Consider the following 72,089-nt stretch of genomic DNA (forward strand, 5'->3'; position numbering starts at 1 on the left):
TATATGCTAGTCGTTCCCGACTCTAGGGGGTGGTGCTCATCTGTTTCAAAACCGAAGAGCCAGCGCTGTCCAAAGACGTCTCTGTGGTCATGTGGCCAGCACAACTAAATGCTGAAGGCACACAGAATGCTGTTACCTTCCCACCAAAGATGGTCCCTATTTTTCTACTTGTATTTTTTATGTGTTTTCGAACTGCTAGGTTGGCAGAAACTGGAAAAAGTAATGGGAGCTCACTCCGTTACGCAGCGCTAGAGATTCGAACCACCAACCGCCAACCTTTCTGATCGACAAGCTCAGCGTCTTAGCTACTGAGCTTAGCCACTGCATCCCTATTGTATATATTACATCGTATTAAAGCACTAAAGAACTAAGAATTGTTAGAATGAAGTGATTATGTCAATGACAGTCAGTGACAGCTTATAGCAACCATATAGACAAGAGTTTTTCCAAAATGGTCTTCCTTTCAGTCATACGTTCTTTCCAACAGTGCACCCACAACATTTGAGTCCATCTATCTTGTTGCTCTTCTTTCTTTCTAGCTTTCCCAAAATTAGTGCTTTCTTCAAACAACTAGATCTTCATATAATGTCTCCTAAGTATAATAAATTGACCCTGGGCACTTGTTCCTCCAATGAGAATTCTTAAGTTGATTGTTTGATATGCGAGGCCAAAAATGGGCATGTAGTTACTTCTAAGCAGTTACCTTTATTATCTGATCTTTGGAGTTATGTACATCATGTTGTAGGTATTGTGGCCTCTGAATATCTCATGTTTTCATGGCTACTCTAGTAAATGGTAGTCTGCAGAATTATTTCTTAACTCTTGATTTCTTTGTTATAGATGTCTGTTATCTACTACTTCAAAATTCTTATTTTTTTAAAATGTTTATTTATTTTATCCAATAGTATTTAAAAGGGAAGGAACAGTTGCTGAATTATTGAATACAGAGGGTGAACTTAAATCTATACAAGAATTGAAACAAGAAGGTATTGAACTCAATTGGTATACATATGTGCAAATACATTCTAGATACAATGAAGATCGAAAAAATGAGGGCTTTTATGACAAACTGACCGAATTAGATAAAATCTTAACAGGTAATGATGAAAAATTAATTTAAAAATTTTATGATTATTTATTAGAGGTGAAATTATATGAAGAACAAGTGAAAGGAACTATGCTAGCTTGGGGAAAAAACTTTGGACATGGGATTGACCTAGAAAAATGGCAAAAATTGTGGACTCAAAATTATAAAATGACAATGTCAACTGCATATAAAGAAAATTTGTATAAGATGTTTTATAGGTGGCACTTATCCCCATCGAGAATAGCAAGAATGTCGAAGAATAAGTCTGAAAAATGCTGGAAATGTCAACATACGCCGGGCACATTTTACCACATGTGGTGGACCTGTCCTGAAGCTAAAAGATACTGGACTAAAATACACATGTGGTTGGAGAAAATGATACATAAACATATAGACTTGAAACCAGAACTTTTTTTATTGGGAATAATACCAGAAATATACAATAAAGACTTGAAATATTTGATCATAAATGTGTTAACAGCTGCTAGAATTGTATTTGCTAAAAACTGGAAAAATGAGAAATTACCAACAGGGGAAGAAATTGTTCGGAAAATAATGGACTGTGCTGAAATGAGTAAACTTACATTTGAAATTAGAGAACTAGAGGATGAGCAATTTTATAAAGTATGGGACTTGTTTTATCAATGGCTGGATAAAAAAATCTGGAAATGAATCCTTTTTTCCCCTTTACCCTATCTTATATGTAATAATAATAGAAAGTTATACTTAATGTTTTGAAAAAATCTCTTTTTTTTCTTCTCTTTCTATACATATTAAGCTTTCACTATGAAACAGACTATTTACTTATACGAGATAAGAATAATAATGTATTTAATGTATAAGAGTGAGATGATTTAAATTGTTAGGTATGATTGTGGCTGGTGACTATCTTATAATATAAAATGGAATAATGATGATGTAATGAACAATGGATATAAATATAGATTGAAATATTTAATGACTACATGGATTGACAAATAATAATGGAAAATTAAATCTGGAGTTGCGGATGATTGGAAACTCTAAGGTTAATGGAAAGTAGAAATGTCTTATATGAAGTAATGAGTTTCTTTTTTTCTTTGACTTAATCTTTATTTTTATCTTTGAGAGAATGGTGATATAATTTTATAAAGACTTATTGTTACCTAGTATATAATTATAGAGGTAAAGAAACAAGGGTTGTCACAAAAGAAAGAATACTAATGGTAACTTGAACATGCAATGCTCAATGAAATATCTAACTATATTTAATGGATAATTAGTGACCGTATCCTTAATTGTAAAAACCACCGCACAAAAACTTGTAACCAAACGACATGCTTGATGAAAATGTGTGTTTTTCTTTTTTTACTTCCCTGCTCTTGTGTTGTATGTGTTGTTTTGTCTTTTTTAAAGAAAAATAAATAAAAATTTTAAAAAAATTCCTATTTTTAATTGGTTATACGTGTTATTAGTTTGGTCTGCTTTAAATTTAGTCTCATTTTTTTTACTGTGCTCCTTGACTTTTATTGCTAAATCTTGCAGGAATTTTGCATTTTCAGCTATGAGTAGATCAATCAGCATAGTTATTTGTTTCTTCTTCTAAATTTAAAACCATCTTAATCTTTTCTCAATTCCTTTAATATATTTCAGCATATACTGTAGGTTGAATAAATAAGGGGAGAACATATTTATCACACTCCATTGATATCTTGGAGCCAGACTATTTCATCACGTTCTATCCAAACTGTAGTTTCCTGACCTGTAATGTATACTGTAGGTTTTGCATGAGAATGAGATACTCTGGAATTACCATTTGTATAAGGATGTTTCATAGCCTGGCATGATTGAAACAATCAAAGGCACTTTTTATAATGAATGAATACTGACTTTGGGGGGTTCTTTACCTTTCTTAATTATCCTGAAATGGAATTTGCTGAAGAAAGGAGGACAAGACCAAGGAGAAATTGCCACTTCTTTGTATAGTGATTATTGATCTTTAATGGCCTGCTATTAACAAAAAAGAAGGGCCATGAACAATAGAAAGGCAGAGATTCTTACACATTTTGGAGTTGAGAATTAGGGAATCTGAATAATCTGATTCATGAACAAGTATTAGGATGCAAGATAGAGGTTAAACAAAAGAAAGTCTTTTTGTATTTTAAAATAAAAGCTGTGCCTCTTTAATAGACAATGGTGCAGAGGATTCCATTGTTAAAGAGCGTGGGCCATTGAGATAACCAGGGGCGGCATTTGATAATAGAATGCTTGGTATCATCATATTAACAGAAATTCCTTGTTAAGGCTGCCCCTTAGATGACTAGCTCCACAGGTGAGTCCTTTCCCATTGTTTTAGCTATGATGGGATTAAGAGGGATTTCCTGACAGTTGGCAAAGAATTGTTCTGGAGTTGGAAAGGAATCAAGCAGATGATTTGGGCTAATCCTATTTTTAATTACATACGCCTCTGGCAAAGTAAAAGTAGCAGGCAGAAATGGAAGATGGTTTCAGCTTTATTTTATTATTTTTTCCCATCCCAATCCAATGTGGACAACTTCTGGAGGCAAGCTATTCCTCTGCTGAATTATTTTCACTGACAGATTTCTCCTTAATTCTAGATTGAATCTCTCCTTTATCAACTATAATTTTGTAGCCACTTTCATTTGCCTAACTAGTCTCTGCTTCAAGTAATTTATGATTTAATGTGCTGTTTGGAAGACCCAGTTTCTTTTGAATCAAAGTATTCTAACAATGTCTTACAGATTTAAAGTCTCTTTTTTGGCATTGGAATGTAGATTGATCTCTTCCTATTTGTTTGTCAATGAAGGTAGTCCTCAAATTGCAGTTCATTTAGTGACCGTTCAAAGTTACAACACTGAAAAAAGTGACTTATGACTGTTTTTTACACTTATGACCATTACAGCGTCCATACTCATCTGATCAAAGTTTGTACACTTGACAACTGATTCATATTTAAGATGGTTGCAATGTCCCAGGGTCACCTTTTATGACCTTCTGACAGTCAATGGGGAAGCTAGATTCACTTAACAATTAAGTTACTAACTTAAGAACTGCAGTGGTTCACTTAACAACTGTGGTAAGAAAGATTGTAAAATGGGGCAAAATTCACTTAACAAATATTTCACTTAGCAACAGAAATTTTGGGTTCAATTGTGGTCCTATGTCGAGGATTACCTGTATACCATTTTCCAGATTTATTATATAGCTTGGTTAGAACCTTTTCAGCTATTGCTTGACTTATTTCTATGGGTATTCTACCCGTTTCTGTAGCCTTATAATTTGAATGAATTTAAGAATGAAAATGTATTTAAATATCTCAATTTTCCATTCTAAAAGTTCTGTTAAGATACCGAAGTATCCTTATGTTACTAATGGTGTGAATATTTTATATCACATTCTTCTAAAGTAGGGCTAGACAACTTTTGTAGCCTGATGGGTGAATTTAAAATGTAGATTTTATGCTTATTTCCTAACTGAAATTGGGTTGGGACCACTGTATTCATAAACTGGATGCCATGTGATGCAGCCAGAGACTAAACAGCATTTCACTGGAAACTAATGAAACTATTCACCAGTCCCTCTTTAAGCCGTAACTTTGCCTTTGAATTATTTCTTCCTTTGCTGTTTTACCTTTGTCACATCCTCTTTAAGCCACAACCACTCTCAACTTACTTTTGTTACATTTAAAGCATACACACACACACACAGAGAGAGAGAGAGAGAGAGAGAGAGAGAGAGAGAGAGAGAGAGAGAGAGAGAGAGAGAGAGAGAGAGAGACCCTTCTTTTAATTTACCTCCCTTTTATTTTTAAAGAACGCATGTTTTGTTTTCCAGCATGGCAGCTTCACATTTAATATATTAATTGTAAGATTTTGAAAGAAAAAAGGCAATGATTCAGGAATTAGCAAGGAAAGCATCTATGTGTATGCATAGTATGTAATCAAATCTTTATCTACATCAATATTTCAAACACTAAAACATATTAACAACTATTTTTTATATTTTTCCAAATAATCCCATCTATTGCAGTATACAACTATAAAGTTAATTTATACTGATCCAAATCAGTAGATTAGAATGTCCTATTTGCTCGGTTTATATCTTCTATGTTGGTTGCAGCAGCTCTTTACAATTTCCAGCGGAGATTTTACTTACCTCTTACAGATAAGAGAATGAAGTAAGGTAATTAAAAAGAGAATGAATAAAATCATGAAAAAAAATGTTTTCCTACTTCGAAACTTAGCTTTCATATAGCAGTTGAAATAATAGTCAGATATTCAAATACACTACAATAGAGTGAAGCTTGCAAACTAAAGATGGGGTGGATGAATCTGTGTATTTCAGCATTTAGTTTTGGATGTCTTCGAGAAGTGTAACCATGTCAATCTATTTTGGGAAGAACAATGACAAGTTGTATAGCTAAGGTTAGACTAAGGATTAGTAATAAAATGGGCTGAGATGAGAGAATAGTTTATGTTACCTTGAACTTATTTGATAAAGCAGAATAGAAATGTATAAAATAAATCAAGATAGAAATCCTCAAATGTTTAGTCCATAGCTAAAGCATCAGATTAGAAACACTATTTATTCTTCATAACTTGAATCACTTTTTGAAGCAACTCAGTTAATAGTCTCAGCACAACAGCATCTTTAGAAAAAAAAATAGAAAAAATTATAAGTTTTGCAGAATGGTTAGAAAGCATAACAAAAGTCCAAGTGAGCTAATCATGGTTAACTGAATCATGGTTTACTGAATTAATTTACTATGCCAGCAACATAAATGAATCATACTGGTTGTCTTTATACAATTCGCAGAACCGGTAACTATGCTCATGTATCATACTACATGACCCAGCCAATATGACAAATAAATGCTGTAGAATTAGAACTGCAATCATACAGACTTTAAAAAATAATTTTTATCAGACCATTGAAGACTGCCATCTACTGAATAATCATCAATGCAATGCAAGATACTGTGCATTAGGATTGTTGATAGGCCTTTGCCAAAATGTCATATCAAGTTTTGAGAAAACATAGCCATAAGATAAAAGGACAATTGCTGAAATCGATTGACACATGTTAAGAAAACAGGAAGTAGGACCATGTTGGAAATTCTCACGCTGCTGAGATGGGGGAGCTTTTTCTATGCTTTGGGACCATACTTTCTAACTTGCATGTAAATGACCTCAAATTAAGACTTAATGTGAGGTAGTTATTGTACATAGCTACATATCAATCAAGCTACTCATTTTTAATATAAGTATTATGCAAAATGTATAAGTTAGAGAAATACAGGTGGGTCTTAATTAGTATGATTAATGAATGCCACAAAATGGTTGCATTATTCCAATTATTCAGTGATATAATGATTTATTCCTGCTTGAGAGAAATGGGTAATAAAAATTTTTAAACATAACTTTTTGGATGTATATTAAATATTACAGTAAAGGATAAAAAGAATATATTTGAAATTTATGTTCACAAAGCCACAAAGTAGTTATAAAGTAAATTAAAAACAAAAATATATATACTATAGATGTTCTACACCTTTTGTTGTTGTTGTTCTAATGTAAAAAGCTTGTTAAACTTCTGCTACTTTCTTCTGATGGAATCTTTTTTCCATTTTGCACTCAGAAAACTTAGCAGCAAGTAAAACCCCTATGGTAACTTCACATGCGCTAAACTTGATTGCCGGCCCACTAAACTCATATTGAAACTGAATTTTGGTTCACTTTAAATACAACCTGCTATCAGTGAAAAATTCACAGTAAACTGAATATTTATTTAAATTCACACTAATCATGACTTATCTATACTAAAGTGAAGAAATTAAAAGCTTGTGATAACACATTAATATATTTCTCATCCTCAATTCTACACATCCATACATTTCATATATTGCCTTTTGTTCTTTAAACCTTTTGTATTTTTTTCAGAATTTCATCAGCCTATGACTTTCTAGGTCTTCCCCTTCTGCTTGATAGTTCATTCTTCCTTCATATATTTACTTTCTGATCTTAATTCATTTTTTCTACATGGCAAAATCTCTTCATGTATTTCTTATATTGATTACTCACTTCTTTATTCAATCAACATCCAAGACATTGTAAATTTCTACTACTATTAATTTCTATTCTTCATTAAATTTTTATTCAATCAGCTATAAAAACAGAAGATCATTTTATGACTCAAGCCCCCTCTTAAAATAATTTTTAATTAAAACTTTCATCACAATGATAAAAGTTGAATGAGAAAGAGTTCAATACCAAGCCATATAGTGCATTAAAAGTAAAAAGCAATACTTTGAATTGCATATATAACAAAATATATATGAATTGAATATAACAAAAAACGAATGTGGCACTTAAGTGGCAGTTGTACTATGTTCTGGTTCTAGTTGTCTACCTATGACCTTAAATCCAGTCCATTAAATCTAGACTTATTGAAGCTCCCTGTGCTCTTCAAAAACATACATATATATGGCATGTTGCCGTATCCTGACCAAATAGTGAACTTTTGCACCTTTGCATTTTAGGTGATTATACTGTACACCGTGCATTAGCTTTAGGAGCTGTCCAGGACCTGTTGCTCAATGGTGTTATAAAAAGATATAATCTTTAGAATGGTGTATATGTCCACATATACCACCATTTCAGAAAGATTATATATACTGTATCCCTTCCTGCAATATCAACATTGAGCAACGTGTGTGTCCATTTCAGATAGTTGTCTAATATCTTCCTAAAAATCTCCAGTGATGGAGCATCCACAACTTCTGAAGTTCCACTGATTGTTTTAAAGGTCAGAAATGTTTTCCATATTTCTAGGTTGGATCTCTCCTTAGTTTCCATTCTTTGCTTCTTGCCCTTCCTTCAGTAGCTTTGGAGAATTGGTTGATCCTATCTTCTTTGTGGCAGCCCCTTAAATATTGGAAGACTATTATGTCATTCCTAGTCGTTCTTTTCATTAGAGCAGCTCATTCATGCAACTGTTGATTTTAGCCACATTCCTAATTTGTTGCTCTTTTCTGTAGTCTTTAATGGTTTTTTTTTGTATCATGGCAACTGGATGAAACTGTGATTTTACCTAAGAATTATGAAGCAATCCTAGCACTTCATGTGTCTTTCTTTAACACAGACTAAGACTGTATTGGCTATTTTGGTGGCTGCAGCACACTGCTGGCTCATATTTAAGTGGTGCTCCACTTAAAGACAAAGATTCTAGATATCCGAGTTACTGTTATTCAGTCGGCTACTATACCTGGGCATTTATTTATTTTTCTGACGTGTAAAACTTTACTTTTCTCACTATGGAATTTTATATTTGGGATAGGACCCAGTGTTCAAGTCTGTCAAGATCTTTTTTGATCTTTAGGCCTATTTTCTAATCTGGTAGCTATTCCTTTATCTTCTGGATTGTTGGCTATTCCAAGTTGGGTGTCATCTACAAATTTGATGAATTTCCCTTCTAACTCATCTAAATTATTTATGATGTTGAATAGTAGGCCTGAGAGAGAACCTAGAGGAACCCCACTGCATACTTCATGTAGATGTAGTTTCATTAAAGACTACATGTTGAGTATGGTTGGCTAGCTAGTATGAATTCATCTGTTGGTGATGCTGTCTAACTCATATTTTTCTATCTTACCAAGTAGTAGGTTGTAGTCTACTTTAACAAATGCTTTACTAAAGTCCAAGTAAATTATGCCCATAGCAGTTTGCTGGTCCACTTATTAAGTCACTTTGTCAAAAACTGTAACAAGATTTGTCTGGCATGATGTTTTTGACAAACCCATGTTGGTTTCTGATTAGAACTTTGCTTGCCTTTAGATGTTCAGATTCATTGCTTAGCTTTTCCAGGATCTTCCCAGGCTTTGATGTCAGGCAGATTGGTCTATATTTTCGATCTTTTTTTTTCTTTTTTGAAGATGGGAACGTCAGCTCTTCTCTCTAGTCCTCTGATATTTCTTGGTGCTCCAGGATCTTTGAAAGATTGTGTTCAGTGGTTCTGAGATCACGTCTGCCAGCTCCTTCAGAACATCAGAACCAAGATGTAATCCATCTAGACCTGTTGATTTTAATTCGTCCAGAGTGGATAAGTATTCTATTACCATTTTTTAAACTATTTTGACTTGTATTTTTAATATGTTTTTACAGTACGGTTTTGATAGTTGAATATGGATATAGGAGAGTTATGGAGGTTACTACATAAATAAATCCTTTAATAAAACTTTTGAAAACATAAGCAGAAACACAAATACTGAACAAAATGGAAGAAATCAGAAAAACACAAAAATATTTGAAGGGAACCTCAACAGGTACCAGGAAATAGGTTTATTGAAAGGCAGTGAACTGATTTTACGTTTAGAGTTCTAGTTTTTTTCAATGTGGCATCATTTATTTTTACAGTAATTCTCAGAAATGAGAGGAATTGTAATTATTATGTTGATTTTGTTAAATAAAAACGTTATGGTGAACTTTAATAATCCATTCTATTAATCCAATATTATGGTACATGGAATCACTGAACTATATTAAAAACCAAATAATCTGACAATTACGTTTTACATGACAAGATTCCTTATTGCTCACCCAAACAGAATATAATCAAAGCCAAATGAATAATGCTAGTTGCATGCACTTGTATTTAAAAATTAATCACACATATAGTAACCGTATTTGGATGATCAAATTGTAATTTAACAATTGACCATGTGATATATATATATATATATATATGCTGTATATTCCAAAGATTTCTCTTTTCTGCAGTTCCATGCCTCAATTTTGCTATCTACATAAATCTATCAGGCAATCAATTAAAATAATTTCATTTGGAAGTATATTGGGATTAAGGATAATAGTTCCTAAAGAAGTCAAGCCTAAAACATCAATAAATTATTAACTTGTAAAGCATCAGATATACAGTTTAAGGGATTAAGTCAGAATCTGATTACTCAACCATATATTCTGAGTACTTATAAATGTGATAACCAAGTCTGCATACTAGTCTTAAAAATTATATAAGGAATTATATAATTATAAGGAAACAGCTTATAAACATCTATGGGAGAAAACTATAAATTTCATTTTAACTACCTAGTTAAAACAGGATTTTTTTTTATTTTTTATTTGCAAAAAAGCAAAACTGCCTCTATCCTTTAGTGGATATTTTCCATACCAAAATAGCTTTCAAAACCTCTTAAGCTTCCTACAATTTGGTAAAGAAAGCACAAGAATATGAAACTATTTTATTGGTAACTGTTCAGTAGTATATACAATAAAATAAAATACAATATGCACTTTCAAATTAAACTGAAATTTTCACTTGGTCCCCTCTGAACCAATTTGCCACAAATACTAAATATAATGGTTTTACAGACTATATGGTGGGAAAAAATGCATGCACATTTGTTGTATAGAGAACTACAAAACACTTGTAAATCTGAATAAGTTGCCATTAAGGATCACTATTAACTACCAAATTTTATAAAACATTTGATTTAATATGCAGAAAGCAGTATCAAATGTTTTCTTGTAATAAACAAAGTGAATAGCACTTTTGCTTTCTTCCTTATGCAAAACATATTACTTTTAAAATAACCAAACTTAGCTCAATAGGAATTATAAGTCTTCCACATGTATTAAGTAAAATATCATACATATAATTAAGAAAAAGGGGGAAGGAAAGGAGAAAATCCAAACAATTATTGTGCTTCATCCTCTGGGCAAGAATGCCAAGTTAATCGTTCTTCATAAAAAGCAATTACAATCTGAGGACATTTCACATTAGCTTCCTTAGCTAATACCAGGTCAGCTTCATCTGAGTCTTTCCTGTTTTAAGAAAGAATGTCCAATTAATATATTAAAAACTATTTCTAATGTCAATTGAAGACATCCTTGACTCACATAACCATGTTTGTGTCCTACTATTAGTCTTTACAATTTATTTATTTAACAAATTTGAAAACTTCCCATCTCACAAAAAGTGACTGGGTGATATACAATAATTCTTCCTTTTTAGCCTTCACATTATTAGCAGCATTTATGACATTAATAATGCGTTGCTATCCCTAAGCTTTGGTGATCTTATTAATACTTCATTTTAACTAAGCATATGTATAAATTACATATATACCATGTATTACAAGTCAGATTGATATTATTTCATTTCTTTAGTTAGAACTCCATCTAATGATGGCTCAATTGCCATGAAATTAAAATCTCCACTTGTTTCTCTGGAGTGCTAATCTTAATCACAACTACTAACATCTTTGAGAGTACTGCACATCGCTTAACCTTGTGCATTTCTATTTCAAATTTCAGGCAAGTAAATTTGAATGTATAAGAGTTTTTATGCTTCAAAAGAGATGCTATGAAATGTACAACAGCTCCTATGAAATATGTCTTTAAATAATTAAAAACAGTTATCTCTTTTTGTATCAATGCTAGGCTAAAAAGGTATTGCTGCCTCAATGATTTCAATTTTTATATATTTCAAAGCATCTCCTCTCCTTTGGAATCTCAGCTCTTATATTATTTAGGTAAGTAAGAGAATTACAAACATTTTAAGAACTCCTACTCTAATCATTCAAAATCCGTTAGTCTCTGATAAGGAGGCTGGTAGCTAACTTTGACTAGATTCTAAATCAATAGGATTGAAATGGTAATTTATGAATAGTTACCAACTGTTAAAGATCTATTGAGAATTAATCACTAGTCAGTGTAATGTGCTCCCAAAATCAAGTAGAAAGAAATTAGGCTATTGTTGTGTTATTTGGGGTTCTTGTGTGCCTTACACAAGAACAAAATAATTTTAATAACTAGGGACAGATATAGTAATATTACAAGTCAGTTTGTTTACCTGTGTTAAAGTTATAAGTAGTTTTCTGATTTCTAAAATAGTATGGTGTGATTTATCAACACTAAAAAAAGAAAAGCCAACCTAACAATATCCCTTAAATGTTATTGCCTATTTGTAGTAACAGAAAAAATATTTCTTAAATTTAACCAAAGCCACATTGTAAACCAAACATTCTAGTCTGCTGCTCACCATTTCATAAGGAACATAAGTTCTCCACTGCTATCTGTGGCTCCAATTATTCGTTCAGGATCAAGACCTCGTGCAAATCCCCTGGGTTTATCAACCTGTTGGAGTAAATATTTAGAGAATTATAAATCCTTCTATTATCTTTTGATTTATGGAAAAAAATCAGCATAAAATCTATCAATGCATTCAGAACAGTATAAAATAGAGCTGGCCTGTGGACCACATACATTTCTCAAAGATGATTTGCAAATCCTGCCCCAAATTTTAAGCATCCTGTTGACCAGCTTTTTCTTATTATCATCTTTCAGAGAACTTCAATATTACCATTCTCCATTCTAGGACTGAGGTATCTTAGCTTCAAATTCTTTCCCAAGAAATTTCTCAGGAATAAAATGACGATAAGTTAATTGTAATAACGTATATTCAGAAACAGGATTGCTGAAGAAGAAACTGGGAGCACACAGAGGGATCCAGCATATGTGTACATAAGAGAGGATTAAATTTGTAAAGTAATGCATTATGCCTGTGACATATGTTAGGAATGACCTTTGAAAATTGAGCCTTTAACAAGGAGGTAAGACATAACTATTCCTGGTGTATATGGTCCTCCCTTGCCTTTTCTCTATTCAGATCTGAATGTCTGTTTAATGTTTTCATTAACTTACAGAATCCCTCTTTTTCTTTGATTTGCTGTCCTCAGATTCACTATCTGAAAGGGATTTTCTTTTGGTACCTTCTGTTTTTTCTTTACCAGCTTTCTGAGAATTCAGAAAAGCTTCTATTAACTCTGGACAATCCAAATTTTCTTCAGGCTCCCATGTGTTATCAGCACTAAAAAACAATTTGGTAAGAACAAAAAGTAAAAATCTGTTATCAGAGCTAAATCTGAAGGTCCACAAGTTATAGTTATACATGAAAATCCAGATTATCTGCTTAATTCCTAGAACAATTCTATTTATTTTCAAAACCCATTTCTATAGATTGGTTCCTAGAGTAGCTAAACCACGTTGAAACTATTCTGGGTAATTATTTCAGTCAAAATGTATTAACTATATCATAGAATGTCACATGCAGTTCCGAGGCAGTGATTTTGCAGTCAACTATTATTGCTAAAACTTGACAATGGCAAACACACATACACCATTTTCTGAAAAAAAAATGTGAATTTTTTTAAACCTAGAAATCCAGGGAAAAAATATATAACATAGTATTTCTTCAATTCATTCAAAAATATAAATTGAGGGCATCTGGTTACCGAAACGTTGTTCTTCTACACACTGAACAATGCAACGTCATGTAATATGACAAGTGGCCTGTAGAATACACTCAAAATAACAATACGAGGGAATTTTAAAAAATTAGTAAGCAGAAAAATGAATTCTAAAGTATTTACCACTTGTTTTCTTTTCCTGAAATGCTACAGTATAATGTAACCCAATATTATAAAGCATTTACAATTAACAGAAGGAAAAAGTTAATCAATTCTCACTGTCAACTTTTAAATACTTTTCTGCTGATTTGAGTAATTTTATGTGCCATAAATGAGCATTATACTTTGATAGCATGAACTTGTTCTCTGCTTTCTTCCCTACAATTGAAGAGTATTCCAGGAAGAAATATTAAAGCTTTAACAGTACACACTAGAGAATAAATCCTTTGAACAAAATGATGCTGATTTCTTAGCAAACATGTTTAGGATTGCATATACACTGAATACTTCCAGCAGACAAATTATTCATAGGCTATACAAATAAAGCACAATCCAGTGGAAAATGCAGCATTTACCACACTCTACTGATATTAAGCAGGGAAGCCAGTTTTACATTAAAATACCCTGCCTATTTTCCATACATTCGTAAGTTCAGAGTAGCGATATATAAACTTGACTTTTCATATACTGGAATTGCTGGTAGCAATATTTTCACACCATCTTTGCAGAATTCTTCAATTTAACACTGATATTGAAAATATTTTAGAAAAAAAGTGTATGAAGTTCCTTACTCAGTAAATCCCTTCCACTTTAAGAAGTACTCCACCTTGCCATTAACTACACGTCGGTCCAGGACTTTTTCCACAACAAATTCTTCAGGTTCTGCTTCTTCAACTTTTTTACCTTTGCCATTCTGTTTCTTTCCCATTTTATGCTATAAAACAAAATCATTTGCACACATACATTTAATACCCATGCTGCACCTTTATTTCAACCGAGCAGAAACTTTCATACTCTTTTCAGCAAGACCTAGATTAATTTTAAACAAGAGCTTTTGAGGTCTGTGCATTTCTTGTCAATTTCTTATTCAAGCATCCTAAATATTTTATTCAGAATTGCTGTTAGATATTCCCTTTTTATCAATTGTTTAAAAAAAATCTTGTAAATAAAAGGCAAACAAAACAAATTAAGGGTAAATACTAGAAAGAGAAGCTACCAAAGTTAGCATCCATAGATTGCAATGTTAATAGCAATCATCAGCCATTAAAAGCAGTTTTGAAGCTTTCAGTTGCTGGGTATGAAACATTTATCTTATATTACATACATGCATCATTTCAACTTTCATTAGACATTGGAGATATACATTCAAGAGTTCTTAACAGAACTTTATTGAAACTTCTTGACTGACATAAGCAACTTTTGTATCAGCAATGTTAGCACTAATGAACTTATTTAATCAAGCTCGATAAGTTTAAAAGGTTGAAAATGGCTTTACATTAAATTCCAGAGAAGCACTTAGCAGCCAATTATTATTAGATAGCAAGTTAATACATCCACATCATCCTCAAAGCATTCCAACTTCAATAAACACAATTCAGCAAGATGTTATTGTCTGCAATTTCTCTATACATTGTCTTAAAATCAGTTTATTATTGTAATGTTAAAAGTAGTTGCAGTTCTATTAGAAACAAATGCAGAGTCTGGTCATAATTTTGGATGCAAGCCATAATGGATAGTTCAAAATAGGTAATACAGTGACAGTAGAGACCTCCCAAATATACTGAGCCTTTTAAATATATGAGAAAAACCAGATTAAGAGAAACAATGCTAAGGTCTCCCAATTTCAAGTTTCATGAATACAGGGCCAAAACTTTTTCTTTAGAACTGTGTTCTTATGACATCTTTTGAAAATGAATATCAAAATGTTTTGAAATCAATATGATAATTTCTTAAGATTCTGAGCAACTTTAATAAAGGGTAATGCTAAATATTCCACTCACCAATGCTAACAAAACTATGTATAAATGAGTGATCAAAATTTCTAAAAACAGTATGAATGAAGAAAGGTGATTATTGCTTTGATGGGATAACAATTTTGAGAAAATTGGAATATATTCTTCATCCACATTACTTAAAATCTTGGGAATATACGACAAAAAAATTTAGAAGGTAAAAACATAGATACACACAAATGGCATTTTACTATATTTTCCCAATCCCTCTATATATACATTCCCACTTCAAAACCAGTGCTTTCCAGTCATATTTTAGAATTCATTTTTATGTATAATGTTATGCTTAATTCTATATTCAATCAAATTTATCAAGTTAAACTAGTATGTCAAACTGACATTCAGTATTTGCATCCTTGGCAACGATTTAGACACATTAGTGGTCTTTTCTGTACTAAGATAAGGCACCAAAAGTAGGAGGCTTTTATTCTTCATACAAAAGTACAATCCTATTTTCACTTAGCTGATGTACTAAAAATATACGGGATTATTAATAAAATTACCCCATTTTCTAAGCTCCATATAAAAATGAGGTGTACATCACAGCATTTGTGGAAAATATTTACTGGAGTCAGAATCAATATATTTTTCTCTAATATAACAGCATTTTTACAGATACAACTAGTTCAAGTGTTTCAAAATTATTAGCCAAAGCACATATCTTTTTAAGAAAATAGACGAAAAGTGCACCTTAAAAAAATAAATTATATTCTATTTCCTTCTTCTACATCTGAAGCAATTTATTTCTACAAATAGCAATATTATACTAAAGACACTAATAAGGATATACTGTATTTTAGTGATATGGATTCTGAAATGATTAGACTTGCTAGTGAAGGAATGACTACAATGGACCTTCCTTCATCTTTTTAGTGCAAGCTCTCCCACCCAATAAACCATACCAATCCATGAAGAATTAAGTTTCATTGTTTTTAATGGGGAGTTGTCCAAGCCAATAGTTGTCCTATTCACATTTTTCTGGAACAAAGCCCTTCAAATCAAGGAATTTCATACTGGAACAGATTCTAAAAAACAACTAATAATTGGATCCTTGCTGCTCTTTGAGCTTGGCTGTTTTCTTGCAGAAGTTTCATTAACCAGACTAGGTAACATCCTCAGTGATAGTAAGGAGTATAGTTTGCTCTCGGACAGTAGGCAGGCTAGGGCAGGCTTCACCAATCTTTCGAACCTCAGGGACCACTAAATTCATAATCTTAAATCCTACAGACCACTAATATTAATTTTTTAAAAAGATAAATAGCATTTAGTGCAATATAAAAAATGTGAATTTTTTTTTCACGGACCACCAGTAGGTGACCGCTGGGCTAGTGGACATAGACAGGCTTGCCTTAGAGGCTCTTTGGTTGGCCTCTTTATTATTGGCTTGTTTGGCAGTTCCTTGATTAGTGTATTTACTTGATTAATCTTGGTAGTTAATCCACGCCCATCTGGGTGCTGATTGCTGGTGGGAAGATGTTTTGGTCTTTTTGTTCTTTTTGGCTTGTTGATTGTCTCTTTTGCATAGTATAGATACTGTTTATGTACTTATTGTCAGAATGCCAGACTTCTAGAAATTCCCTAGTGTTTTTGGACTTGGCTTGGTCTGGAATGGTCATTTTTCCTGTTGAACCTATGGTTAAGTCTGTCCATATATTGTAAAATTAAGGGGTTTTGTCTTCTGAGTGCTGGCTGGTGTTCATGTATGCTAATTTTCTTTCTGTTTGTCCTATGTAGTGGCTGTTGCAGTCACTACACTCTATGTTGTAAGTGACTCTTCTTTTTTCTTCTGAGGCTGCTGGGTCTTTTGGTTTAGTTGGGATGTTTTGAAGGGCTTGAGTGCTATGCTGATTCCATGGAGTTGTAGTAATCTGTGGGTGGTTTCTGAGATATACTTGCTGTATGGCACTGTTACTCCTTATAGGTTTGTGTTCATTGTGCTGTATTGGGTTGAGTGTCATACACTTTTTGATAAAGGTAGGTCATCAAACCCACAATTTTAACTTTGACCATCCTAAATCAAGCCAAGTTCAAAAATGCTAGGAAATTACTATGAAAACGAGACACGTTAACAAGTCAAAAGGGGAACAAATGAAAATACCTCCCCACTACTAATCAGTTAATCAGGAACATTAATTAACTACAAGATTAACAGTCAAATAAACAATACCCCAACCAAGGAACTGCCAAATAAGCCAACAGTACCAACTAAAGAACCTCTAAGACCCACATGGACAAGAGCAAGCCATGTAAATTTAGATTGAAAGCAAACCCACCCCTTCACCAGCAATGATGTTACCTAATTTAGCTAATGAAGTACCTTCAAGAAAACAGCCAAGTTTAAAGAGCACAAAAGACCCCTCATTTCAACCCTGAGCTACAAAAATTCTCCTTTATCGGCTAATAGACCTTGCCCACTGATTCTCATCATTGTCTCATCATCGGTGATGCTCTGTTCCAATACATAATCTTCCCATGATCTAATTCTTACAAAAGGAAATTAGAGATTGACAGTCCCAGGAACTGTGCCAGATAATATAATCTTGAAACTGCAATGGGGGTCATTCCATGTCAAGTGATCTGATTTCAGGAAAATGTCCCACTGGACCATCACAGATTTCAATGCAATTTTGTGTGAATATGCACACTTGTCCCCAATGAACATTGGAAAAGTGTTACATGTACCAATGCAATACTTGCGGAGATATAATCATTTGTTTGACCCATACCGCAGCCTTCTACAGTATGACTCTGAGGTTCCAGCAACTTTGAGACATCATATCTCTGGCAATATTTTGTTGAGAGAAACAAAACTTGGCCATCTTATACAACTTTTTGTGTTCTATTAAACAAAATAATAAAAAACACTCTCATGAGCAAACTCCATCTAGATAATTGGGAGCAAAGTTGGCCGAAAATATTGTGGCTCAAAAAAAGGTTAAAGTTTGGCTTTTTATATCTCTGGAAGGAAACATATGAGTAACGTGAAACTTTATGCGTAATAACTTAGCAACACAAGTTTTTTGAATATAAAATGTCATTCTACTACTTTCCAATAGTTTAAAAATTGAATATAAAATTGATTTTTTTTGTAGAAATGCCCAAAATAGGATATTTTCAGCCCATTTTTACAAAAAAAAGATCTTCTGGAAACTCTGTTAAATCATTCTCATTAGAAGAAGCATGTTTCAACCCCCCTAAAAAAGGAGTATTAGTTTTTCATCACTGACGTATAAAGCCCTAAAAATAGAGACAAATTTGAGGACGTTGCTATAGCAACGGCACATGCACTGTATTATTTTTTTGTTTTGTTTCTCTTAGATATCATATATAGAGAACTACCAGAAGCAACGCTAAAGGACATGGCGCGTAAATTCAATGAAAAATAAATGATCATTGGAATTTTGTCGTTCATACGAACAGTGTGGACATCAGCTTGCAAACCATGTAAGTTACCCACTTTGGGCTTGGGAACCTAAGATAAACTGCCCAATGGTCGGCTTGGGAACCGAACAGATACCCACACAAGGCTTTGGAACGTGGAGGAAGAAACCAAACTACCAAGAAAGCCACCCATTGCTGGCAGTGCATGGCTATTGGGTGTGCCCCCCATGGCGATTGGGTTGTTGGTTCAAGTGCCTGAATTGACAGTGACAATGTCACTGTGGACCAACCCAATATAATAGTATTAATGATGTCTATATAAAACAAACAAGATGAAAAAATAATAGAAGGCATGTGATGTTGCCATAGCAATATCCTCAAAACTGTCCCTATTTTTAGGGCTTTATACGTCACCAATGAAAAACCAACCTGACTTTTTTAGGGAGTTTGAAACATGCTCTTTCTAATGAAAATGTTTTAACAAAAGTTTCCAGGCGGCTTTTTTTTTTTTTTTTTTGTAAAAGTGGGCTGAAAATACCCTTTTTGGCGCTTTTACAAAAACCATCAACTTTGCACTCAATTTGTGAACTATTGGAAAGCTGCAAGAGAATGAAATGTTATATTCGAAAAACTTGTGTGGCTAAGTTATTACACACAAAATTTCACGTATCTCATATTTTCCTTTCAGAGATATAAAAAACCAAACTTTAACCTTTTTTCAAGCCACAATATTTTCGGCCAATTTTGCTCCCAATTATCTAGATTTAGATCGCTCATGAGAGTGTTTTTATTATTTTGTAGTAGAGCACAAAAAGTTGTACCAGATGGCCAAGTTTTGTTTCTCTCAACAAAATATCGCCAGAGATATGATGTCTCAAAGTTGCTAGAACCTCAGATTCATACTGTAGAAGGCTGTGTTATGGGGTCAAACAAATGACTATATCTCCACAAGTATTGCATTGGCACATGTAACACTTTACCAATGTTCATTGGGGACATGTGTGCATGTTCACACAAAATTTCATTGAAATCCATGGTCGAGTGGGACCCCCACTTGACATGGAATGACCAAAGGACCCAACCTCTTCCTTCTATCCCACAGTATTTCCTCAAAAATATCTGAAATACAATTTTTTAAAACTAATATTTTACATTAACTTGGTTAGTTTTGCACCTGTTTCTTTAGTTTTATAGTATGTATAACAACTTACACAACTCTGCAACTAGCAATGCTTAGCTGACCTTATTTAGGCTTAGAAACGAAACAGAATCAGGCCTTAATATTTGAATGGGAAGCTTTTTGAGTTATTGGCTAAACTGGGAGGTAAAAAAAATATCCAAGGGAGCAGCAGGGGCAAACCACTTCTGTTCTCTTGCAAAGAAAACTGCATGGACATTCTGCTAAATCATCAACAGAACTTGGAAGAGATTTACAGTTGTCGCTTTTCAATATAAGAGAAACAAAAGTACTGAATTTTTCTGAGTATAAGAAGCACCTTTTTCTCCCAAAAAAGAGGGTGAAAACCTGAGTGCGTCTTATACACTGAATACAGCATTTTTGCTTCCTGAAACCGTGCCCCTTCACCAAAATGGCTGTGTGTAGCTTGTAGGAGGCTTTTAGAGAGCTACTGGAGGCTAGGGAGTGCAGAAATGAGGAAAAAAATGGCCATTTTTTGCTCAACTTTGCCCCCCCCCCCCGGAGCAATCTATAAGCTTCCTAATGCCTTTTTTAAAATAAAAAATGTGCCTGTTTTTTGCTTGTTCCGCCCCCCAACGCTCTACAAGCCTCCTAAGGGCTATTCATGCCCTTTTTTTGGGGGGGGGGGGCGGCCTGTTTTCGGGAGGTCTGCAGAATGTGAAAACTTTTTTTTAAATTTGCCTCTTCAAAACCTTGATGCATCTTATACTCTGAAAAATACCGTATATAACCAAATTATTGAAACTATTTCCCAACAAACATGGATTATACATTTTCTCATGCAAAAATGAACCAACATAGCAAGTTGTTGGAGCCAGAATATGCACATTTTTGAGATGCCATATTTTTAGTTATGCTGTGGAGGAGAGATGTGGATGTATCTTTTGCAGAGATGCCAACAATAAATCTGAAGAAATATGATGGTAAAATCCTTACATATTTTAGATAGTCAAGAACTTACCAATGTAGATTTATTGGTGGCCATTTTTATTGAAGACTTGCTGAACTTTTACTAGAAAAATGCACGACAAAAGGAATGTTGCATTATATAAAGGAAGGCATCTCAATACAAATATGGTTCTATTCAGTTTACTTACATAGATACACACATCATTAACAAAGGCTGAAATTGTGCTTCCAGTATCCTAGGCATTATTTGGAGTTTCCTAAGACCTACCTTGGCTTTTCAGGACCTTGTATATCATACATGCTAATCTAATACTGAGCACAATTTTATAGGAAAACCTTATTTTCAAAACCCTAAGACAATGTGCTATGACAAAATATATTTTGAAGAGTAAGATGCAATATTGTAGAACACTGAATTTATTTCAATGAATAGGATTTCAGAATTATAGTTGCCTAAGGTACAGATACAACTGTGCATCATAAATATGGTAATCATAATACAAATGTAACTTAATATATAAGCCATTGGACGTCTGCAAATCGGTTGTCCTCGAACTTCTCTAAAATTTAAAATTCGGAATGATTTCTTTCCAAACCTATAAAGAACATAAGTCATGAGATTCAGCAAAGAAAACAAAAAACAAAAACCAAGACACAAAGCCTGGCATCTCCCAGAGGCTTTTTCACAGCCGGTTTAGGTCACTGAGATTCTGCACCGTGTTTTCCCATTTTAGAATAAATGGACGCGTGATTAAGAAACGCCTGCCGTAAAGGAAAACTGTACAGGGCGCCCTTAAGCACGAGGCACGCAAGCGAAGGCCGGTGGGAAGGAAATGATCCCGGATGAGAATCCCATAAACCAAGAGCGCAGAATGTTGGGCCAGGAAAGGTGGCAAACACCAAACCACCTCAGTTCCTTCAGGGCGATTCCCCGGCATTACCCCCACTTCGATAAGCTCATGCGTCGCCCCACGTCCGCCAAGCACAAACAGCATCCATTTGAATTTCTGAAAGCCTCGGCGGTTAGTCCTTTTTTTAAAAAAAAAAAATCAAGTCCACGCCTCCAAATCCTGCTTTGCCCGCGGCCTGGACCTTGCTGACACGCAGTAAAACGGGGAGGTCTGCGCTCGCTAGTCATGGTGCCTTACTGGGTTTCAGAGGGTTTTTTTTTTTATTTCAGCGGTAAAATAATAATAATATTAATAATAATAATACACGCAGTTTTCCATCTCGGAGCTCGATCGTTCCCGTCCCGGCTAGTAGGAAAGAGCCAAGCAGGCGGAAGGCCCGCCACAAGAAGTCGGAAGGCCGCACTGGGAAACCCCGCGCCTCTTTTTCAAGCTTTTCAATCCGCCCGGGAGAGGGAGCCGCGAGAGAGAAAATGGAGGAGAGCAAAACGAGGCCACGCCTGGTCGTTTCTCGGGAGTTACATAAAATGTAAGCTCGGCACGAGACGCGCATACACACACACACACACAAAAACACAGAGATCCCCCACCGGTTCTCTCCTACGATGCTATTTATCACCGAATTAGGAAAGACCTGAAGGAGCGGAGAAGGAAAAGGAGGGAGAAAAAGATACGGACTTCAATGGTGGCCAACGACTCCGATCCCCCTGTAGTCTCCTGGCTCCTGGCGCGCTCTGAAGCAGCAGCAGCGACATATGAGGGGGCGGGGAAAAGGGGGCGGGAGAGCGGCAGAGGCAGCCCCGCCCGCAGAGCCTGCTAGTGCTGCGGCAACCTGGTCAGAAGGCGGGGCCGGCGCAGCAAACGCCACCCTCTTTCGTTCCCGCCCTTCATTGCGTCGCCAGCAGAGTCGTTGGACGCTTCGCGCACTCTTCTTGCCGCCGCCGTTGCGTACGCCGCGCCCAACCGAGGAGACCGTCGGACAGAGGCGAACCGGTAGGGTCGCTTCAGCAGCTGCAACGGCCAGAAGAGAAAAAAATTCGCGTGCTCCTTTATTTCTTTTTATTAATCGCCGGCCGAAATGCCTCGCGGAGATCGGGAGAGCGATTGGGTGAGTGAGGTAACGGACGGCGTGGTTTAGTAATGGCCGACTTCTCTACCCCCCCCCCCCCACATTCATTGTGTCCTTAACGGGTTCTTTCGCGGGCAGTGGGCGGGTAAGTCTTCCAAAGCCAGGAGGAAGAGAAAATGGCGGGCGAGGGGCGAAGGAGGGGGGGCTAAATTTGATTCTCAACGCTTTTAAAAGCGGCGCGGAAGATTGTGGAGGGAGGCAGGCGAAGCCATGAGTGTTTAATGGCGGCCTGTTGCACGTTGGCTTTAATGTTTCCCTCAGGCGCTTATCTGGCCGGCAGATACAATAAAATGCAAAACACGGAAACAATGCACAGGCGGCATTTTTCCCTGTAGTATATTTAAATGTCCAAAAAGAATACTCATTTATACATTTATTCTCGATCTAGCAAATAAGATGGTAGGTTAAAGGGAAAAATGGAGTCTTCATGATCCGTAACATTTTGGCGCGATTATTGTTCGCCGACCTTCTGAGGCAATTTACGGGGGGGAAATTTGGCGATCTGCTTTTGTTGCTTTTGGGTTTTACGGGAATTATCGAAAAGGATCCAGATGATGAATAATAATTGCTTTTCTCTGATTTTTCGGCCGTGCTCGAAAGCAGCCGGTTGCATCCGTACACTAAAAAAACTCTTGATGACTAGACGATTTTTATTAATGCAGTTTTGATACTATATTTAATTATAATACACATTTGTATAGTATATAAATAAATACACAATACACTGGAGTAATTTATATCTGCTTAATTACATCATTGTTTCCAGTGTAACTATAAGTCTGACGAATAATTTACAAGTATTTACTTAAAATTCTATACACCACAATGTTTCACGTGGTTATAACCCTAAAATAGGATAGAGTTCTGTGAATATTTAAATACGCAGGAGTTAAGGCCGCCATTAGTGATGGAGTCGTATTCTGAAACGGCATTTGCGCGAAATGTGTAGCTGATACAATGTGGAAATAAAAGTTCGTAGGGTTGTTGCGGAAACGGCTATCTGGATGGCGCGTTGGTGCCTGTTAAGATACTAAAATGCGGCACAATACGCCATTAGCGTAGGATCTAGAGATGACGCATAACTTGTTCGTTGGAACACTTGGTGGCGCAATTGGCGGGACTTGGTGTCTTACAAGGAAGACGTTAATGGAGAGGAAGGTTCTGGAAGGGCCGGCGGCCGTTGAGAAAAGGGGAGGGGACAATTGTGGCGAATTCGTCTCCTTAAATCCGTTCAGTAATATTTCGCTCTACCGACGATGACAGGAGAGCAACGGACTTAAAAGTCCTAAATGAATGCCTAGGGCGAAAGCGCAACTTCGATACCTCTTTAATACAGTACTACAAAGGGAGGGCAGAACGCATGCGCAGACGGGAATAAAGTACTCCTGGGAACGAGTCTCCTCCCTCCCTCGGTGTTCGTCGGCGCCATTTTCTCTTATAGTCCGCTGAGGAACTCGGTTTTTCGGAACCGTCACATGGCGGAGCCATCTTCGGTTGGGAGGCGGAGACTCGGCAGGTCTCAATGTTAACCGCTTCAGAGGTGAACCCAACTTTTTCAAATGGTTTCTTGTCGTTTCAGAATCACACTCTAAGGCTGTAGCCGGATAAATCGCTATCTGAAAATTTTCCATCATATATTTTAATGTCTGCTTTTGCAGGAGGTTGCATATAAATTTACGTATCTGTTTTAGTCTAGAAAATTATGCAAATCAACTGCTATAATTATTTATGGTTCGGTTAGAAATTAGATTTGTAATGTCTATATTAGGTATGGAAATTTTGGTACAATTTTTTGGGGGGGAGTCAGGTTTTCATAGGTTTATGAATGGACTAACTTAAGGATGGCCAATGGAACATTGAATGGAAAAGTTGTCTATGATGATAGACAAAGTACTACAGATTTCTGAATTTTAACTAACAATGCTTATTAAAACATAAGCTTTATTGAGTTTTTTCTATATTTGTTGGAAACATTGCTATAACAACCATTTTGATATAAGCATAATATATGCTAACTTTGTGACATGGGAAAATTTCTTATTTTTGAAATGTTAGATATGTACAGGACAAAATTTCCATTCAAAAGTTTCTAGTATGACATCTTGGTTGATTAGAGAATAATGGATAGATTTCTGCAATAGACCAAGTTCCTTTGAATCCCTGTTCTGTTAGAATTAATGACAAGGTGCAAAAACAGTATGGCTCAAAAGGCCTGCATAGAATATCTGTTTTAAAACAATAGAATTATATTGGCTTTTATTTGATTACTTATCATTCATTTTCTCAACTGGGGGACTAACCAGTTCTCCACATCATCATCTTATTACATCTCTAAGCAAATGCTTTAGATTTTAAATAGTAATGCAACTTAAAATTTTATCCTTTGAAAATGTGACTTTTTTTACTTAACTGGTGATTTACATTGTTATTTTGAAACTTTCTTTAGTCAGAAGGGCCTACTCACAAATTTCTGTTGAAATATCTATAACAATAAAGACCAACATTTCTCCATCAAATCTTTAGAAACCTCAATACATTTGAATTAATGTATTTGTGTGAATAAATAAAATTACAATTTAAACAAAGGAAGCAAAATTTCCTCTTCAAATTAGTTACATGTTTTGGAAAGGTGACTTGGTATATTAATAATGATGGCATCTTGCAATTCATTTTTATTTCAGTTAAGTGATAGCAGATATTTTATTCTATAAATTACCTCATTCAATTCTATATTGTAAAACGAGTGTAGGTTCTTTCACGCTATCAACTTTTATATTTAAAATACAGCAAAACTGTAGCAAAACCCAAATCCATACCAAACATAAATATGTAGGAATTACAATTTTTGGAAATTAATTTTACTATAAATTTTTCATAAAATGTAAGGTATATTATACATGGTTTAGATTATCCTATAGTTGAGCTATATTGCTCAACTTTGTTTTAAAAAGCCAATGTTGTAAAAGGTGTAAACTTAAGTTTTTTTGTTTTAATCAGAGGGAAAAGGAGCAGTTCCGCAAACTATTCATTGGCGGCTTAAGCTTTGAAACAACAGAAGAAAGTTTGAGAAGCTACTATGAGCAATGGGGAAAATTAACAGATTGTGTGGTAAGTTTTGTTTATGTGTGGTTAAATTTTTTTGACTACTTGATTTAGATTGTCTAATCCTGTGGTTCATAAATAACAATTTTTATTTCTGCCAAGTTTTGAAAAGGAAGAGGATGGTAAGCTAAAATAATGATTCGCTTTTATTTTAATATTGTAATCCCATAAAGTGGTTTACAAATCATGATTTCTTTGGAGTGTGTCCACATTAAGCTAAATCAATAAAAATACCTCTTAATATTTTCGGATTATATGCTGATGGTAAAGCACACACAATGCTACATAGTATGCCCCAGATTTAATTCTATTCTTCTGAAGAAATGTGACTTGTTAATCAAAATAATACTGAGTTACTGAATGGTACAACATTTTGATTTAGAATTTTAAAAATGTTAAGTTCTTGAGGTGTAAACGATATACCGTATTTTTCAGTGTATGTCGCGCCCTCTCCCCCAAATGGGTGGAAATGCCTACGCTTTATACAGCAAATGTTGCCAAGCCTATGCCCCCCACCATCCCCATCCGGCTTCTGCCTCCCAACAATTTGCTTCCTTGCAGCAAACAGCCTGGTCAGCTTCAGCACAGCCTGATTCAGCATGAGCAGCTGATTGGTGGTTGGATCTGCCTCCCAGAATACCGCAAATTGGCTGTTCCAGGCTCCGTGCGCCCCGTTTTCAACCCATTCCAGTCGGTGGGAATCCCTGCCGCCTGGAACGGGCTGAAAATAGGATACGGAGAGATGGCGATGGGCAATGGCGATCCGCAAGGAGGCAAGTTGTTGAGAGGCATAGGCAGAACTTTTCTTTCTTGTTTTCCTCCCCAAAAGGTAAGTGCGTTTTATAGTCCAAAAATATGGTAGATATGTCAAGGCTATGATAGTACAGTGATAGTACAGTATAGGGTTAAGGAAATATATTTTATTGATTGATTTTTTATGAGTAACTCAAGGCATCAAGCATACTTAATACTTTCCCCACAACACAGACCTGTAAGATAAATTTTGCTAGATAGTGACTGGCCCAAGGTCATAATAGTTCAGGGGGGTCTAACTCAAGGCCAATGGGCCGGACTCGGCCCGCAGTGTGATTAGATCTACCCTGTGGGGCCACCCTGGCAACAGTGAAGCACCAGCCTGCGGGGCCTCTGCCAACGGAAACGGGGGCAGCATGAGGCTGTCGCAGCTGAAAATTGAGCTCCGCTTTCGCTGGCAGACAGTTGCAAGAAGCCATCACAACTGAAAACAGCTCACGGGTCCCATTTTCACTGGCAGAGCGCTTGGGCTGCCATAGGCAGAGCGCTTGGGCTGCCATAGGCCTGACACAAATGACATAAAGGTTAAAAAACCCTGATGCGGCCCTCAAAGAAATCAAATTCACACCCCCATCCTAGTTGGTTTTTCCTGCCTAAGGCAGGGCAGAACCCAATTTCCAAGTGAAATCAAGCTGGATCCCAAGTATATATGCTTTGTTATCTTTAAGAACAGGGGTCATCAAACTTTTGGATCCCAGGGACTATTAAATTCATAATTTTAAATCCCATGGACCACTAATATACATTTTTTAGAAAGATAAAGAGTATTTAGTGCCATGATAGCGAATCTATGGCACATGTGCCATAGGTGGCCTGCGGAGCCATATCGATGGGCATGTGAGCTGGGCACTAGATAGTATTTTTCTAAAAAATGTCAGGAAACAGACTGTTTTCGGCCTCCAGGAGGGTGGGGAAGACCATTTCCCCCCTCCCCAGGCTCTAGACCCGCTTTCTAGGAGCCTGGGGAGGGCAAAAAACCGGTCCACCGTGCCAAAAGCGGGGTGAGGGTGCCTAGAATTATGGGTGTGGACGCACAGCACTCGCTCCACTTTTGGCACACAATGGCAAAAAGGTTAGCCATCACGATTTAATGCAATATAAAAAATGCAAATAATTTTTTCTGCAGACCACCAGTTGATGACCACTGTTTTAAGAATATGTGATATTTTGAGCCACAAAGGCATTGGATTTCTCTTGAAAACCATGCTTATACTCAACATTCATGTAGGCCTTTACCACAGTTATTAAATTTACTGTTACATATTAATGTAGCTGATGCTTTTGCTCCTATAACTTGTTTAATTAAATTTAGGCTTTAATATATATTTCAAAGTAAATGTATTGAGAATGTAGTTTAAAGTGCACATATCAATAGTGAATTGTAAGTGTACACAAAATACCTATTTCAAATAATCAAAGGTAGATAATGTATACATTGCTGAATTTTCCATTTAAAATACTTTAAAGAATATTATTGAAGGTGAATCAATTATTTTTCATTTTTAAAAATTGTGGAAGATTTTATTAATGATAAAAAGTATAAATGTTGGGAATGCCTGGCAATAGTACTTCAATAACTTGAGATTGTTTTAAATTTGTCATCTTATAGGTAATGAGAGATCCTGCAAGCAAACGTTCACGAGGATTTGGTTTTGTAACATTTTCATCTATGGCTGAAGTTGATGCAGCAATGGCTGCCAGGCCTCATTCAATTGATGGAAGAGTAGTTGAACCAAAAAGGGCTGTAGCCAGAGAGGTAAGTTTTGAAATGTGGAGCAGCATTACAAAATGCTTTTCTATCCTTTTATAAAGGCAGAGGTTTTAAAACATTTATAATAAATGGGGCAGCATTTTAAGCTTTTCAGATGTTGCTAGATTCCAAATTGTAGATAATATACTTCATAAGAAAATAATAGTCAGGGATCTGCATATCATCACATCCAATAGGTAGAAAAATGAAAATAATTTAAAGGTTACAATATTCAATAAATTAATAAAAATAATTAGTATTAAAACAGTAATGGAGACCAAAGATACGAATTCATTATAATAGGAAGAAATTTAGTAGTATTTTGGAGCAGTGAGGGCAATTAATGACCAGAATTATTTTAGTGTGCATTTTTAAAATACAATGAGAGCTGTCCTGATCTTGAAACAAGGCTGCTTTGAGATTGAAACATTTTCAATATGATTGGAATGAAAAAAAATGTTTTTCAAATCCTTACCAATGAAACCCCTGATTTGCAGAAGTCCATGGAATAAATCAGTTTCAAATTTCTCTCCTTTACCCAATACCAGAACCCCTTAATTTATATCACTATTAATTGTCCCCAGGGAGAAAGATGATGTCCGCCATTACCTTAGCATAGTCAGGTTTTCTTTAAGTTTCAATATACTATTTTTTCAAGGAATCTGGCAAGCCTGGAGCTCATGTTACTGTAAAAAAATTATTTGTTGGTGGAATTAAAGAAGACACTGAAGAACATCACCTCAGAGACTACTTTTCAGAATATGGAAAAATTGATACAATTGAAATAATTACAGACAGACAATCTGGCAAAAAGAGAGGCTTTGGATTTGTAACTTTTGATGACCATGATCCTGTGGATAAAATTGTGTGTAAGTATCCAGAAATAGGTATGTGAGTGAGATGTTAGAGATTGTAGTTAAATTGTGTGTGTGTGAATTGTAGCCATTGCCAGATTGGGTTTTATTAATAAAGTCATTTGTGCTACAGTTACTAGTTATTTTTAGTTAGTTTGAAAGCAAGTTTGTTACCTTGCTACTTGCAAATTTAGGAAATGCAAAATCAAAGGCAAGTAATAAATACTTTGAATTGGTTAGCATTCAATAAGAATGTTTCAGTAAAGTGGCTATACTTTAGTATTTGGAGAATTGATGGGGTGATACCAGACTTGATAATTTTTTGACAAATCTTTGCTGAACAGTGATGTTAAAAATAAAATTCCTGCTTTAGAGCAGGAAAGAGTATAGAAAACTGGCTTGTGACTTTAGGCCAATATTAAGATACTTCAGGCATTCTGGATAGTCAGGTAGGATTGAACCCAAAAATTTTGTAGCTTAAGGAAAGTATTTGTTAAGTGACTTTTGCTCCATTTTATTACTTTTTTTGACATAGTTACAAGTGAATCACAATTGTTAAATGAACCATTTGGTTATTAAGCAAATCTGGCTTTTCCCATTGTCTTTGCTTGTCTCCTGGGAAAGTTACAAATCATGATCATATAATTCTGGGATAGCGTAGCTGTGATAAATAACAGGTAGTCCTAGAGCCATTTGTTTAGTCACTGTTCAAAATAGTAATGGTACTGAAAAAAATGCCATGACCATGTTTCATACTTAACAATTGTTGGAGCATTCCCATGGTCATATGATCAAAATTTGGATGCTTGGCAATTGACTGATGTTGGAGTGACCCAGGTCATGTGATCACCTTTTGTGATCAGTCCAGCAAAATGAGTGGGAAACCCAGATTAATTTACTAACTTAACGACTAAATTGATTCATTTAACAACTCACAAGAAAAGTCGTAAAATGGGTCAAAACTCTTGAGAGATGGGAATGAGAAGGAGGGAGGGAAATTGGAATGAATAGGAGGGAGGATCTGAGGGAAGTCCTCATCCCCTTGTCCCCCCTCCTGGTGGTCTCCCATCCTAGCGCTGAGGATGCTTTGCTTACAAAGCTGGGTCTCATCACATGGAGAGGAAGTGGGCCTCCCTCTGACCCATGCAGTTTGCCCTCCTGCACCCAGCATGAGCAACCTGTTCAAAGAGAGTGAGCACAGCAGCAACCACCTTGAGGAAGAGGTAAGTGCTCGGGAAAGCGGGGCTGGGCTGCGGGATCCTGGTGGCCCGGGAGCTTGAGGGCCAGACTGGGATCAGCAAGGGACAGCAAGGCTCCTGGTGCATGGGGCTTTGGCACTCGCCCTCCCTGGTCTCGCCTTTCTTCGCTGGACACTGCCAGATCCCCCCTCCCAGCCTTGCCTGATCCCCCCCAGGAGGTGGAGGACGGCGCTGTATGTGGAAGCACAAAGAAGAAAGTTTGCAGGAAGCTTCCAAATCAAACTTCTGCCTTGACAGATCAGATGGTGGGGGTGTTGTATGAGGCAAAGCTGCCCCAACAAGCCAGCATCCTTACCACAACAATTGGAAATGGGGATTCCCTTTTGAGAAGCCTCCCTTGTGCACTGTTCCCCTGCCACCTCTTGTTCTCCAGAGATCTGCCAAGGCAGAAGTTGGACTCAGGAAACTGCTTCCTGCAAAGTTCTTCCTCTACACTTCTACACATAGCAGCAGCATCCTCCCACTCTTGCTTTTCTGAGAAAGGGCATGGGACAGGAAGAACCAAAGATATTTGGGACTGGGAGAAGGCTGTCTACTTTGGCATGATGTGCACATGCGAGCACACACATACCACACACAAATTTCAAGCTTGGAGACTTAGCCACATCTGAGTTTGAAAACTGCCAATTATGCCTGGGCTTGGAAAAAGGCCCTTTCCTTCCTCTGGTTAAAAATCCCCAAACTTAAGAGTGCAGTGTGTGTGCGCGCACGTGTTTTTAGTTGCCAGCAGTTTGGCGAGGCTTCTGGGGCACCAAATTGTCCACATGTCGAGCTAGTCACGAGCTAGTGTGACATGTTTCATCTCAACCTAGCTGTCCTAAGTCAGCTCACCCAGAGAGTGGTGTCGAGCTGGCCACGCCCACTTAGTCACAGCAACCCGGCTGTGACCATCTGGCCACTCCCCCCTAGCTGCTATGAGTCGCCATAGTCTTATGCAAATCGCTCTTTAAGGGCAACCATAATGCTGATGCGGCTCTCAATGAAATTGAGTTTGACACTCGAAAACAAACTAAGTTACTTTTCATTGCAGTTGTAACTTTGGTCATTAGGCAAATTATCGCAAGCAGAGCACTATCTGTACTTCTAAAAATTGCTGAGGCTATCCAAATTGATGTGTAAAGCTCTGAAATTTAGGAGGAAATATTGGCTGCATGCTTGAAATTTACAGACTGCAGCAAAACTGCCTGCTACCTTATTTATGAGAATTATTGAAGTTTGGATGAATAATACTTTTAAAATTAACATATAGATGTATGAAAATGAAATGATGAGATTCACCCATCCTTCATATGCAATTATTTCAAAAAAAATATCTTTGAACCTGACGTAACCAGTGATTCAGTTGAATTACCTCTTCTGATTACAATTAAATTCTGTTTTGCTAATAAGCTTGGTTGCTACTCTGTGAAATTAGTTGAGATTTTTATTCTTTGTCTAAAATTTTATATTTTAACAGTACAGAAATACCACACAATCAATGGACATAATGCAGAAGTAAGAAAGGCTTTATCAAGGCAAGAAATGCAAGAAGTTCAAAGCTCAAGGAGTGGAAGGGGAGGTATGTTTGAACTGCATTATATTTAAATTAGTTATTTTTAAAAATAATATATGAGGTAATTTAAAAAAAATACTTACAGGTAATTTTGGCTTTGGAGATTCACGTGGAGGTGGTGGAAACTTTGGTCCAGGACCAGGAAGCAACTTCAGAGGTGGATCTGGTAAGTCAGAAAATTACTCATACAATAAAGACTTCCTAATATCTTCCATTGCATATTTTTGATCCAGGACTTCATAAAATTAACAGCTAAAAGTAAATCCTGACAGCCAAGCAGACCGTTGTTTTATAAGAATCTGACTCATAATGAAGTTAACTTCAAAATGGTTTCTTCCACAGATGGCTATGGAGGTGGTCGTGGATTTGGTGATGGATACAATGGATATGGAGGGGGACCAGGAGGTTAGTATACTGAATATTTTTATTTTGGAGATATTGAAATAATTTTAAAAAATAATGAAATAGCATCATTAATACAAATTATTTAGTGGATTCATCTAAAAATTAATTAATATGTAAGTATTGGAACTCCCAATTAGATTTATGTCTGTTTTGAATATTCGTAATAATGTTAGTCGTTCTTTGTCTAAAATCTATTGTAAGTCATGCATGTATTGTCTAATATAATTTGATAATTCTTCTAAGTTCTGTTCAGTTTTATATATGTGTAAATACTGATTGAGGTCTAGTTTGGCTTAGTTGAGGCACCGTGCTAGGAACCAGAAGACTATGAATTAATAGTCCTGATCTAAGCATAAAGCCAGCCAATTACTTTGGACCAGTCATTCATAGTCAACCCTAGGAAGAAAGCAAACTGTGACCAACTTAGAATGTTGCCAAGAAAATTGCGTGGAATGGTCCAGGTGCTAGAAGTCAAGGCTCATTTGAAGGTACCCAAATTAATGTAAAATATGTTACAAGTATTGTCATATTATATAGTAATAATATAATATACTATTACATATTACAAGTATTCCAGCAAGCAATAATTAATGAATTATTCAACGAAGGCATAGACACTGCTTACATAAACTTACTTCAATCAATATATGAAAAACAATATTACAATATTGATATAAATATTTCTTGATATCAAGACAGCCTTCTTTAACCACCAGTGGGATATGAATGTAAAAATATGTCAGTCAACAATAGATTTGATGAAAGCAAAATTCAAATATGGAAAAAAGTATCAGTTCAAAGCTAGGCTTGCAGTCAAACATTTTGGTCAGAAGTTATTTTCTAATTTGAAAACAGGACTAAAAAGCAATTATTTCCCACAGTGATAAATTATCGCCAGAGAAAAAAACCCACTTTGTTTATTTAGAAATTTCCAATAAAAGTTCCAAATAGTCTCATAGTTAATGAGATCCCTGTATTATGATTGTGTAATTGCTATCTTAACATGATTTCACTTTATGTAGATAGTTATATTACAAGTGTATTTATCTAAGTCTTATATTATAACAGGTGGCAATTTTGGAGGCAGTCCTGGTTATGGAGGAGGAGGAAGAGGTGGATATGGTGGAGGAGGACCTGGGTACGGCAACCAGGGTGGGGGCTATGGAGGTGGATATGACAACTATGGAGGAGGTAACGATTATTTAAACATTTGAGAATAGTTTCCTAACCTAGTTAAGAAATATGTATTGATCATACCTAAATTTCAGAAAACACCTTGGCATGACTTCACAAAACATTACTGGAGTTAATGGCCAATAATGTCCATAAATTATGTTTAGAATTATATTTTATATTTCTTCTTTCATCTTACACAGGTAAACCTCAAATACTAGAACAAAGTTAGCATGTAGCAAAAATGTTAAAATGTGTAAAATATATTCTACTAATAGTACCATATTTTCCTCAAAAATAAGACCTAGTCTTATTTTGTTTTGAACTTGAACATAAGCACTCTGGCTTATTTTCGGAGAGGTCTTTTTTTTTAATGCAGGAGGCAGTGAGCATGGGGACCAATGGGAGTGGGAGCGCAGTTTTCGCTGGCCTCACCCTGTCTGTCCCATTCTGCTTGCCCACAGTTGCAACAGGCCAAGCTCTCTGCATACTCCAGCCTCCACTCAGCCTGTCTGCTGGCCCAGCTATTGCTGGGATACTTCTCAGCTGTGGTGGCATGCCAAGAGCTAGGCCCCAATTGAGGTTGCAGGCAATGGGATGGAGAGGGCAGGACTGATGGTAGCTGCCCAAACATTTTTCACCCAGAGGGAGACGAAGCTAATAGCTCAGTTTCAAAATGTTCCCTTTGTAAGCACATGAAGCTTTGAGTCTCTGTTGGGGCGAAAAGTGGTTGCCTATGGGCACTTGGGAATGGAGCAATTTGCTCCACTCTGTCCCCCCAGTTTACCTGCGGCAAGCAGCCACCCGCTTGGGATGTCAGGATCACCTGCCTCCTCCATGTCTCTGCTTGCTGCCGGTGCCACAATACAAACCTCCCGTGAGTCAGGCAGACATGCAACATGTCCGGATCCCGTCTTCTCTCCTCCCCCTCCCTCCATGTCTTTCCATGCTGTTGCTGGTATTTGTATGCGCTTGCTACCTCTTGGGTTGCACACACCCATCTCCGGGTCTTATTTTGGGGGAAACAAAATATAACTACTGTTATCATAATACAAGGTCGTATTGAAATGATGCCAAATCATGTTTGATTACACTTCTTGTATTCACAGTAAAATTATCTTTGAAATGAACAAAATACTTTTTTATGCAGGCAATTATGGAGGTGGGAATTACAATGACTTTGGAAATTATAACCAACAGCCTTCAAACTACGGTCCAATGAAAAGTGGAAATTTTGGTGGAAGTAGGAACATGGGAGGACCATATGGTGGAGGTAACATTGAACAAGAAGTATTTTCTGATTTCTTATCACTTCGTTGATTTTATTAACAAAAACAGAACAAGTGAGATAGATGTATTTTTCTAAGCTGCTCTTTTTTATTAATGTAAGCCAACAGGTTAACTCCATCTTCTGAAGTAATGTTCCTAAGATTTAAGCAGCCACCATAAACTACAACTTTATTCAGTAGAAAATAATTTGAATTGGACAGTCCTGAACATACTTTATGTATTCAGTTATTTTTAAAGTTTTCCTTGGTTAATTAAAACGATAAGAGATATAATATACTCGTAGAATTAAATGAAATTTGGCAAAATAATGAGAAATCATTTAGGGGTAAGTTCTGTTACTAATTGTTTTCTGTTTTTACTAACACAGGAAACTATGGTCCTGGTGGAAGTGGTGGAAGTGGGGGATATGGAGGGAGGAGTCGTTATTGAACTTCTGTAAGCTTTTCATGGGTGAGTGTACATTTAATATAAAATTGCAGTTTTTCTTAGTTTTAGCTGCAGGGGTAAAAGCTTTTTAGGGTCATATTATCTTTCCTTTAAAAAAAAAATTGGGATAACTTCATAACCTATTTTTTTACTCTTTACTTCTGTTGAAACAGGCTTCACTGTATAAATAGGAGAGGATGAGCCCAGAGGTAACAGAACAGCTTCAGGTTTTCGAAATAACTTTGTTAAGGAAACACTTATCTCAGTCATGCATAAATATGCAGTGATATGGCAGAAGACACCAGAGCAGATGCAGAGAGCCATTTTGTGAATGGATTGGATTATTTAATATCATACCTTACTGTGGAGGAAGGATTGTAAAAATGCCTTTGAGACAGTTTCTTAGCTTTTTCATTGTTGTTTCTTTTTAGTGGTCTTTGTAAGAGTGTAGAAGCATTCCTTTGATAATGTTAAATTTGTAAGTTTCAGGTGACATGTGAAACCTTTTTTAAAAAAATTTCTCTAAAGTTTTGAAAAGCTATTAGCCAGGATCATGGTGTAATAAGACATAACGTTTTCCTTTGAAAAAATTTTTAAGTACGTGTGTAGAGTTAAGAAGCTGTTGTACATTTATGATTTAATAAAATAATTCTAAAGGAAATGTTGTGTAATTATAGATTTATTTAAAATATATTGTAAATTAAGGCAAGGAGTGGGTAGTAGAAGGTCCCACAAATACTATAAATTTGTTTGTTGTACATGTAATATGTTGGTTAGATGTTTTCTGTAAATTACCAGATTAATAACTAGATAACTTAAGGGATATCTCTGCAAAGAGAAACACCTTTTTAGATCTTTTAGATGCTGCTGCTTCCATGGCAAGTAAAGGAAATATCCCCAGCGAGGTACTGTTCCAGGGACACAGGTCTAGTGCAAAAGAACTCTTGAGAACGGCAATTAAGTTCAGCCAGTCTTAAAAGCTGTGCTGTACTTCTCCAAAGCTTTAACTACAGTAGTTTTAAGGATGCCAACGAGAGCTGAGGGTTCTAGAGCAAAATAGTTCTAAGCTTCAGTTAAACCACTTTAGGTAAGATCTTATTTACTTTTCCTTTTTTAATATTCGAAAAACAAGAACTAATACTATATGACAGTGTACTGTTTCAGTATAGTGGTTATATTATCTAGTTTAACATAGCAATGAACCAAGTTAACAATTGTGCACTGGAAAATTTAACAATTCTTGTTTTTGTTTGGGGGTTTGGGTATTATTCTATTTTTCATTTGTTGGTTGGTTTCATTTTTTGCTATTATATTTTTATTTATTTTTAACTTCAGCTGCTTAACCTATCTTTTCCCTACTGGAATCTAGCTTTATGCACCATGGACAAGCAATAGACCTGCTGAGCAAATGAACCAGCCAAGTGTCCATTAATGATTTGCAAGGGTTCCATCCCTGCTATGGGTAGTTAAAATGGTATGTTGCAGCTTTTTGAAATGGTACAATATCTTATTTTACCAATTCTTATATATTAAAACCTAAAATTGAAAACGGGCTCTTCAGAATAGGACAGTTGGATATCTGTTCTTCGATACAACATATTTTGTATTATAGAACTTGGGCTTGAATTTTATGTGTGAAAGTGAAATTTATGCAGACTTTGCATACAGAATTCTTCCCCTCACTGGTCTTGTCAACACTATATAGCAATATGAATTTAGCGAATTGAAGTATCATGTGGTATTCAAATTCAGCTAGCTTACAAAGAGTGTTTTCGTTGCATATATTCTAACACTGCACAATGTAAAATTATTCTGTTACTGAATCTGTAATTACCCTCAATATGGTGGACATGGATTTTTTTTTTTTTTTTTGCTTAGAGGGATATTCTGTTTAATATAAATTAAGACTTTAACTCCAGAATCTTCAGTTTTAAATACTCTTATAATTACCCTTTAACAATTCTATGTTGGCTTTGTACAACTCGCACACTTAAAAGCCTGGCCTTGCCTCATCATTTTCTAGCCATTTGCTGAATTTTTTCCTGTGATACAATGAGGCTTCTGATAAACTTCTTCAGATACTTTCTTTTTCTTTGGCAGGAAGGTGCCAATGCTGCAGGTAACTAATGAAGAAGTGGTCAACCACAGAAACTTCAAGAAATAAGATATTTCTTTTCTCTTCACAAAATAGTTGGTTTACTGATTTTTATTAAACCCTTTATAGTTGATGATTTCAGATGCAGCCTATTGTAAATTAGTCAAAGCTTTACAAATGAAAGGTATACTTTTTCTAAAATTCAGACTGACAGGAAATCAAGACTAATGTAAATACTGGATTTTTATAAGTGTTATAATAAACTTTTGTTTAAAAATATTCCTAGTCTGATACCATATTACCATTTTATGCACATCCCAAATGATAAAAAAACAGTTCTTCAATGCAGTGTGAGCTGTACCAAATTGCATACTTGTCGGCATCATCGTGCGTACTAATATACTGCTGCAAGACATGAAAAATAGGGCAAAATGGCATTAAGAAGAGAGGAAATACTATGCTTAATTACAGAGTTTTCAGGATCATATCTATCCATTTATCTTCCTTTTTATGTCCAGTGACTGCAGCATAGTATAACCTAAGCATAGCAGAATCAAGAATCAGCTGCAGAAATAATTCTATGAAAGTCAAATATAACGGAAATACTACAGCATTCTACAAAATGGGACATATTGTCCCTTAGCATCTTAAGCAAATGTTACTTTTTTAACATCAAAAAAAACCATTGCCTATACTGCTAGGGAAAGCAACAATATTCTGAAAAGGTGCTTATTCAGTGAAAGTGGATAAGGAACTATATAAGACTAGTTACAAAAATGAGTTGGGCAAAATTGCTGATAATTTTATTTGTATATACCTTATGTTTGAGTACATAATACAATTTATACAATAGCAACTGCAATGCATAGAAATACCAGTATTATTAAGAGTGTATTTAGTTGATAATTATGTCTTTTGCCACTCTTCAAAACTATAAAGTTAAAATTTAAAGCAACTAGTGTAGAATATATTGCCATTTTTTTCAGTGCAGTTTGAAGTATGGGATTCTTACGAATAGAAAGGTAAAATCAATGGAATATAGTTAATTTGGTCTTTAAAGGTAATGATAGAATAATTGCATATGCCCATCATGAACCCTAATTCCTCTTAAAGGCGTATTTAATGAAAAACATTGAATTAAGTACAAGGCTGGTACAGGTAGTTATTGACTTAAGATTGGATGCTTAGCAACTGCCACAAATGTTTTTAAATCTGTCACTTTCACATGATGACTTGCTTAATAACCAGCATGACTTACTACCACAATTGTGAGAATTAAGGTCATAGCTTTGTGTTTTATATACATTAAATATTTTCAAAAACAATAATATGGGGATCTTAAACAGATTGGAAATGATACGAAGTCAACTGTTTTTATCAGAGGTAGATTTGTGTAAAATAGCTAAATCAGTAGGTAAATACATATTGGTTCACTGGGTTATGAATTTAACAGTATTATATAAAATTATCATTGGAATTAAGAAGAACCCCCCTCCCCTCAAAAAAGTAATGACAACTGTAAATATGTATAAATTGTACACAATCCATACAAATGCTCAATTTTCTATAAAAAGTAATTCTGTGCTATTTCTTGTAGCTTATTCAGTATATAAATAGATGTTCTTGCATTTCAGTGCATACAAGTCAGTGTTCATGGAATAATATGGGTAGAATTGTAATGCTAGTACTTCAGGAACTTTCCCATTGTAAAATACAGTGATGCTAATGTATGGAAATATAAGACATATTTGTAGGGAGCGCACTTTGTGATGATAACATTTCCAAATAAGTAGCACATGTAGATGTATTTGAGCTACAGCAGCAATTGAGATTCCATCACTGAGTAATGCAATCATAAAGCATCATAACATGAGGACTATTTGCTGGGGAGACCTTATGGTGCTTCATAGTACAGATGGGTGAAGAAGAAACATGGGAAAGGCATGGAAGTTGCAAATGACAATCATATGACTGGATCATTAACCATAAGTACATGCCAGTTGTCAAGTGCCCAAATTTTGATAACATAAGCACGATATATTGTAATGATTATGTGAAGATTGGTCATAGGTCACTTTTCAGTGCTGCTGTAACAACAAATTGTAAGTTGAGGACTATCAGTGGTTCCCAATTTGGTGCCCATGCATAAATTTGATTTTTAATGGGGGCAACTCAAAAATGAGCTATTAACTGAATTTTTGAAAGCCCGTCAAATGTTATATATTTCTGATGAAACAGCAGTGTTTCATTTATCTATTCTCTTTGTAAAAAAAAGTACATTTCCTAGGGCCTGATCTGAAAAGGATATCACAGCTGGGGGTGGGATGGAGGGGAGAGCAACTGCCAGCCAATCAGATGTGTTCTCACTAAGGATCATCATGGGGCTGGCAGAGTCAGTCTCTTTTTTTCCTGTGGGCTTTGCTGCTTGGTAACCACCAGGGAGAGCTGCTCTGTGGGGAGACAGAGTGGATGGCTGCTGGGTCTGAAGCCCAGCAGTAAGGATAGAGAACCATGACCAAATTTTAATAAAAAATAGTTAGATTTAGTTATTTTTAGTCTGTTTTCTCAGGCCATGTTTTACAAGACTTTTTCTCTCAGAGCAATCTGGGGCTGGGCCACTCATGCATAAGCTTTACCCGGCCTGTGTGATTTCACCTCATTTCCTCATTAACCTGCAGGTTCAAAGCGAGTGGGCAGGCAGGGGGGTCATAAGTTAAAACTCTTCTTTCGTTCATGACAATCTTATTCATAAATTTAAGCTAAGGTTTTTTAGATTTGCCTCTTTCTGTGCCACCTTTTAATATCACTGAACGTGGACACTTGAGAGTGAAGCTGACTAATTTGGGGCCTAATATAAAATCTCCAGCAACATCAAGCACAAGGATCTCACTAACTTAAGTAGACTAAAGCTACAATCATACATTTTCCTGGGAGTAAACCTCTTGAGTAGGCATGCATAGGATTACATTGTAAATATCATATTGAGGTGAGCTCAAATTGTATTTTGAATTTTTTAAGTTCCTCAGTACTTCTGCTGTCTTTCGTTCTTTTATTTTTCTTTCATGGATGCCATGTTCTTTGGAACCTTCTTTAAACTAAATGGCATTACAGGCTTCCTCCATGTGAGTAGGAGTTCATTTTTTTTAAATAGTAAGAATTATATGTCGGGTAGGTCATCAGGATTTTAGAGATGCTTAGGTGGGGCATAGAGAAAAAATGTTGGGAACCACTGATCTACACCCTGGAAATGGATAATACACCCTAAATTTCAAAAGTTGTCTATTACCAACCCTTGCAAAAGTGAGACTTAATAACTGTCTAAGTGGAGCATGGAAATTAAGGCAAATGTCAGAAAGAGTGGGAGGTTAGCCCATATACCTCAGCCCCACATGCCATTAGCTAATGAATGCCTGTATGGTTACTCTTGGGAACATCCATTGTCCCAATGTACGTGAAAAGCAATGATGCTTATCTGTAACTAGTGAAATTGCAGATGATAGGATTTCTGTGGACATACACATTACCATCAAAATCCATATATGAGCTGAATAAACTGCAGAACAAATATAAAAATATGTTAAAGTTGCTTAGCTTGAAATACAGTAAAATTAGACAAGGGATACAATTCACTTTGTTTTCTTCTGGCTTCTTGCAAATGCAATCCTTAAACACCATTATTAAAAACTTTTAAATGTTTGGGGGTTCCTGGTTGATATTTTTTTTAAAAGGTAAAATTAAGATAGCGTTTCCACAACACTGAAGGGCACATTGGCTTGAATTAATTATTCCTTGGTCATCTCTCAAGTTACTGAAAAAGTTCCAGCAAAGATTCAGTTTTTGTTTTATATTGCAAATTGACCTTTTGTATTGTGCCTTCTGTTTCTCAAGCTTTTCCATCTGTATCTGAAGGTGATACACTTCATCTTTCAGGTTCATAATTGCATCTAGTTTACGTTTACGGCAGTTTTGAGCAGCAACTTTATTTTTTCCTCTTCGTCTTATATCACGAATGAGTGACAGTTGGTTATCAGTTAGGTAGTATTTTGATATCAGGCTATTAAAAGACTCTACAGGCAACGTCACTATATCATTAATAGAGAATGGAATTCTCAGAGCTTTTGCCCGGTATTCATCATTTAGATTTGTATTACTTTCATTTTCAGTTGTTTTGGATTCTTCTGGCCATCTGAAATAATCCTCTGATACAGGGAATGTCAGCTGTTGTAAATCCTGATTGTATGTATGATCATGGAATATATCTACTAGTGATTTTGTCCCATGGTCATAATTGCTTTGATATTTTGCATGGCAATATTGTAGGCAACTATTTCCTAGAACTCCTGAGTCATCTGATGTGCCAAAGTTGGCATCCTTGTTACAAGAAAATACAAGAGATGCCTTACTGTAATTTAAGTCTAAAGAAAGTCCAGAATCTGAATCTCGTTCTTCAAAACAACAGGATTCTGCAAGGTCAAAATTTCCATCCATGGTTAATGGTGCGAAATGTGTTTTCTCATATCCATTTTCATTCAGGCTGAAAAAGAAATCTTGGTGTGTAAGACTTGTGCAACAATGATCATTTGCAAATAATTCTAACATGTTGGTCTTGTTCGTTGGAGATATATTTAAGCCAGGTAAAATCTCCACTCTCTCTAAAGTCGTCTCCACATCTTTTACATTAGCGTGGTCTGATCCCATCACTGTGGCATCGTGAAGGCTCACATCTTGGCTAATAGCTTGGGCTAAATCTATAGGGTTCTGATGAAAATTTGTCAAATTTACATCTCCACTGTTGCTCGCTTGTTCCTGAAAAGGTGGAAAAGTTTGTTAAAGGTAAATCATATAAGTCATTTCATATTACCAGGCTGAACATAGATTCAAAGGTGTTCTAGAACAGACAATTACAGTTATTTCCAAAGGAATCCTATTACCACGTCTTTGCTACAGGACTACAATGAACGTAATACCAACAGTCAAAATTGCATTTTTAAAAATTAGCTTGATGAAAAAGACATGCCATCTTTTATACCTGTCATGCTGAAATTGGCAGTATTGGGAACTTCATTAGGACCAGTACTCGGCATACCAACTCTTCAACACTGGCTTCTTTAGCAAAAACTGCTATTTGATCAATTTATAATTTAAAAATACTAGAGGAAGTGAGAAAGTTGGTTGTCATGAATTCTGAGTAAAGGATTTAAAGCAATATGTGTCACCATGTCTACATTCCTCTGGTTAAAAACATTGGCAAATAGATGGGTTGACCGTGACTTAATAGGTGCAATTCAGGATTTGAATTTCACTTCTGAAACCCCTCATCAAGTAGGATTCCATTTGTTGGATTGTCTCTCTTCATTCTCCAATTATATCTCACTTAAGGAGGTGGGATCAAGCATTGCCATCTAATCGGTCCAAAAAGTACCCTTACAGCACCTCCTATTTATGGAATAGCCCTCTCCTTGACATTCAGATGGTCCTAACCTTACTGGATCAGGCTCTTCATTGAACTTTGGATTTAGGTAATGGGTAATCCTATTTAGCACAGTGGATGTTTATTTACATTTACTTTGTTTTTTAATATTGTTGAATGTTAGCAGCCCAGACTTGTGTCAGTTACATTAAGTCACTACGTCATTCAACAATTCATGATCCCCTTGGACCATAGCACACCAGAACCCCCTTTCTTCCACTGTCTCCTGAGTTTGTCCAAATTCATGTTCATTGTGTTGATGATACTAAGCATTTCATACTCTGCCATCCCTGTCTCCTTTTGGCTTCAATCTTTCCCAACATCAGGGTCTTTTCCAATGACTTATTTATTGGCCAAAATATTTGTGGTATTTGTCCTTCCAAAGAACAACTTTGATTTCCTTTAGGATTGATTGATTTCTTGTAGTCCAAAGATTCTCAAGAGTCTTCACAATTTGAAAACATTAATTCTTTGGCACTCAGTCTTATGGTCCAACTCTCAGTCATACATTACTACTGGGAAAAACCAAAGCTTTGACTATATGAATGACAATTGGCCATAAAATGTAATTAATAATGACCTTTGGGAAATGAACACAAACTATAAACCTCATATTATGCCTTTAGAATGGTATCATGAATAGGATATATTGATAATAATGGCAGCTACTTTTAATACAGAATTATCAAAGAGCAGCTAGATCTAGTATAACAAGAATTGCGAGACAACATTTTCTTCAAATGGCAAATTATAAACTTTGGAAACAGCTGCTTTCAACTAGCATATATATTGTCTCTGAGCTACTTTATAACATTAGGCCCTAATTTTCACACTTATTCCAAAATAATTTCAGAGGGATATTAACTGGAAAGTAACCTAAGGAGTAAAAAGTCAATAGTACTGTGATTCTGCAAAACGATACACACCAAAATTGGTACGTCTCCAAAGAATAAGTTACTTAAAAGCTGAAATCAATATATCAAAGAAACAAACTTGATTCACATATTATACAAAGCCATAGGCTTCTAATTTTTGGCTTAGCATGAAATAAAATCAGCGATTCGAATTTGTAAACTTGTCCATTGAAATATTACGTAAATGAATCCTGCAAATGCACAAGTTTATTAAATTCACTAGCAATAAGCATGTTAACTAATGATTGATAATACTTTATTCCTTTATTGTTTGTGTTTCCTTTATGACTATATATTTTTATTCTGTTAGGGAGTACTTTAAAAACAATTAGTTTAAAAGGCTGTATATAATTCAATAATCTCATTAGCAACCTAGAAAATATATCACATTTGTTAGCTACTACACAAATCTAAGCCACTGGACAAACTGGCTATTAAATGAATACACAGATCACTTTCAGAAGAGCAGGATGCAATCTAAAGCAATAGAATGGAGACAATTGTTGAGATCAGTTATCCAAGTGCATCCAAAGAATACAGATTACCAGCTGTCTACAAGGAATATAAATCCATTTCCCACCATCCAGTCAAAGCTGATGAAGCTTCTTGAATGAGTGAAAAAATTTAAGGAAAGAAAAAGTCCAGTTGCCTCCTGAAAAAGCACTCTGGACAATGGATAAATGTGCTTTCCTTACAAAATGCATAGTTTTTTAAAAGTTATAATAAAACATTTAAAAAGTTGGTTTAGGGAAATATTTTCAAATTCTTTAATGCCCTTTATCAATTATAATTTTTTATATTTTTCCTCCCAGAACCACGCTGTAGCATGTGAATGCAGTAATTGCTATGATAAATTGCAAGAAGCAGGAATAAGTTTGTTCCTTATTCTCACCAAGGAGATAGAAGTGAGATTCTCCCTCTCCTCCCAATCAGCTTGTTCATTCTTATCACACACTTGTATTTCTTCCTCTTGAGTTTCTGAGTGCTCATTTTCCTTTGGTAACAAGTAGCAGTATTCCAAATATTCCTGCCTTCCTTTTAAATCTAAAACCTATGAATGGAATAAAAGAAAATTATTAAAGATAATTTTCAGCACTGCAAATCTGATACCTGAAAATTAAAAGGTATAACATACAGTAGTTCAATAGTTCTACTGACCATCACCAACATTTTAGTTAGAAAATTAAAAGGTATTTATTTATTTATTTATTAGATTTCTAGACCGCCCCCTCTCCCCGGAGGGACTCAGGGCGGTATGCTTTATTTAATGATGTTTCTACAAAATGATCCTGATATCTCAGATATTTATGATGGATGATCTAAATTTTAAAAAGCCTTACTTTTGCCTGAGAGATTTTCACATATTTAGATCAGAACGTAACACTTTTCTCATGTTCTTTGCACTAATTAGATTTGTTGGCTATGGTGTGTATGATTCAATATATTTAATATAGCTCTTCTACAAGAGATCCATGGTGTGATACCCTACAGCTATTGTGGGCTTTTAAAACCCTAAAGAATCATAAATTGGGCCACAATAAGAGAACGTTTTTTTCTAGGTACGCAAGTTCTGATTTGCTTGTGACGTTTTTATTAGGGATATGTATCAAAGTTCTTTTAGCTGCAGCTACCAAATCATGGAATGCAATTGTAGAGCTTCAAATGAATAATGACAAAATTTGGTTCTGTTCTGCAGGAGAAATAAAACTTATTTTTATATCGTTTGGATTTCCTATGGCTTTTTAATGTACTGTTATTATATATGAGTTTTTAACATATGTTTACCTTGGAATTGAAAGGGGAACGGCAGGAATATTTAAAATTAATCATTAAAAATAATAAAATTACATGTATGGTGTTTGATAAGAATCTATGATAGAACAGAGAATGTTAGAAGTTGTCTCAAATAAGCAATGTAGACCTATCCTTTTTTAAGCACTCCAGTTTATATTCTCATGAAAAATTGGTATTAACTAGATTGAAAAATTACATATCTTTAAAAATTACTCATCTCTTGCATCACTTGAAAGATTGCTGTAGATTAATTGTGGAGAAACATGTTTTACAGCTTTACTATAGAAGCAAACTGAGCCAAGTAAATACTTGTTCAAATATCATTACATAGGTAAAAAAAGCATTTTAAACCAAAAACAGTGTGCAATTTACATAAAAGCTTTATAATTGAAAATCTACATTAATTCTTTCATACTGAAAACTTTCTTGGAAAGTTCCTATAATATACAATTTTTGAAGAGTTTATAAATTGGATATCCTTTAAGTATTATACTTGAAGTAGAGTATATGTCAAGAAGATGTTTAATTAAATAGGATGGGACAGTACAATGTAAAAGCAGTATATCTTAGGGATTTTCTGTATGGTCTATTTTCTTGGTAAGAATTACAATAGCTTGCCTAATGTATAATTTCACTATAATTCAGAACAGAACATAAATGATAAATCTATATTACTGCTGGAAATGGTTTTAGATTTATAGGGCAACAATAGAAACAAAAAAATAAACATTCAAAGCTCATGTAGAATGGTCAAATATTTGAACAAAATTGGAATTACTATACATTTAATTATAAAAAGGTTACAACAGGTACCAACATAGAGATATAAGGACACTTCATTTTACACTCATAGATTGCTGAAATTACACTGAAAATACATTTTATTTTCAAACTACTAAACTCAGCCTGAATATTTTAAAGATTACTTCTGGAAATCTCAGTAAACAAACCAGGCCTGTTTCTGCTGGAAAGCTTTATATTTGTTATATTTTAATATAAAAACATTACTAAGTTTTTTTCAGGATTATGGTTAATATGAAGACCTGACATGCCTTGCAGCTATATTTAAATATTAGCTGAATACCCATGCTCTAATAAGAAACTAAGTGATTGAGCTTGATTAATTGACACAGCTTGAAAATTAATAAGTAGTTACAATCAGCCTCTTCTCTCCCTCAGCCTTGCCCCATAGAAGCCTCCCCTATCCTCTCCCTCAGGCTTGCCCCACAGAAACGTCTCCAATCCTATCTCTCTTCTCCTCAGGCTTGCTCCACAGAAACTTCTCCTATTCTATCCCCCTTCTCTCCCTCAGGCTTGCCTCACAGAAGCCTCCCCTATCCTATTCCCCTTCTCTCCCTCAGGCTCCTCTCCAAACTCCCAGCCAGCAGGCCAGATGAGTCACGTGCTAGCCACGCCCACGTCCAAATGGCAGTTTTCAGGTTGGGAAGGAAAGGAGTAGAATGTCAAGCTCCTTAGCATCAAAGCATTTTAATAATAATACAAGAAATTCTAATGATCTGATGATCATTTCAAAAACTTTCTAAGTGAGCACTTAGAAGCCAAGAGGAACACACGTGCTACATTTCAAGTTTGTAGGCTTTATGATTTTGGAGATTTTGTAATGCGGTGTGAGTGGTTTTTGCTTTTATATAGATATAATAGTCCTGATCTGCAAACATTCTGAATTCTTTATCAATAAATTAAATAGAACTAAATAAAAAGGGCAAATAACAGATTTTGTGTTTATTGACTCAAACTTCTGATCTTGATAATTTCACCTCAGGATTGAAATAAGTTGACATTGCAGCCTTTTTATCTACTCTCTCCTACTGTAGGTCTAGACAAAACCAAAGCTTATATTCACCCACCCAGAATCGTTCATATTGCCATCACATAGACTTTATTAGTAAGTTTTTTAATATAAATCTTTCAGACCTACAAGCTACCTGTTCAATCTTAGCAACTATGCAGCTTTTTTAAAAGCCCATTTTAATATTCTACTCTAGGCAGCCTTAATAGTAGATTTCACAAAATCCTGTTTAACAAGAGAAATTGTCTCTGTGGCCAGAATGAATATCAAACTTAAGTGTACTGTTCCTTTAATGAAATCTTACATCATAATATATCTACGAATTAAAAATCAAGTTTTTAATTAGTTTTTTATATCTTTCTCGCCATAATCCTGGTATTAGATACAGAAGCACCAAGTTCTTAGTGGCACCTACTACTCTAAGAAGATTTAAGATGTCTTAGTCTTGGAACAATATCACATTCTTTCATCTTAATTCTACTTTTATCTAATTTGTTTTATTCTATTTTGTTTACTGTTTATATTTGTAAATTTTAAGTGCCAGGTCTATATAGAGATTTTATTGGAGGCCTCTTGTATATGTTTTGCGTTGTTAAAGCTACTTCACTGGTCATTGACCATAGATAAATACAATATCAAAATAGCATGGAAGGTAGGAGGTTATTTCTTCGGGGGGGGGGGGGGGGGGAGAATGCAACAGCAAAGAGACTGACCATTTCCCATGTTACTTGTTTACTTGGAAAAAATAAGCATCTGTAAGAATGTGCCCCTTACTTGAAAACGTATCCTTGATATGCAGTATTCTGGCATCTATTGGTTTATAGTGTAGATTAGCAAAACCACAATTTAAAAAGTGGTCCATATGCTACACAAATTTTTATTTCTAAATATCAGTCTCTCAATCCCAAACATGATTTCATTATTCATTCCGTATAGTATCTTTCCATTGGAAATACATTTTTTAAATGTGGTAGAATTTGTTTTTGCAAACTCATAAAACATTTGATTGTAAAATAGGTAAAACCTGGATTCGTGTTTTCTCTCAGGCAAAAGAAATGCAGGGAAAAGGAATTAAAGATGTAGTAGAATAAATTTTCCTTTCACAGCAGGTTTCAGCACAAGAGACAGTTGAATGTAACATCCACAGCCACACCCAACCATTTGGCATCATTCTGATACATTTCAGGCAAATAATAAGTTGCCACACCACAAACACTACTTTATCACAAGCACATTATAAATTAAGGAATTCCTTCAAGACCTGAATGCAGCCCAAATACATGGCAGTGAAGGAGGAACAGCTTCTGAACATGTGCAGGCTAGCCTTAACAAATAAAGGAGTAGGGTAAGTTACTTCATCTCCAAGCCTTCAAGACAGGATAAATTTTCAAATCTCATAATCAACAGGTTGCTTGTCATTGTCAAGTTGCCAGGAGGTAACAGGAAACCTGAAAGTTGGGGAAGGCTGGACTAGGAAAAGCAAGTAGAATTGCCTCCCACACTTCTTGAAAAAAGAAAATGAACTACAGCATATTACAGTGAGCTACTCAGGAATTCTTATACTATCTTTTGTTCCATTGTTTAATACCGAAGTATTAAATTATATCTAGTCAATGTATATCCATCCTGATAAAGTCTGGAGATCATCATTTCAAGGAATACAACCTTCAAGATGAACTGCATCCAACTTGAGCAAGAACACACTAGTCTGGCCCAAAGAAATAGTTAAATATTTCTGACCACTTCCTGTTACTGCCACTGAACTGATTTCTGTCTTTTCATTTATTTTCTAAGATACATGTCTCCTTTTTCCACTTGCTTTGGAGCAACGCACACACTCATTTAATGGAAACCCAAATATTAGTCCGAAGAGTAGGACAGCATTGTTATAAAATGAATATATAAATAATTATCCTGAACTTGGATTGTTCTTATCTGACACTGATCTTTCTACTTTCAATTACTGGAAATCGCTATCCCTTTAAATTTGATCAGTTTGAACTATTTTCCCTGAATATGTAAAATGAAGAAAAAGAAAGAAAAGCTTATCTCCTGTAATCATATGCTATCTATTGGCTTACCCTGTTCTACATTAAAATTATTCACATTTAATACAGTTTTCTTAATAAAAAACCAATGGGAAAGTAAGCATGCAAGTATTTGCAGTCCAAAGTTCTAAATAATCCTTCAGTTGGGACTCCTGGCAGAAAAATGTTTCTTGGGAGACAGGTAATTTCTCCGAAACAGAGCAGGATAACCATGTCCTTTGCTAGTCTTCCGGGTGCTCCGATAGTTGGGTGTGGGGCAAAAGTCTAGGGTTATCTTAACAAAGAGGAGTAGGAAACCCTCTCCATGACCTGCAGGCTGGTTTTTATTCCATTTCCATCACGTGAAAATATCATTGTCTTAATGTTTTAAAATAATCAGCTAGTAAAACCTGGTAAATCAGATCTTATTAAGCGCGGTGCTTTTCAAGCTTTTAATACCCCAGTGATTAGCACTGATGATGTTACCTAGTTTGGGTAATGAAACGTCTGCAAGGAAACAAACCCAGAGAGCACCAAGGACCCCCCTCATTTCAACTCTGAGCTACAAATATTCTCCTTTATTGGTTTAATACCTCCGTTGCGCTCCATTTCTCTAATTTTTCTCTACTCAAGTGGGCGCGGTGGTTTGGCTAGAAGCGCTCATCCGCCCTTGATTTACCTTCGGATTGAAGTCTCGCTTTTTCTCTCCAGGGTCAGGCGAGGCGACTCCCGCCTGCAGGGTCTCTTGGGGTGGCTGCAGCCACGGTCTTTGCCTCTCGGCTGCCAAGAAGAGCTCGCGTGCTTCCCGACAGTGCCTACTCCCACGGTCTGTCGCGTCTGAAGTGGGGGACGCCGGAGCCTTATTCTCCTGCGCAAGCCAAGGAACCACTCGCGTGGCGGAAAAGCTTAGAGTCCCCGGCTCTTGCACATCGCGGAGCCTGAGGCATTCCCCCAGCAGCTTCGAGTCTTCCTCGTGAGAGAAGAACGGCATCCCCGAAGGAAGCTTTCCCCGGAATGCCACAAGGGCGAGGCTAATCAGGAGGGTGTCTTGCAGCCAATCTTCCTCTCAAGTGTGGCGCCAGCCCCCGCTAGGGGTTTTCATCCCGCACGTGGGGCGTGCGTGCGTGCGAAAGCTGTCCGAGGGAAAAAGCAGGTCGGAGCGCGGCCGTCAGAGCTGTCGCGTCCTCCCCTTCTGCCTTTTCTTGCCTATCTCTACTTCTGTGCACATGTATCGTGGCCGCCGCGGAGATCTTTCGTGGGGCGGAGGAGTGTCCGGGAGGCAGGAGCTCCCAACTAGTTCTTCGTTGCGGCTTCGCCATGGCCATCCTCAACCTGAAGTTTTTTTCGCCATTACAATTAGACGGGAAGGGGAAGCAAGAAGGCGACGGTCGAAAACCATTGCACAAAGGACTTGCGGCAGACGTTGGTGGAATAGAAAGGCTTATCAGGCTTGCCAACTTGTTCCCCTTCAGACGTGTGTTAGATCTCCTTGTTTCCCCACAATTCCCACTAACTGAAAGGATTTTTCTCCTAGAAGAGGTTTGTGCTGGGCATTTGCAGTCCTGGAAGCCTTTTTCAGGTTTTAAGGGGTGGGGATGGGGCGCTGAATGCCAAATTGGTGCCCTTCCTACTGAAAAGACCCTTTAAAGGCCAAATGGAGGAAAGGGCTAAACATTTCAACCCCACTCTATCCATAATGATGACGTTTTACAAATGATAGGCTCCTTTTATGCTTCTCTTCTCCAGATACATGCAGATGCTTTGTTACAGACCATCAAGATTTAGATAAACTAAGCAGTACAGCATTGTGCATCTTGTGAAATTTGAATGTAGTACAAAGCAATTGACACAATGTGTGATGGCTCCTGTCATTGCTCTGAATGCATTTTCACCTTGGTTAGGAAATATTGGGGAAATCTTCATAAAGTGGGCTAATAATTTAGGTTATAATATACAGATAAATCAATACGTGGTTAAATGGGTTGAACTCTTCATTCTATGATTTTAAAGAGATTTTTTAATAAAATGAGATATCCTTGATGTGTAAATATTCAAACCAGAAACTTTCCTTTTAGGATTGATTAAAAAACCCACAGAACATTATTTCAGTATATGATTACTGTGGCAAGATTACTATATGCACAAAGAAGGAAAGATTGGACACTATCCATCACAGTGGAATGGTGGGTAAAATTACAGAGAGAACTCTGACATCATTCCTAGGATCGATTTGAGCCATTCTCTTGGCTTAGGGATCACAGCCTTGAGTGTTCCTACATTACTGGGATCACTTTCGCTTTTACTTTCTACATCTTCTCCAATTCCTCTTTCAGGCCTTGGTACTTTTCCAGTTGCTCATACTTCTTCCTGATGCTGTCACTTGCTATATCTATCATCACTGCTGTCTTCTGATATTTGTGTATTGTGATATGTGATTGATTGGGCAGTACCTGCCTGTCTGCCTGGATCTGGAAGTCCCACACCATTTTAGCCCTATTATTTTCCATTACATTCTCTAGGATCTCTCATCTAGACTTAGGAGAATCTAACCCACATTCTGTATAGATATTGTACACAATGCTGGGTACTTGGTTGTGCTATTCAGAGTATGCTGGTTTTGCTTGCATCTTATATCCTGCCACCCTCTTTGAGGCCTCTCTAGTCTGCACCTTGTGTCCTGTCTAGTAGGGTAGACTCACTTCTGTGAATCTGGTGCTTAATGCCTGTTCTTGGGTTGTTATAATCAGTGTCCCAGTGTTGTCTTTTAGGCCAGCAATTTCCAGTCACTGATAGGATTTCCCAATGTCTGCCACTTCACCTAACTATCAATGGTACATCCCAGGTAGGGACTTACCTTGCCATGGCATTTCCTCTGCTTGACCTTTTTTCCACATCTTCTGCTACTCCAAGCATTCTCTCAGCAGTTTGTCTTTAAGTGTCGGAACTAATATATTCCTAGGTTCTATCCGTGACTAGTTTTAGGTACCTTACATGGTAACCAAGATGAGAAGGGAAGGAGACAGCAACATCCAAGTAGATCAAATTGGATGAAAAGATCAATCCTGAAGAGCCAGCTCAATGGAAAGAAGAAGATCCATGCCATCAACATGCACACATTGCCAGTCATCAGATACTCTGCCAATATAATGAACTGGCCAAAGAAGGACATGGAAGCTCTGGCTTTGACACCAGATCCCAACAATCCTCTTTCCATTTGGTGTACAATCTCTTGGACTTCGACTGGAAATCTCTGTACATTATGAGGATCTTCTGAGTGTTCATATTGGGAGTTTCCATGTCTTTTTATGGCCAGCTCACTATATCAGCAGGGTATCTGATGACTGGCAGTGTATGCATGTTGATGGCATGGATCTTTGCATTGAGCTGGCTCTTCAGGATCTGATCTTTTGGTCTGATTTGGTCTACTTTGGATGTTGCTTTCTTCTTTGCCTTCTCATCATGGTTCCCATGTAATTGTGGGTTTTAAAGTTCTTGTAACTGGTCTGTAAGTCTGTGACCCACTGGTAATTCCACCCTATTAGTCTTAACTTTTCATCTCTTGATCACCATCTGACTACATCCTTCATCCTTAGTTGAATGACATCCTGATGTCCTCACTGTAAGTCCATGGCAAGTGGGTCAGCAAGTTGATGTCTTGTTCATTCTATGCATACAACTTGATGTCATCCATGTAGAGGAAATGGCTGATGGTAGTTCCACTCTTTTTTTTTTAAGACTTTTTTAAATTTTTGGTTAAACAAACAAACACAACACACACACAAAAAATAATCTTTCGTTACATATTGTAGAAGTGTGTCGATTGGTTACAAATAACTTTCGTGCATCTCTTCCACAGTCATTATTTATAATTCATATCACATTGTATATTTTAAATCAAAAATCTTTATATATCTTACTATCAACATCCCACAATTCTCATTTGACTATAATAGTTTTAACATCCTTTTGCATAAAATAATCCAAAATTGAAAAACACAACCACATAATGATATTTCATTAATTATTTCTAATCTCATCCAATAACATTATACCTTTATAACATGTTCTAAGTAAGAATTAATTGTGATTGATAACAAAATTTCTAATCCTCTTTTCCAAGTCACTGTTTACTATTTGTATCCCAATACCTTCTATTGAGCCAGTACATATATTGTTAAGTATATCCCTTGTCATTTCATTGCTATTATTATAATTGTTATTTATTAATAGAAATTCATTTGCTAATTATATCAGGTTTCCTCTCTTCAAACCAAGAGTAGTTCCACTCTTGAACTTGTATCCATTTCCAGTTTTTATGACTATCTGATGAAGGGGGTTAGAAACAATGGGAACAGTACATCATCTTGCTATATTCCACATGTGTTATATGACATATAGAACATAGAATTATAAGGTTGGGATGGACCTTAGAGGTCTTCTATTCCAACCTCCTGGTCAAGGCAGGAGCCTTATGCCATCTCAATTAAATAGTCTATTTGATCAATCAAATCCAGACTATTTTTGAAAATATCCAATGATGGCACAACTACAATGTGATGGCAACTTGTGTGAATTATCTTGATTTGACTTCTAGTGTTGTCTTCCACAGTACATTGAGTTCTTGAGACAAGCTCTTTGTGTGCTGTTGACTTGATATAATGTCAGGCATTCATAGATCATGTGTTTGGCATTGAATGATAGGCTTTTCCTATAGTCAATCCAAGTTGTGCTCAGATTGGTCTGTCTCGACTTTGAGTCTTGGGTGACTGCTCTATTTATGAGCAACTGGTGTATTGAGCCTCTAACATTGGTCCCAATGCCATTCTGAACTGTGCTTGTATACTGGCCAAGATGGTCTTGTAGTTTGGTGGCTATAAAGCATGATAGCCATCTATCAGTCTTTAAACTCTCCATTATGAGGAGGCAAGTTATTGGCTGGTACTTGGCTGATGCTGTTCCCTTAATGGGGGTCTTTCATGATCAGCATTGTTTTTCCTTGCATTAGCTAGTCTGGGTGGGAGCCTGCTGCTAGCAGCTGGTTGATCTGTGCTGCTAGGTGTCCATGCACTGCAGTTACTTTCTTTAACTAGTAGTTGTAGATCAAATCTGGGCTAGGTGCTTTCCAGCTCTTCCTGTTCTTAACCCGCTGTTTGATGTCTGCTTCTGTGATGGTGCCTGGTTCCTGTTCTAGGAGATTACTATGGTCTGCTCTTAGATCTTGCTACCATTTTGCATGGTGTCATATGTCTTTTCTTTCTGCCATATGTCCTTCCGGTACTGTTCAATTTCTGCTGTTGATGCCTCTACTATTACTATATTATTGTACTACAGTTTGGAGTAAATATGGAGTAAAATTTGGCATATATCTTTGATGGCTCTTTGGGGAACAAGGCTTTTATTTTCTTGGCCTCTGCTTCTCTAGTGTATCCAGTGTACCAGGTATTTATACCTGGTACACTAGACCAGGTGTCATGAGCATTTCTTTAGCAGTCTTGAAGGCTTCAGATGACCCTTGGATTTTTTTCAGAGTGAAGTTTGTGGCCTTAGTTCTAACATGGGATTGTAGTTATACAATAGTTTTGAAATCCTTCCAGGGATTATTATTTCCCAGGAGGCATTTCAAAAAATTATGATTGCTTCATACTGGTGGAGAAATTCTGAATAAAAAGGCAGCAGAGAAAAATTAAAATATTGTCTTCAGAGAAGCAGGGAGTTGGATATGGATTAAAGCGCCCTTAGCAGCTTTTTGATTCTATGGAATATGAGAACAGAAAGATAAATAGCAGACATCTATCGATGGTTTGGAAGGCGAGGTTGAGAAAAGTATTTTTTTTAAATATGTGAATATTTTAAATAGTTGTTACAGCAGAGAGTTTAATTGTTCCTGGGAAAGTACATACCATGTTGTGGCTCCCAGCTATAAGCAAAGGAAGTATAATTTTCAGAGTTGGAGAAGAGGAATGGATGAAGACATATGTTACCAATAAAGAAGAATATAAAGACATATGTTTAATGGCAGTCAGCAAAAGACTGGCTGATAGATAAGCATATGAGTTGTTTTTCCAGAAACAAACTACCCAAACAGAGATTGCACTTAAGCAATAAAATAATTTGTGGTGAAGAGCTTTTTTACTCAAATATTCAGTTTAGTGTAACAAATCAATACTTGCAGAGGTATAATACTGTCAAAAACTATTCTGGGTCCTATGTTTAGCGCCTCACTTTCCATTTCAGTTTGTCCCAAAGTAAATGTTAATAGTCAACAATAGTGCCTGAAATCGGCAATCGAGACAACCTACAACCAATTGGATCATTCTTTGTCAATATTTATTATCCAAAGAGATAAATAAAATGAGCAATGCAAAAAAGCATTAGGAGCAGAAGTGATTCCAACTTCCTGCTGGCTTCCATATTGCCTTTGCTTGTGGGAAGCGGCAGGGAGCATTAGAAATGTTCAGGAGATCACAGCTGTTCATGGCAGTCTAGCAGGAGCCACAAATTTGTGAATACAACTGTTCTGAAATTTCAATTCCACAGGAATTATGGATCACAGATTTTGTACACATTATTTAAGTTAGTGCATTTGAGGTACTTTGTTACAAACATTGTTGCTCTATGATGCAACATTTTGGCTAACTGAAAATAACAAATAGGAAAGTATTAGTAGTATTTGGTATTTAGTAGTATACAGATTTTGATTTTGGTAGTCAATAAATAAGATTAATTCTAAGCGAAACTGTAAGCAATGCAATTTATTTACATATGCTTTTTTGTAAAATCTTGGAGTATACTAGAATATAAATATATAGTAGAATATAAACTTTATTGATTTAGACATTTGACCAAATCAAAAGTATAAAAGTAATGCAAATATACAAGTAGATGTAAACAATAGAATATGTTCATAATAAGTCATATCCTCTATATTTAATTCCAATTTGATCGAAATATTCTTTAAAATGACTTTTGATATAAAAATTGTGATCTTCCCAGTGTTTCGCAATTTTGTTTCCAGCACAAAGAGACAGTATCTCTTGTGTGTTCCAGTGTTTTCTTTAATTTTTAAAGAATCTAAATACGCAGCTTTTTCTACAGACTACAATTTGCAATCAAAAAGAGTATGCCCAAAGTCTTCAACAGCTGGTGTTACAAAAATGCAGTCTTCTTTTCAATTGAAACCTCCCATATCTTACTATGGAGCTTAGTTGTTTCAAATGAACACCACAAAAAGCTCTCTTGAGGTATTGATGCATATAAGTTATTAAATATTTTCCTAACTAGGGGGCTAATTTGTATTGAAAGACTTTTAAGACTCAACATATTTAAGTGCTACAATATTATATTGGGCAGCCACATCAGTAACTCTTTGTTTTAAAGTTTTCTTGGCCATCATATCTGACTGGAAAGGAAATTGATAGCTCTTATTTCCCAATTCATCTACTTTGAGTATAGACCACATGCCTCCATTGATAGGTCAGGAACAGGGTAATAACAGCATCTTATATTAAATAGTTCCATTAATAACCATCTTGAGACTCATTGAGACCAATAGAAAAGTATCATTTAGATAGTGAAATTTCAGGACATTGAAGTAGCCATGATTTGTTTAATCATAATTTTGCAAAAGAATGACTAAAATTTATATATTTCATTAAATCGTAAGGGTTACTTTAATTTAGCTTGTGTGAAACAAATCATTGTGGCTTAGAATAGAACAGAGTAGAATTCTTTATTGGCCAAGCGTGATTGGATACACAAGGAATTTGTCCTTGGTTCATATGCTCTCAGTACACATTAAAAAAATACATTCATCAAGAATAATAAGATACAACACTTAGTGATAGTCATAGATTACTAATAAGCAATCAAATCATATTAGGAAACAAATAAAACAATATAAATCATAAAGATACAAGCAACATGGTTATAGTCATAAGTGGGAGGAGATAGGTAATAGGAAGGATAATAATAATAATAATAATAATAATAATAATAATAATAATAATAATAATAATAATAATAATAATTTTATTCAGTTGACAGTGTCATGTTTAATGAATAAAGATGATGATGATGATAATAATAATAATAATAATAATAATAATAATAATAATAATAATAATGTTTAAGAGAATGAGAAAGGCAAAATCTTGTGGGACTTCAGAATCCAGGCACTTGGCCTACAACACACCTGACATAACAATAATTGAAAAGAAAAAAGTATGGTTCATTGACATTGCAATACCTGGTGATGCACGAATTGAAGATAAATAGCAAGAAAAAATCACAAAATACCGGGACTTGCAAATTGAGGTTGAGTGACTGTGGAAAAAGAAATCATGTGCTGTCCCAATTGTAATTGGAGCCCTTGGAGCAATACCTAAAGGGCTACTTCGCTATTTGAAAACTCTAAATTTACCTGACTTGAACATTCTGACTCTACAAAAAACCACCCTACTTGGAACAACTTATATCCTCTGACATTACCTTAACAGTTCCTAGGTCCTTGGTTAGGACTCGAGCTGTTAGGCTACCAAAGGCTGTGAATCTCACTAAAGATTAACCAAATAATAATAATAATAATAATAATAATAATAATAATAATAGCCTGTATCCAGAAAGTCATGGGAACATAAAGTGGAAAAAGGTATTGAAAATGAGAAGGTGAAGATCTTGTGGGACTTTCGAATACAAACGGATCATCATTTGGAGCACAACACACCAGATATCATGGTTGTAGTGGGCCGAAGTATACAGTTTATTGATATCGCTGTTCCTGGAGATGCCAGAGTCGAAGAAAAGAACTAGAAAAAATAATGAAATATTGTGACCTGGCCATCGAAACTACACGGCTATGGATAAAGCATGTAACAGTGATATCCGTTGTCATTGGGGCACTTGGCACCATGTCTAAGAATTTTACAAGATACATCAGCAAATTGCAGCTTCCTGCAATAACACCAGCAGAACTGCAAAAAACTGCGCTAGTCGGAACATCTTATATTTTAAGAAGGTACTTGGTTGATACCTAGGACGCTGGCAGCAAACTATATCAACCATTAGCACCAGTTCCTGGTATTTGTAATGCATTTTTGAATGTTCAGTTGGCTGAGTTTCATGTTTAATGAATAAAGTATATAATAATAATAATAATAATAATAATAATAATAATAATAATAATAATAATAATAATAATAGTACAGTCTTAAATAGTATTAAAACAAATGCTTCAAAATGCAACAAGTGAAGAATGATTAACAGTTGGCCGAACATACTTGATAATGAAAGATCCAGAAAAAGGCACAGAACCAAGCAACTATTGCCCAATTACTAACTTTTTACAAGGATACTGGCAAATTCAGTATTCAATCATCTGATGGAAAACAGTTTGTATCCAGTAGAACAAAAAGGAAATTATAAAAAATCAAGAGGAACAAAAGATCAGTTGCTCATAGACAAAATAGTACTAAAATGCAAAACGAAGAAAAACAAATTTAAATATGGCATGGTTTGATTACAAGAAGGCATTTGACACAGCTGGATTAACACCTGTTTGGAAAACTTTGGAATCAGTAAAAATATCTGAAAGCATATATTTGAAAGCAAATATGCAAAAATGGGAAACAGTTCTAACAACAAATGGGGAGAACATTGGTGAAGTCAACATCAGACGAGGAATCTTCCAAGGGGATTCACTTTCACCACTTCTGTTCAACATTGCATTAATTCCACTGACAATAATCCTATGAAACACAAAACTGGGATTCCAAATCTCAAGCCAACACGGCAAGATAAACCATCTACTTACTATACATGGATGACTTAAAATGTATGTGAAAAGCCCCACTGAACTTAAATCAATGTTCAACACAGTTCAACTGTTTAGCAGTGACATCAAAATGAACTTTGGGCTTGAAAAATGTGCTATATTATCCATGCTGCGAGGAAAAAAGAAACAGAACTGGGAAATGGAAATATAGTGAAAGCATTGGCAAAGGATGATGGTTACAAGTACCTAGGCATATTCGAAGCAGATAACATCTTGAATGGAAAAGTCAAAGAGTCAATGCAAAAGGAATACATCAGGAGGGTTCGCAAAATATTAAAATCAAAGATGAATGCTGGAAACATAATTAAAGCCATTTAGTACATGGGCAGTTCCAGTGATACGCTACTCAGCTGTAATCATCAACTGGACTCTGGCTGAACTGGAAAACTTGGAGCAGAAAAAAAGGTAACTTTTGAATATGTACCATGCTTTACATCAACAAATTGCAGCTTCCTGCAATAACACCAGCAGAACTGCAAAAAACTGCGCTAATCGGAACATCTTATATTTTAAGAAGGTACTTGGTTGATACCTAGGACGCTGGCAGCAAACTATATCAACCATTAGCACCAGTCACTGGTATTTGTAATGCATTTTTGAATGTTCAATTGGATGAGTTTCATGTTTAATGAATAAAGTATATAATAATAATTATAATACTGTCTTAGTAAATAAATTAGCAGTGTTGTGGGAATTAGTTGTTTAGCAGAGTGATGGCATTCAGCGAAAAGCTTTAAATAAATCACTTTGGTTAGAAAATCGGGTGTACAGGCTGTTTTTGTCTATTGAGTAAACCATGATTGCATTGTAATAAATACGAAGTGTATCAGTTATACATAATGATTCAAAACCACAATGACTGAGTGTGCAGTTAACCAAAATGAAGAAATCACATTATGAATCAGCAACTTATGGGAAAACTGTCAGCTCTGCAAGTTCATTAAATGAAGCTTTTTTACATGATTATGAAACCATAATGGCAGACGTTTCATCTGTTGCTTTATATATGCCTTGAGCAAGAAGAAAATCAGGTTAGGTGAAGATTAAAACTTTAAGAAAATAATTGCTTACTGGATTCTTGGCAATTGTTCGGCAGTTTTCTAACTGGAAGTCATCAAGGATTTTGTCAAAGCATTTAACTTTAAGGCACAACAAGGAGAACACAAATTATAAGGGAAGAAAAATAATAATGCTCTTATAGTAAGCTCCCATTTTTATCTGCATACACACACACGCACACACTATATACACAATACAGTATGTTAAAAATAAACTGTATTAAAACTTAGTATGATTTGTGATTTCTTATGACTTTTATGATTGTGGAAAAAAGAAATACTATAATATTCTATATTTCTTAAGGAAAATTATTAAATATTACAGAAGGATAAGTATATTACATGAAGTATGTTAATAAATGCTTTTAGGAAATAGTGAAACTGAACTAACACTTGGTTTTCTATTCAGCTTAGCTAGTTAAAATGACCCTCCCCCCTCCCCAAAAGGCTTCTTAGGGAACAACCTTTCTGAAAAACAGATAATATGGCAAGCTTTGTGTAAAAGCTAATGACCTAATTCCATCTTAATGTAATCTGATTTGACGTATGAAAGTTCTCTTTATTGTTAGAATCCTTAGGGCTCCTGAACGTATTTTTGTTGGTCTCTTTTTATAGGATTTACTCAAAGGCTTTTAGAAGGCACACCATATTTTAGATGAAAAAAAAAGTGTTTGAAATCAAGTCAGAATTTACTCTCTGATATCTTCAGGGCTGTTAGATTATAATATATCAAATAAAAGTAAATAACTAATAGGTGTAACAGACTGCAGTTACAAAAACCTGGCAAAAAGTTAATGTCTAAAAGATATCAGGTTTTCTTTATTTCTTTTCTGTATCATCCAGATACCTGCAGCCCAGATATAGCATGCTGTCTCTTAAAGAATTAATTCATCTCTATTAAATAATATGAGTGCTTCAAGTTGAGTGCTTCAATCGCTAAAGCACTGTTTTCATGCTTTTTGAGAATTGGTCAAGATTTAAGCAACACAGCAAAGTCAGGGATTGTAATGGAATATGCGGATTACCTGGGGAATGAGGGAAAGAGATTCTACCTAAGAAATGATGGGATAAGAAAAGGAGGATCCCACAGTCACTTAACAGTCAGAGAAAAACTTAGGAAGGACCTACTCTAGTTGGTCAGATAATTAAAAGTGAAGGTGGGAAATTTATACCTTCAGACTTACAAGATTCTGTTAATATAGCTTTGCAATAAAGTAGATTTAGCTCATCTAGTTATATTTCCTGTCTATTTAACCTGGGAGTGCTAACAAAAATTGCAGTATACATGTTGGATTATTTATATCTTGTAAAATAGGGGTAGGCAATTTAATACTCTTCAGATGTTTTCAGTTATAACTCTCACATGGTCTTTGCTATATTGACTGGCATTGAGTCTTGAACATCTGGATGACATGCAAAGAAAAGGAATTCTTGTGTCTTAAGGGTGTGATCTTTATACATTTTAAAATAAGCACCAGATATTTAGTTATTTTTATTTATCTATTACCTACTTCATTTAATATACCATCCTAATCTAAGAGATTCTGCACAATATAACAGTAAAAACTTATATTTAATGTAATATAATTACATTAAATGGCCAACCATAGCATACCCCAAGACTCCAAGATCCATTGGGACAAAGTAGGTTTTACTGCTTTTGGAACATCAAGATTGGGTCCAGAATATTTCATAATGTCGGAGTCTACGTGTGGATAAACCAAATCTCATTTTGGCATTTAAATTCTTAGTTTATCTATGAGTACCGTATATACAACAGTCAAGTTTTAACATTGCTAGGACTTCCTGTTTTAGATGGAGCTGTAACTGCTGCAGTCAGCTTAGCTAAGTTGAAAAACCTAGCCCTGATTGGGGTCTACCTGTTTTTCCAGAAGAGTTGTGAATACAGGAGGTCTCTCAAATTACAAACTTGGGGAAGTGCAACCATTAGGATTGAATTTTCAGATCAGCTTCTTCATTTTGCTAGAATGAACCGAAAAAAGTTCAGTTAGTCTGAACTTGATTCTTCCCATCTACCTCTTGCTGCTTTCAGACCAGTGGAAGATTTTCACAGTATCTTTGGCCTGGCCCAGCCAAAGGTGGTGATGTGTAACTGAGAATCATTGGTGTGCTGAAGATACATCTTTCCAAACCAACTAGTGATCTCTCCTGCTATTTCATATAATTGTTTATTAGGAAAGAGGATTAAACCATATGGCATTCCACATCGCTATAATCATGGTCATGTTTGCTCTTCCTCCTTGACAATTGATTTGAATCATCTATTCTGGTAGGAGCAGAAACACTATCAATTAGAGCCTTTAACTCCTAGATCTTGCAAATGGTCCAGAACAGGGTTGGCCACCTTAAACACTCAAAGAGCCACAAAGTCCTAACTGGAAGCCTCCCATTCAATTCTGGAGCGACTGGAAGTCTGGTTTCCCCCACCATAAAGTGTCCTCCTAGCACAGCATCTTTTTTCCTCTACCTGTCCTAACCAAAAGCCCTATCAATGTTGCAGCTGACAGGTGACAGGGAGCCCCAGCAGAGGGATGAAAGAGCCACATATGGCTCCAGAGCCATGGTTTGCCAGCCCCTGGTCCAGAAGAATATTATGGTTGATGGTACCATCAGTGCTACCTGTACTACTAGTGCAATAAGACGTTTAATAGGAACAGGGATAAATGCTGTTTTTATCTCATGTCCTGGCCCAATTCTTAGCTGAAAATGATTCAGTTAACAGACTTTTAGGATGCTCTGTAGTTAATTCATCACCATCATCTCAATAACAAACTACTTTACAAAGTGTAGTGATATAAATGGGAATGTGTGACAGATTTTATAATTCAGATATAGATATAATAAACAAATTATTACTTTGTATCACATTTATCATTTGGGAGACAATATTGTATGGAGAATGGCATGGTTCAAAGTTACTTAAATTATTTGTATTGTACAGTATTCAACATAAAAGAAATAGAGACCTCTACTGGTTGACATTAGTTATCACATCTATGAAAAATTGCAGACTGAGGTATGCCTCTTCTTAATTGTTTGTAATTAGTTCCTTTGAATCTTGAACATATTTTCAAGTAAATGTGGACACCAACTGTTTTTCTTATCATAGCGTCTGCCAGATGGGATGGATTATAGTTCCTACCATCTGCAGTTTATTTCAGAAATCTGACATTGTATTGCAAAGGTTTTGAAGAATACCAAGCTATAGAAAAAGCAATACAGGTAATATTCAAGTTACAATAGTTCACTTAGCAACCATTCAAAGTTATGACATAACCCCCCCAAGTACTTATGACACAGTCCTGAAGTTATGAATGTTGCAGCACCACAGTAGTCATTCACCCTTATGAATGACCACATGCAACATTTTCCCTGCTTATTTCCTCCACCCTCTGCTCCCACCCTCCATCCCGGCTGGATCTTTAGAGGCACTGGGTCTGTGGATACTCAACTTGCGAAGATCTAGCAAGTGTTTGGGTTTTTTGGCCTGCTTTGGTGCTTCAGGCCTTCAGTGCGTTTGTAGAGAATGGACCCCAAAAGTACCACGTGATCACAAGATACTTTAGGCCTCTGTTCTCTTCAAATGGAGGCCTGGACAAGATCTGAGGCAAAAGGCCTTGCAAATGGAGGGAAGGCCTAAAGCATCAAAACATTCCTTCTATTGCAAAGCCTCTTGCCATTCTTGCAAAAAGCCTTTACTGCTTTGAATGGAGGCCACGAGGGGCATACAAATCCCTCCAGGCCTCTGTTCTCATAGGCAAAGGCTTATTGCAAAGATGACCGGATAGGTATGCAATCTCTTGTTCCTGTAGGCTTCAGTAAGCCTTTACTCAAGGCGGAACCATGGGAGAGAGACTGAAGAGGAGACAGCTCCTTTGATCATCGAGATCTACGTAAGGTAAGTAACTGGTCGGGCAGGATGGGGTGGGGGAAAGCATGAGATGTCTTAGTGGGTTGGGAGAGGTCTTAGGTGGTCAGAAACGCTTGGTTCTCACCCTGAAATACCTTATGCATTTAATAAACTGCACATTCTATTAACGAATGCGTGGACGAAAGAATCATGTTCAAGTTACGCGATTCACTCCTACGAATCCTAGGGTTACGAATGTGATTGGCAGGCTCCATTACATTTGTAACTCAAGGATTACCTGTAGTTTCTTATTAGACATGAAAGAAATAGTGAAATCACAGAGGCCATACCTTTATAAAGCCAATTGGGATTAAAAATAGTTTCAAAAAAATTGTTTGGGAAAATGATAATATATTTAAGAGGTCGAAGAGGTTCTTCCCAAAAACGTTTCAAACAAATGTTTCTCATCTTTGATATTACATTTATGTTCTTTTAAAATTATAAATCACACAAGGTCAATCAAAATGGACAGGGCAGAATTTTTTATTTTATCTAATCATCTCCAAGGAACCTACCACTGTAAATTGGAATGAAATAATTACCTAATTTAATTTCTTACTTGATTTGCACACCACCCAGCTCCAACCAAGTTTGAATAGTATTCAATAAAACAAGAACAACAGAAACATAATATAACAATTATAAAAGAATAAAAGAGTAATCAACAAAAAATAGGGGCATATTCAGCAACCACGTTCATACACATTCCCCAGGGGCCACAATTACCCTATTCCAAGGCCTAGGGCAGTGATGGTGAACCTTTTCAGCACCAAATACCCAAATCAGAACCCATGTGTATGTGCACATGTGTGCATGCCACATCACTGGAAATCTGGAGCCCAGCTGGCTAGCGCATGTGTGCCTGTTTTGTCCATTTGGGGTGGGGGTGGGGCATTTTCAGGCTGTTTTCAGGCCATTTTCAGGATGGTTTTGGGGCCAAAAACAGCCTGTATTTTTGGGCCAGTTTTCAGGCTGTTTTCCATTGCTCCAGGACCCACAAAGTCCAGCTGGAAACCATATGCACTGGAAACCAGAAGAGCAGCAGGCAATGGTGTGCGTGTCCACAGAGAGGGCTCTGCTTGCCACCTCTGGCACATGTGCTAAGGGTTCACCATCAAGGGCTAGGGGGAAAGCCATTTCTTTAAGCTTTTCTAGAATGTCAGCAGCATGGATGTCAAGCATGCTTATCAAGAAAAATCTTATTCCAGGGACATAACTGGAAGGGGAGAGACTATAATTTGAAATATAATCTCCAAATGTATTTATTTTTAAATAAATTTGAAGATTATAGCTTTAAGAACTAATAAATGTCATCTGTAAAAACGTGGATGATCATTAAATGGCAGGGCTTTCTGTAACTCATTGCTCTCCTCTAGAGGTCCTTTGGATTTCTGCATCCCATATCTGATAGCAAACTTCATTTTAATTGAAATGAGATAGTGTTCCCCAATTTTTTAGGTGTACAAGCTACAATATAGATTTATAAATGTATAATCTGAGGTTGACCATTGTTTATTTTTTTATTTTATCCAATTTATATATTGCACTGCTTGTATATATTATTCTATGTAGTCATTTATTACTTGCTTTGAATCTCTGATGTTTCTAGTACCTATTGATATTTCATTTTCTTTTCCCCTACTTTTTCTCCAGTCATCAATTTTTCAAGATCATTGGCTTGCGGATTTTACACTTTTGACTGTACCATTATTGTTTACTTTGCAACAATATTCATTCTTTGCTTTTTTAAATATCCAGGTTTAATTATTTGTCAAGCTATTTTATCCCTATTTGTCATTGGATCCAAAATTGCACAACAAAATTGAATTAAACATGCATAATTCTCAACAGTTAAAATCCCATTCATATGATTGAAAATTAATAGCATTAATTCATATTCTAGAATTGTAGTATCAATTATCATTTTCAGGCTGTTTTCATTAAAATGCTCTAAAACAAACATCTTTCAAAAAAGATTTCTTATTTGCTTTCCAATCCAGGATACTGAAATGTGAAACTAAACAGACCGAGTCAATTGATGACATTGGAACTGTGTCAAAGAATCTGTCTTGAAAATGACTGGCCAGTAAATCTGTTGGACAATTTAATTGGAATAATTGATAGAATCTATGTACTTTAGGAGGAAATAAATAAAATTACCATATACAAATCAGGTTAAGATTTAGATTAGAAATTTCTGGGGCAACTCTGTTTTATGCAAATTGCATTACTGGTACTATCCCTTGATTTGGAATTTCTTTATCAGCAGAATATGTATTTTACTTATATGTCAAAAGCTTTTAAACTTAATTGCTGCAGCATGGATTTTTCTGGCCTATAGAGTAGAAGCACTTTTAATCTTGCTTATGACATTTTTGACTGCCCTTCCATCCAGAGGTTATATATATGTATCTGTAAAACTCTAGTTTTGATTGTAATTTTTCAGTAAATAAGCATATTAATTTAATATTATACTCATTGTAATAATGACAACATAAAAGTGTTAGCACTAGGTTCAAACAACATGCTAAATCATATTTTAACAATATGGTTTACTGAATAGCAAAGTCTTATTTATATAATATGCTAAAATCAAACATACTATGATATAGTGTAATCTGTCAATCCAGCCATTGGCTCAAAAAGGGCAATTTTAAAGATAGAATTGTATATATAGCTTTATTGTGCTTAAATTTGCCAACCTGGAAAATGGGCTCAAAAAGGGCAATTTTAAAGATAGAATCGTATATATAGCTTTATTGTGCTTAAATTTGCCAACCTGGAAACTGAGTCTTGTGGCGCAACAGGTATTCAAAACAGTAAGCAAGATTTAAAATCTAATTCTACATTCATCTTTTTATCAACATAGTCTGCAGCTGGATAGTGGAAATGTCAGAAGAGACATTCCTTAATTTCTCAGGTTGTAAAGGAGACGGGAATAATTGGATTATCAGGACCCATTTCAGTCAGGTTTCACGTGTGTACAGGATATGGGACCAAAACTGCATTGGTTGCATTCATGGATAATTTCAGGTAGGAGCAAGATGGAAGTGGTGCATTTGTCCTTGCTTTTCTTGACCTCTCAGTGACTTTTGATACCATCAATCATGACATCCTTTTTGACTGATTTAGGGAGTTAGGGGTGGGTGGCATATTCTTATGCTGGTTCATCTCCTTCCTCCAAGGCCAGTCCCAGTCAATTTTAATAGGGAGTGAGATATCCAGATCACTGCCCTGTTTTGCAGAGTGTCACAGGGCTTGGTGTTTTCCTCACTTCTTTTTAACCTCTACATAAGACCACTGGGTGAATCATCTATAACCATGGGATGGGTGAGGTATCAGCAGTGTGATGATGACAGCCAGTTATACAATATATATCAGCCCAGGGTGAAGTGAGTGATGCAGGAGATATTTATCCTTGATGAGGCTGTGGAAGCTCTAATAGAAAAAATAGACTTCAGATGAACCCTGGTAATAGGGAGTGGCTGTGTATGGGCCCCTCTGTAGCCAAGAGTTTATCATCTTTGGTCTTAGATGGAGTTGCACTCTCTTAGACTGATGTAATGTGCAGCTTGGTGTTCCTCTTGGACTCAGGGCTCTTGTGTGAAGAGCAATTGGCAGCAGTGGCTAGGAGAGCCTTTGCCCTACTTTGTGTTTTATGAGTTACGTCCTTTCTCAGACAGGGAGGCCCTCTGCTTGGTTATTCATGCCCTGGTCATCTCTCAATTGGACTATTGCAATGCACTCTACCATGTTTTCCTGAAAATAAGACCCGGTCTTATATATGTATTTGCCACTAAAAAAGGCACCAGCTGCCTATTTTCAGGTGATGTCTAATTACTGACTCAATTCGCAGCAGCAGCATCGATAGCCCTGCCCAGCAGGAGCCTGCTGCTGGCCCACTTCTTCTGCAGCCACTTGTCACTGCTCATGCACATTGCCTTTAGCCTCAGTTTCGCCATCAGAGGCCTTCTGTAAAGTATCTGATAAAAGAGCTCTGAATCTTTCCAGAGTGTCGTGTTGCCTGGGGTGGGGTGACACGCATAAGCAGCGGCAAGTGGCCGCAGATGATGTGGGCCAGAAGGTGAGGCAGTTATTGAGCTGTGTGAGGTCTAATAAGTAGGGCAGCTCCACCCCCCCATCCCCACCCTATCTTAATTTTTACCTGTCCACCTCACCCACACTGTGCACTCCAGAGTGGGTGGGGTCTTAACTAGGGCTTATTTTGGGGGATAGGGCTTATATTGGGAGCACATGTAAAAAAATCAAGCTAGAATTTACTTTTGGGATAGGCTGTATTTTCGGGAAAACAGTACATAGGGCTACCGTGAAACATATCTGGATGCTTCAGCTGGTGCAAAGTGTGGCCTTGCAAGCCACGTTGGGTGCCCAAAGAAAGGCACATGTAACACATCTGCTCCATAAACTGCACTGGCTACCAATTTGCTTTAAGGTGTTGGTCATGACTTTAAAGCCCTTCACGGCATAGGGCTAGCTACCTTTGGAACTGGTTTTGTTCCATCACATCTGCCCATGCCACCCAAAGGTTTGGTATGTTGCAGGTCCAGTCAGTCAAAGAATTCTGATTGGCAGGGTCTAAGAAGAGAGCCTTCTCTGCCAATGCTCCCATCCTATAGAATATTCTTCCCCTGGAGTTGAAGTTAGTTCCCATTCTACCAGCCTTCTGAAAAGAAGTCAAAACATTACTGTAGCCTTGCATGATGAGCCCAAAGGAGTATGCAATCAGGGGTTGGTGCCATCAGAACCTTTCCTTGGCCTTTATCAGCTAATTTTAACAGAGTTAAATTGCCTCCTTGAACTTTTTCTTGCCTCTTTGAAATTTCTTACAATTTCATAATCTTTTAAAATTTAAATTTTAACTTAACATTTTAATTCTCGTATACTGCTTTATACTTTGATACTGTACTTGTACACCATCCAGAGCTCCCCTTTGAGGAAAATGGATGGTCCAGAAATATAAAATATAAAATATAAAAATAATAAATAAATAAATAAATAAATAAATAAATAAATAAATAAATAAATAAATAAATAAATAAATAAATAAATAAATAAATAAATAAATAAATAAATAAATAATTGTATCTTCAGACTAACAAGATTCTGTTAATGTTGCCTTACAATAAAGTAGAACAGCTCATCTGCTTGTTTCCTGTCTGGTCTACCTGGTAAGACTGACAACATAAACATTTTTAAAAAATTTGTTTTTTAAAAAAAATTCCCTTCTTTAAAATGCCAAAATGGGTTCTTCCAAAGGACCAAAAATTCAAAGGCAGGATGGATAAGAATAAAATGGATGTATTTTATTCCCAAAGTAATAAATGTTTAGAAAATATAAACAAATTAATTTAGGAAACAATAATAAAAATTTACAGTAATTCTTATGTTTCTTCCTCACAATATTTCTGGAAATTCATTGCAACAGCCTTAGAAATTTTGATCTAGGGCACATGGCCTTGGAATGAATACCTGTATCGTATATATCTATAATGAAACCAACATCAGAAATAAATTATTGTGGTTCAGAAAGCAATCAAGCAGACAAACACAATGAATACACCGCTTCATTGTCAGAAAGTAGAGGTTTTTACTTTCTTTCAAACATGTTACTTTGTTTGAAAATGAGATTCAAAAGAACAGAGGCTTTTGTATTCAATGCTCATATGATTCTGCATTCCAGCTATACAGTTCTCTTTTAATAAAAATATTTGACCAGTCATTGTTATGCTGTTGCTGTTTAGCAGCTTGCTTCCAATATTGCATTACAAAAATTACATATTTCATATAATCAGGTCTGTCTCTTACTTAATCATCCTAAGTTGTATACAAATCTTTAAAATAGACAGGTCCATAAATCAAATGCATTTTTCATTCAGGCCTTATTCTAAGCTAGGCAGATTCTTATTTAAATTGCTCCATGAATAAATTTAATAAACCTTATTCACTTACATAATCTCAACTTTAAATCTTGTTTTGGCTGAGGTCATAAGTGAAATCAGTATTGAGGGCAAAACTAGCAGCTGTAACAACTGTAATAGCTCATCAAATTATATTAAAGGGCTCAAATAACATTAAAAATGAGGAAGAATTGAATTACTTTATTCAAGCATGTTATGATGAATCAAATAAATACAGGCTTTAAGCAGAGAACCTGGATATGCACATACTAAATTTATCACATGTTACACTTTAATTATGGACTCAAAACATCTGCTAGCTACACAATGAATGATATGTTTAAAGTGAACATTCAAAATTTGGCACAGTGTAAATGCAGGTAGTCCAGGACAGAGTTTTGTAAATGTCTGACAATAGAAAGTTATTTCTCTAATTTTCAAAATATGAATGTTTTTATACGATTTGCACCTTGTATACGGAAGTGACAATATTTTCTGCAAGAATATTTCCCTACACAAACAATTCACCTGTAGGCTTAACCTGTTTTACCAGTAGATTTATAATAATAATTTCCCTTTAACTACAGTATCTCATCTTGTACCTGAGACTGTGGAGGCAGCCAATTAAGGACAATACTGTGCAATCACTGTTGACATTAGAATTCAGTGTAAGAATGTAGGTTTAGGTATGAAATAACCCCAAAGCAATGCTTTCATTTCAATAGTAATATTAAATGGATAGAGGCCACATCAAGAACAGTGTATGTGCTCACACATTAAGTTGAATACCTATTTAAAAAGATGTGTTTTTATAGAGATGATTTAAAAATGGTGAAAAAAGATTTCAGTTATGCTCTTATTGAAAATTATATTCAGGGTTTATCAGTTTCCCCTTTGATGTGTAGTTTTGTAAATAAAAGTACAATTTCAGAATCTTGATAATATCATTTATGTTTGCTATTACATTTAAAAAGTACATATTTACACTGTAAAAATTGAAAAAAAATTATATATTCCTGTAGCTTTTTGTCTTTAATATTGCAATTAAAAGATTAGTTTTGTCTGAATATGCAGGCAAATGGGTGAATATATCCTTTCGTATTATAACCAACCCTGCAAAAATAGAAATCTTTTTCCATGGTATTTAGAAGACCACAGAAGTATTCAAAATCAGAAAGCTAGTGGATTCTGGGAGGAAATAGGTTTCAGACTTAATTTTTGGCCACAGATAGGGGAGAGAGGTGGCACAACTCTCTAAATTTTGATTTTAAACAAATATATTAATAGAAAAAGCTGAAAATAGAATGGCTATCTATGCATTGCTGAAAATAAAAATAATAATTTAATTAATTCAAATTTAATTCAGTACCAATTCAAAATCAGTGCAAATCAAAATGACAGTAAAATTATATAGCTTTACTGGTATTTCATAGAACCGGACTTTGGAGGTGTTCTACTCCAAACTCACTTTTAAAGCAGGAGTCTTTATACCATCTCAGACAAATGGTTGTACAATCTTTTCTTGACAACCTTCAGTGACAGAACACCACAACTCTAGTAGGCAAGCTGTTCCACTGCTTAACAGTTCTCACTTAAGGAAATTCCTCCTTATTTCTAGGTTGGATCTCCTTCTGCCAAGCTTCTGCAAATTGCCTCTTATCTTATTAGGTGCTATGGAGAATAAGTCAACGCCTTCCTCCCCATGAAAGCCCTTCAAGTATTGGAATATTGCT

The 72,089-nt window shown here is 35.8% G+C and overlaps 3 protein-coding genes and 1 long non-coding RNA gene across 8 annotated transcripts in view; 2 read left to right on the forward strand and 2 right to left on the reverse strand.

Annotated features, from left to right (window-relative positions):
- Positions 1-10,328: 10,328 nt before the first annotated feature.
- CBX3 (chromobox 3) lies at positions 10,329-22,541 on the reverse strand. Of its 3 annotated transcripts, none has more exons than XM_081933412.1 (6): positions 22,436-22,541; positions 20,902-20,952; positions 14,141-14,283; positions 12,805-12,970; positions 12,143-12,237; positions 10,329-10,923 (listed from the first exon to the last, which is right to left on the reverse strand). In XM_081933412.1, the coding sequence occupies exons 2-6, from the start codon at positions 20,923-20,925 to the stop codon at positions 10,797-10,799; spliced, it is 555 nt and encodes a 184-aa protein (XP_081789538.1). In that variant the 5' UTR covers positions 20,926-20,952; positions 22,436-22,541; the 3' UTR covers positions 10,329-10,796. The 3 variants fall into 3 exon arrangements, with proteins under 3 accessions (XP_081789538.1, XP_081789539.1, XP_081789540.1); XM_081933413.1 differs by having other exon boundaries at positions 22,348-22,496; XM_081933414.1 differs by having other exon boundaries at positions 22,392-22,459.
- A 105-nt stretch (positions 22,542-22,646) lies between these two features.
- On the forward strand, positions 22,647-37,884 carry HNRNPA2B1 (heterogeneous nuclear ribonucleoprotein A2/B1). 3 transcript variants are annotated; one of them, XM_081933400.1, is made up of 13 exons: positions 22,647-22,874; positions 25,884-25,994; positions 28,411-28,557; positions 29,210-29,420; positions 32,121-32,222; positions 32,302-32,382; positions 32,559-32,621; positions 33,690-33,812; positions 34,945-35,067; positions 35,452-35,534; positions 35,684-36,597; positions 36,880-36,984; positions 37,611-37,884. In XM_081933400.1, the coding sequence occupies exons 1-10, from the start codon at positions 22,836-22,838 to the stop codon at positions 35,511-35,513; spliced, it is 1,062 nt and encodes a 353-aa protein (XP_081789526.1). In that variant the 5' UTR covers positions 22,647-22,835; the 3' UTR covers positions 35,514-35,534; positions 35,684-36,597; positions 36,880-36,984; positions 37,611-37,884. The 3 variants fall into 3 exon arrangements, with proteins under 3 accessions (XP_081789526.1, XP_081789527.1, XP_081789528.1); XM_081933401.1 differs by having other exon boundaries at positions 22,648-22,865; XM_081933402.1 differs by lacking the exon at positions 22,647-22,874 and adding an exon at positions 24,283-24,426.
- A 3,084-nt stretch (positions 37,885-40,968) lies between these two features.
- NFE2L3 (NFE2 like bZIP transcription factor 3) lies at positions 40,969-50,775 on the reverse strand. Its single transcript, XM_081933382.1, has 3 exons — positions 50,300-50,775; positions 44,882-45,040; positions 40,969-42,411 (listed from the first exon to the last, which is right to left on the reverse strand). Exons 1-3 carry the CDS (start codon positions 50,609-50,611, stop codon positions 41,293-41,295), a joined length of 1,590 nt encoding a protein of 529 aa, XP_081789508.1. The 5' UTR covers positions 50,612-50,775; the 3' UTR covers positions 40,969-41,292.
- A 13,686-nt stretch (positions 50,776-64,461) lies between these two features.
- Positions 64,462-72,089, forward strand: part of LOC309381994 — a 13,701-nt gene continuing 6,073 nt past the window's right edge. Inside the window, exon 1 of the long non-coding RNA XR_014173608.1 lies at positions 64,462-67,471. This is a non-coding gene — a long non-coding RNA (uncharacterized lncRNA). The remainder of the gene's footprint in view (positions 67,472-72,089) is intronic.

Source organism: Natrix helvetica, assembly GCF_964273705.1.
Source record: "Natrix helvetica genome assembly, chromosome: Z".
Classification (NCBI taxonomy): Eukaryota; Metazoa; Chordata; class Lepidosauria; order Squamata; family Natricidae; genus Natrix; species Natrix helvetica.

Bases quoted from the DNA above. Each gene is read 5' to 3' on its own strand.
- CBX3 (XM_081933412.1), bottom strand. From the start codon at position 20,925: ATGGCCACCAATAAATCTACATTG. The intron at 14,284-20,901 runs GTAAGTTCTTGA...TTTGTTTTATAG, and splicing joins CCACCAATAAATCTACATTG to CATAAAATGGGAAAGAAACA. The intron at 12,238-12,804 runs GTAAGTTAATGA...TTACTCCAACAG, and splicing joins CAAAGAAAAAGAGGGATTCT to GTTGATAAACCCAGGGGATT.
- HNRNPA2B1 (XM_081933400.1), top strand. From the start codon at position 22,836: ATGCCTCGCGGAGATCGGGAGAGCGATTGGGTGAGTGAG. The intron at 25,995-28,410 runs GTAAGTTTTGTT...GTCATCTTATAG, and splicing joins GAAAATTAACAGATTGTGTG to GTAATGAGAGATCCTGCAAG. The intron at 28,558-29,209 runs GTAAGTTTTGAA...TATTTTTTCAAG, and splicing joins AAAGGGCTGTAGCCAGAGAG to GAATCTGGCAAGCCTGGAGC.
- NFE2L3 (XM_081933382.1), bottom strand. From the start codon at position 50,611: ATGCCGTTCTTCTCTCACGAGGAAGACTCGAAGCTGCTGGGGGAATGC. The intron at 45,041-50,299 runs GTAAATCAAGGG...TTCCATTCATAG, and splicing joins AGCGAGACTTCAATCCGAAG to GTTTTAGATTTAAAAGGAAG. The intron at 42,412-44,881 runs GTGAGAATAAGG...CCACCTTTTCAG, and splicing joins ATCTCACTTCTATCTCCTTG to GAACAAGCGAGCAACAGTGG.